General features: G+C 43.8%; 1 pseudogene; it reads left to right on the top strand.

Moving 5' to 3' along the window:
* The first annotated feature begins 36682 nt into the window (after positions 1-36682).
* LOC136494810 (uncharacterized) lies at positions 36683-43357 on the top strand (annotated as a pseudogene).
* Positions 43358-72089: the final 28732 nt, after the last annotated feature.

Here is a 72089-nt window from a genome sequence, read left to right as displayed (position 1 = left end):
TTACTCTTTAGCTTCCGCATTTACATTGTTTACATTACTTCTTTTATGGTAGAGATAGCAACACACTAGCAAAACCGTAAGTTGCACATTTAGATAGTTTATCATTTGCATAGGTTTTGCTAAGGGTAGAAAAAGAGGCCATAGTTTAGAAGTAGAATTTTAAGTCACCTAATTCACCCCCCTCTTAGGCATCATGGTCCCCTTCATAATGCTCACATATCTTCAATATAGTAGTGCATATGAACTAGAGTATTGTTGTCTTGTTATAATCATGATATATGAACTAGCATATAGTTTGTGTGTTATGATCTTAACATGTTCAACTTTATGCTTATCCATTCATATGACTTGTATGAGTAGAAGTAGACCTAGGGATGAGGTGGCGGTTCATCATTCCTTTAGGTTTGCCCACATTCTTGCTTGTCGATCCGTAGGGTCAGAGTCCTAGATGAATATGGGTAGTTTCCTTGTACATGAGCATGGTGCTCGGGTGCTTAGGAACCTTTGGATATGATGGTGCCCCCGGTTGAGGGGTAGGCGATAGGTGGTGACAACCCTGTCCGTCCCTTGTAATCCCCCACGTTCGGGTCTCATGTAGAAGTCTTAAAGTCTCCCTAGCTTACTGGCAGACTAGTGTTCAGAGATCTTCATGTCCATCTTACACTTAATTCTAACTCTAATCATATAACTTGTATGATCATTAACTATTCTTTGCACAACTATATTTGACCATGCCGGCTCCACTTAGTTTTCCTTTTATCCTTGAGGTTTCTCAGATGTGTGTCCACTATCCTTGAAATACCATTTTTACCCCTATCATGAACTATTGGTTTACTAATGCAAGTATGTAACCTTTGTTCATGCTCATGCTAGACTCTTATACCTTGCCCTCCTTTGGGAAAATATAAATAATGATACCCTAAATACTTTCAGGTGAAATGCTACAATGATAGATCTGTATGCTTGCGGATATTTTCTGTAATCATTAAGAACTATCGTAGTTGGTGTTTCTTGGTGGCGTCGCTAAGGTTAACTCAATCTTAGTGATGGTTGTTGATGGTAGTTAACAACCATTATAAACCATCAATAGAACATGCATAAGGGTATAAATATAATCACTAACGAAGATCTAGGGGTTTAAACTAACAAATTCCATGAGTTTTGGCGAATATGTATTTTCTGCAGGGTTTATCTAGAAAACCATCAAGGTGGACCTAGATGTCAGACTTAATCACGCTTATCCATAGCAAAAACAACCCTAGAAGGTTCCAGAAGACTCGAGAGGACACCACACCAAAGTGGAGGGCGAGGCGCCGCCCCAGCCCCACCTACAGGCCGACTGGCCCCTGGGCCCACTTGTCAGCCCCCCCTAAAAGGATCAAGATGCCCAAGAGGAGGGGTGAATTGGGGTAATTCTAAATTTTTGCAATAATTATGCCCTACACTTAGCCCATTTCACCCCTTGTGCCTAAAATGTATTTCTATTGTTTTCCCGCACAAAAGTTTTGCACCCTAGGTTCCAATCCTACTCTAGCATGGCAATTCTAGTAATGTAAAGACATGAAATGAATTGCTCAAATATAAATGCTCAAAGTAAAGAGCGGGAAAGGAACACGGCGATGCTTTCCCAAGATATCGGAGAGTCGCCACTCCCCACTAGTCCTTATTGGAGCACTAGCGCAAGGGTGTAGCTCCCCCTTGATCCGTGCAAGGAATAAGTGCTCTCTATAGGCTAATTCTTTGACACTCCATCGTGATGAATAGATCACAATCACTCACAACATGACTTGTGTCATCCATAAGCTCCGCCGAATGATCACCAAGCTCCCAATCACCACTGAGCCATCTAGGTGATGGTGATCACCAAGAGTAACAAGCACAAACTCTCACTTGACCAAGACAAGGCTAATTAGAAAGGTGGATGCACACTTGCTACTCCATATGCACTAATGAGGTCCTTAATCTTGGATTATCAAATCTCAATCACCTCACTAGGCTCTTGCTCTCCCTTGCACTCCAAAGGTGTTTCTCAGCTGAACAAATGGGCAAGAGACCTCCTATGGACGAGTGGAGTAAGTATTTATACCCCCTCATTCAAAACATAATGTTAGGAGGCTGAGTCATCACTCTGCAGGCTGACTGGACGCTCTGGTCAAGATGATCAGATGCTTCGGTCAGTTGTGCCCGCCACTATGCTAGTGAGAGTCATTAAGCTTTGACCGGACTTTGATCCAGCGTCTGGTCAGCACCCACCGGACGCATCCGGTTAAGAAAAAACCTCTCTAGAACCTCTCTGGAGTCAACCAGATGCAGGTACCCCAACATCTGGTGCTCCTCCACTCAGCATTCGGTCAATACCCGATGACTGTAGTTCATCGAATGAACTGACTGGACTCGCCCGTCCAGCATCCTGTCACAACTAGACCAGCGTCCGGTTAGAACCAAATGACTGTAGTTGATCAAATGAACTGGCTGGACTCGCCCTTCAGTGTTCGGTCACAACCAAACCAGCGTCCGGTCAGTCATTTGACCCTCCATTCACTTCCAACTTGAAATCCTATGTGAATGAAGTTGACTCCAATTGATCTTAGAGCTATTCCTGAGCTACCTAGTGCTAGGTTTGACAAGTGTGCACCACACCTAACCCACTAGACTCACTTAGGTCAAGCTACTAGTCCATACACCCCTTAATAGTATGGCCAAAGGAAAAAACAAAGTCCTAAACTACTCTAAGTGTCACTTCAACTCCAAATGACACTTAGAACTAGTCATCCTTAACCTTGTCGTCCATCCTTTAAAAACCAAAATGAATTCCATCGATGAGAGCATAAAAGCCATAATTGCCCAATCAATTGCCATTACCATGGCCTAACTTATATTGCCTCTACAAAACACATGTTAGTCATAGTAATCTCGTGTCATCATTAATCACTGAAACCCAACTAGGGGCCTAGATGCTTTCAATCTCCCCCTTTTTTGGTGATTGATGCCAACACAATCTCGAGTATGTAAAAGAGATGAGTGAGGTTTTCAACATGCTTGGTTCATATAAGCTTTTGATAATAAGAACAAAAGGGGTTAGATATGCTTATATGACCCAAGCCAATAAGGTGTACACAAAAGATATGAATTAAGCATGAGTACATGAACTAAAGCTCATTTGAATCAGAGTAAAAACATGGAAGCAAAGCAAATGAGCATAATCCAAGTGACATGACAAATATATATAACAATGTAGAGAGCACACATATCACATAAATCTCACCATCACATGTATATAATGCAATGCATGAAAGTAAACGTGAATGCATGAAGTATCACACACAAAAGACCAAAAGAATCGAATCGAGACCATCTCACACGCTCCCCCTAGATCTAACATACTCGCTCCCTCTCCCCCTTTGGTGTCAAGCACCAAAACCTAAGGGTTGGTCGGTGGGATAGGAGTAGTCAAGTCAGGCGCTGAGGTGCGGTGAGAGATCTGAAACTAAGCTTCATCTTCCTTTGACCCTAAACTCTGAGTGGTCCCACCCTCTGTAGCTAGAAGTGAAGGAGAAGTGATCAGGGTCTGCTCAGTAGCTAGCGTGGCCTGTGACTCTAGAGGTGTCACTGTAGGAAGTGGAGTCACAATAGCTATTGTCGCTGTCGCTGAAGCCTCAAGTGTAGGAGTGATTGTCTGAGGTGGCTCGAATGATGCAACATATGACAGAATCATCTTGGTAGTCCTGATAACTGGAGCAACTATGGTAGGGATAGGGTCTCAGAGCTCTGGAGGTGTAGGCTACCCTGTAAGCTCACTAAAGGTGGCACCAAGACTCCTAGAGACTAGGGTGTCCGTCACTAACACTAAAGAACTCTGAGTCAGAGTGAAGCCCATAACAATAGGAGTAAAGTGAGGACCCTACGCAGTCACTGGTGAAGCAAACCACCGGGACACCTTCTCTGTAGGTGAAGCAAACTGAGTAGCTAGTTGTCCCTGACTCTAAAGCCTACTAGGTTGTACTACTAGAGTCACTAGAGTGGTGGTGGTAGGCTGGCCTATCTAAGGTCTAGACTACTGAGGACAACCCTAGTAGCAGTGAATACATGCTGTATGAAACCAAGTAATTATTGTTAAATCATAAGCTCCTACTACTACATGGCCTACTGCTGCTGCTGCTAAAACTCATCTTGTCATGCCTAAACCTGAGCAAGTGTAGCTATGGTCTCCTGGCCTGGTGTGCCTAGTCCTATCTCATCTGCTCAAGTACAGATAGAAGTGGTAGGTTAGTCTATGATGGCTATGGTGGAGCTGAGCTGAAGCCACTGGCCCCTCTATCATGCAGGTCGAGGAGCCATCTACGGAATCAGTTGATAGTCATCATCTGAGCTGTCACTCGGGTTGCTCTTGACCTCATCCTCCTACTGTGCATCAAGCTTCTCCTCTATCGCTGTAATGCCCCTGATGATCTCATCTTGCTGAGCTGCTATCTCTAGTACCTCTAGGCGATGGCTCGGCTAGCGAGGTGTCCTCGCACTGACTGTGATGTAGCATCTGGCTCATGTCATACTATGGAAACTCAATGGTAGCACCTGTCCACTCTGCCATTGTCTCTGGAGACTTGTGAGTAACTGCCTTACGGAGGAGGAAAGTGATCTAATGAGCAAAAGGCAGCTGATAGTGACCTCTAAAGCCCTCTGCTAGTGTGTCCTCCATCTCTAAAAGCATCACATCCCAAATATCAAAGATAGTTTGAGACACCAGGAAATACACTAGCCACAGCTGAATTCGAGTTAGGCCCTCATGGTAGCCCATCCTTGGTAGCAGAGTCCTCCTCATAATAGCATCATGGAGCCGAGCTGTAGGTGTAAGGGCACGTGGTGTCCTGCTCGATCCCTCGCCAAATGGCTCAGTGAAGCACGGTCTAACAAGATCTATTAGTGGCACAAGTCTGCCATGAGGGTGTCTCGAAGGCTCTGTCTGTCCATAGCAAACCTCATGAAGGCGAATGGGTGACTCTAGAATCCTCAGTATCTCTCTGACCCTCGAGCTCTAGAACCTGTAGTCATGACCTCTGAAAGCAAAGTGAATAAACCTATGCCTCGAGTCAATCCATAGAGAGGAGTAGAACTCATGAGCCCATGACTAGAACATAGCGACCAGTCCATCCAAGAAGATCTGTTAAGCCTAGCAGATAAGAAAGGTGAGGACAGGTCTGCTCACTTACAGCTGTAATAAGAGACTCTATGGAGTAGACTCACTGAGATCTAAAAGCAACATTGCTATTGAGATATGCACTTTAGAAGTCCTCCTACAATATAGTGTAGAAGTGCTCTGAGGCACGCTCATTCCACCTCGGTAGAAACCAATCCTCAAATTGTATGAACTAGAGCTGTTGCACCTGTCTAGCTATGGCTGCCCTTAGGTCAAGGTGTACCACCGAAGGTGGACCCTATGGTCTAGGAGGTGGACGAGAACCCTGCCTCTGTGTCTCAGGCCTCGATGACACCTGAGTGTGTGTGCGACTAGAACATCGAAGCTGTGGTTGTGCTGCCTGCTCTGCCTCCTCAACCTGCTCTCCCTGTTGGGTGTCCTCTGTCTGCTCTGTCAACTGTCCCTGCTACTCAATCACCCCCTGAGTCTGACTCTCATCTAGATCAGGGACCTCTAGAGCAGTCCTCTAAAGAGACACGCCGTCCTCCAAGCTTGATAGTCCTAGGTGGACTACCAAAACTAGTCTCAAACCACTCGATGATGGCCCTTTGAGCTAGTGACAACTGATCGCCTAGGCGAATACCACCCCTAGATCACCTCTCTCTGCACGCTCTATGATGGCTACCACTGCTACTGCTCTCTCTACCTCAACATCATCTCTCTTATGCTTCTTCTTTGTAGTCGTTTTTGCCTTTCCTTTTTGCTGAGCATTCAGGCGAGGCGGAGGCCTTGGATCCTCATCATCAAGACCACCCTCGACATTCTTGCAACATGCCATCTCTGAAGCTGACAAGAACCACTATCACTCAAGAGGCTTGGCCTCAATCCATACTCATGGGCTTGGCCCCGAGTTCACTGACAACTGCCAAAACAACCACAAGAGCACCAACTCGCTACATGATGGAATAGATAGGAAATATAAATAATCCTATATTCATCTAGAGGTGAGAAACCCTAAGAAGCAAGTAGTAGATAAGAAATTGAGATCGATAGCTTGCTACCTAATGAAATCCGATGATCTGACGATCGAGAAGCAAAGGAGAGGATCATGGGGTACCACTTAGGATCGGCAAGGTTGCGCCTAGGGCTAGGGTTTCAGCGCCTAGATAGAAATCATGATGGCATAGCCACGATAGCGCAGGCATGGTGCGATGGTGGCGCGATGGAGCAGAGCAGCGCGATGGCGGGTGAAGGCTCAGACATGGGCACAGCGCGGGTGAGGTCATAGGCGCGGGTGCGACGCTGGTGAGGTCATAGGCATGGGCATGGCGCAGGTGAGGTTGCAGGCATGGGCGCGGCGATGTGGGTGCAGAGGCAGGCGTAGCAAGGCAGGCCTGAGTGTGGGTGTGGGGCCATCGTTGGGTGCGCTGGGTGTAGGTGCACTGGCTGCGTGGGTGGGTGCGCTGGCTGTGTGGGCTACGCGATAGCGAGGATGCAGCGATGCGATGCAGGCCGTGGAACACTACAGCGTGGGCATGGTGGAGTAGAGCAGCACGCTGACGCGGTGGAGGCAGGTTAGGGCACAATGGCGGTGAAGAAAACTATTTATGGTGGTCCCCGTGTGACAGAGAAGAAATCGAATTTAAGATCCACTCGGATTTAACTGATCGAACGCACCGATGGCAATGACCGGATGCTGCCACCCAAAGTCCAGTCGACAACAGAAAGGTCCAAAACCCCTCAAGTCATGACCTGATGCGTCTGGTGCCTCATGATCAGATGCTCAACAGAGTCCGGTCGATCCTGACATCTTCCTTGTTTGACCGGACGCAGGGCCATCTTCACACCGGACGCTGGAGGAACACTGTTCAACATCTGGTCACAATTTTTTAGCAAATCTTCTAAGTTCCTTCGCGCTGCCTTTTCCCAGTCAAGTCCCAACTCCAATAAGACACAAATAAACACCAATTGGAACTGATGTGAGAGACCTCTCTCAAGCCCTCAAAATTTTCAAATTATTTTTCCTTAGGCTATAATTCTTTTTAAGAAAATATGCAATAAAAGGGGCGAGGAGCAACATGTGGCCACACAATAGGTTTTATAATCAATAGAAGCTTCAAATGCTCTCTCTCTATTTCTGGACAAACACAGCAGGTGCTCAAAAGATAACCGAAAAGAAATGACAAAGCAACACACATGCACATGCAATGCAATACTTGAAAGTAAGTCTAGTTGCTTGTCAAGTTTGATCCAAGGTTAAGCTTCTTCATACGCTTTTCGGTGGTTATCTTAACCATGTTAGACAAGCCCTAAGTGCATTACTAAAAATTAAACATGTTTTATATTACAATGCAATGCAAGGGACCACACAAGCTCAATTTTTAGTGAAGTTACTAAAGTCAAGCACATTTATCTCATTCCTCAACCGACAAAAAGTAGCCTCATATAGTGGTTTAGTGAAGATATCCGCCAATTGATCCTCGGTCCTTACACCTTCTAGTGATATATCATTTTTTGCAACATGATCTCTAAGAAAAATGATGGTGGATATCTATGTGCTTGGTGCAAAAGTGTTGAACCAGATTATTAGCAAGCTTTACCGCGCTCTCATTGTCACATAAGAGAGGTATCTTTTCTAGAACTACACCATAGTCTAGAAGAGTTTGCTTCATGTAAAGAATTTGTGCACAACAAGCACCCACAGCAATGTATTCCGCCTCGGTAGTGGACAATGCCACACTATTTTGTTTCTTGGAGGACCAAGACACTAGTAATCTACCAAGCAAATGACATCCTCCGGATGTGCTTTTTCTATCAATTTTGCAACCGACATAATCCAAATCAGAATAGCCAACTAGTTGAAATCTAGCTCCTTTGGGATACCAAAGACCAATGCTTGGTGTGTGCTTAAGGTACCTAAGGATTCTTTTAACAGCAACCAAATGAGCTTCCTTATGATTAGCTTGAAATCTAGCACACATACACACACTAAACATGATGTCGGGCCTAGATGCGGTCAAATATAACAAGCTACCAATCATAGAGCGGTAGAGAGTTTGATCAACCGTTTTACCTCCCTCATCTAGGTCGAGATATCCATTTGATGGCATAGGTGTCTTGATTGGCTTACATTCATCCATTTTGAACCTCTTGAGAAGGTCCTTGGTATACTTTTCTTGAGAGATGAAAATCCCTTCTCTCATTTGCTTGACTTGAAAACCAAGAAAGAATGTAAGCTCTCCAATCATCGATATCTTAAACTCCTTCGACATCAATTCACCAAACTCTTTGCAATAATCTTCATTTGATAAGCCAAATATGATATCATCAACATATACTTGACAAATGAAGATCTCTCCATCAAGCTTCTTGGTGAATAGTGTGGTGTCGACCTTCCTAATGGTGAAGCCTTTCTCAATGAGGAAATTCTGAAGGCATTCGTACCAAGCTCTTAGGGCTTGCTAGAGTCCATATAGCACCTTGGACAACCTATAAATATGATTAGGATATCTAGGGTCTTCAAACCCGAGAGGTTGATCAACATAGACTAGGTCATTTATGAAGCCATTTAAAAAAGCACCTTTAACATCCATTTGATATAATTTCATTTCATGATGCGATGCATATGCAAGGAGGATACAAATAGCTTCAAGTCTTGCAACCGGTACAAAGGCCTCTCCAAAATCCAATCCTTCAACTTGGGAGAAGCCCTTTGCAACTAGTCTTGCCTTGTTCCTTACAACAATGCCTTGATCATCTTGCTTGTTGTGGAACACCCACTTTGTTCCCATGACTCTTGCACCTTGTGGATGCTCTTTAAGTGTCTAAACTTCATTGCGAGTGAAGTTGTTCAACTCTTCATGCATGGCATTTATCCAATCTGGATCTTGAAGAGCTTCTTCTACATTTGTAGGCTCAATGCAAGAAACAAATGAGTGATTTTCAATAAATGAAGCAAGTTTTTGAGAGCGAGTCATTACACCCTTTGAAGGACTCCCTATGATGAGATCTTGTGGATGTGCTTGTAGTAGGGGTGAATTTCTTCTATCAACCACTTGAGGGGGAGGTTGTGGAGCATCAACATCTTGAGCTTGTGCCACCGTTTGATCATGGGAGACATGAGTATCTTCATTTTCTACTCTCCCATCTTTATCATCATCTTGTGGCACATTTGATGAAGAAGGTGGATCAATCACTTATACATCATCTTTGGGCTTGATGTCTCCAACCGGAATGTTCTTCATGGCCTCTGAAAGCATCTAGGCCCCTAGTTGGGTTTCAGTGATTAATGACAATATGTGATTACTGTGACTAACATGTGTTTTGTAGAAACAATTGAGTTAGGTCACGGTAATGGAGATCGAATGGGCAATCATGGTTGTCATGCCCCTACGATGGAAATTGTTTCGGTTTTCAAAGGATGGACTAGTTCTAAGTGTCGATTGGAGTTGGAGAGACACTTAGAGTAGTTTAGGACTTTGTTTTTCCTTTGGCCGTACTATTAAGGGGGGTATGAATGGGTAGCTTGACCTAGGTGAGTCTAGTGAGTTAGGTGTGGTGCACACTTGTTAAAACTAGCACTAGGTAGCTCCACAATAGCCCTATGATCCAATGGAGCAAACTTCATTCACATATGTTCGAGAGTTGGAAGTGAATGGAGGGTCAAATACTGACCAGATGCTGGCTCAGGGTCCGATCAGTTCATTTGACCAAGGTGATTGCATCTGGAAGTGACTGGATGCTGCTAGGTCATGGTACCAGGACGCTGAGGGCTAGCATCCGGTTGACTCCAATAAGGTTCTAGAGAGGGAAAATCATGATTGGATGCGTCCTGACCTGGACGTTGTCCAACGTCCAGTCACACTGTAAACACTAGAGTTCGGGGTAAGCGTCCGGTCACACTGTAAACACTGGAGTTTAGGGTATACTGACTGGAGCATCCGGTCAACATGACCAGAGCGTCTGATCACCCCGCAGAGGCACATAACGGTTTGTTTTTCAGCCCATGTTATAAATACCACCTCCACTCATGTGTGGGGGTACTTTTGCTCATTCCAACAGCTAAGAAACACCTTAGAGAGTGCCAAGAATAGCAAGGTCCTAGTGAGGTGATTGAGATTTGAGAATCCCAAAGAGAGCCCTCATTAGTGAAGATCAAGAGTAGCAAAGTGTGCATCCACCTTCTCATTAGGCTTGTCATGGTCAAGTGAGAGTTCGTGCTTGTTACTCTTGGTGATCGCCATCACCTAGATGGCTTGGTGGTGATTGGGAGTTCAGTGATCACCCAGCGGAGCTTGTGGGTGACCCAACTAACGTTGTGAGCAGGTTGTGGGTGATTCACCACGACAGAGTGTTGAAGAATCAACCCATAGAGAGCACTTGATCCTTGCATGGATCAAGTGGGAGCTACACCCTTGCATGGGTGCTCCAACGAGGACTAGTGGGGAGTGGCAACTTTCCGAGACCTCGGCAAAACATCACCAGCGTTCCTTCCTCTCTATTTACTTTGAGCAATTCAATTCATGTTTTTACATTCTTAGAATTGCCATGCTAGAGTAGGATTGGAACTTAGGTTGCAAGTCTTTTGTGTAGTAGAACAATTAGGAACACTTTCTAGGAACAAGGGGTTAATTGGGCTAACCATATGATTTAATTATTGCAAAGAAATTTAGAATTAGCCCAATTCACCCCCTCTTGGGCATCTTGATCCTTTCAATTGGTATCGAAGCCTCATGCTCACGTATTTAGGCTTAACCACCTAGAGCAAGATGTCTCACGGGGATGGACCTCCTCCTATCTTTGAGGGAGATGACTTTCCTTATTGGAAAATTCGCATGGAGGTGTATCTAGAGGCTCTAGATGTTGGTATACTTAGAGCCGCCTCACAAGGCTTCCCAAAACCTCAAGATGCTACTAACCTATAAGGCGATGAGGTGAATTATGAGAAGTGGAATGCAAAGGCTCGAAATACCATCTTTAGAGGTCTTTATAAAGATGTGTTTAATCGAGTGAGGAACCACAAAGACACCCATGCACTATGGTCGGACGTTTATGCGCTCCATGAGGGAACTAAGAGTGAGCGTGAGGAACGCTATCATCTTGTCATGAAAAAGCTCAACTCTTTTGAAATGCTTCCTAAGGAATGTGCTAATGAAATGTATTCATGTTTGAATGTTCTTGTAGAGGAAGTCAATGGGCTTGGACTCACTCAAATGCAACCATCTGATGTTGTAAGAAAGATCTTGAGTGTCCTCCCCATTGACAAATATGGGCATATTGTGACCATGCTACATCAAGGTGATCTTTCCACCGCTACACCGACACAAATCTTGGGGAAGATCAATGCTCATGAGATGTACATGCACATCACTCCACAAGATGGCTCATCCTCTACCAAGAAGAAAGACAAGGACTTAGCATTCAAAGCTAGCCAAGAGAAGGGCAAGGCAAGACTTGAGTATGAGAGCTCAAGTGATGATGAAAGTCTTGCTCTCATGGTGAAGAAGACCGCCAAGATGCTAAAGAAGCTCAACAAGAGTGGCATCAAGTTTGATGGCAAGAAGAAGAAGTTCTTCACAAGCTCTAGAAGGAAGCCAATTTCCAAGATGGATTGCTACAATTGTGGAGAACTTGGTCATCTAGCTCACCAATGCACAAAGCCCAAGAAAGACAAGTTCAAGAATAAGAACAAGGGCAAGAAAGATGACTCAATAAATGAAGATGAAGATGAGAAGAAAAAGAACAAGCCATACAAGAAGAGAGATGGCAAGAAGAAGGATTTCCACAAGAAGAAGAGTGGAAAGGCTTACATTGTCGGTGATTGGCTCATGGACATTGATTCATCTAGTGGATCATCCGATGATGAAAGTGACAACAAGAAGGTGGTCGCCATTCTATTGACTCATCATCTTCACCGCCACCACCGCCATCATCCTCTACACACCTATGCCTTATGGCCAAGGGTGAACGCAAGGTATCACATGATGATGATAGTAGTGGTGATGATCATGCTCATAATGATGATAGTGATAGTGATAGCGATGATGAATATGAGTCACCTACTTATGACGATCTTGCTAAATTACTAAACAAATACACTAAGATCATTATAAAGACTAGTGCTAAAAATGAAAATCTTGAGATTAAGAATGATTCTCTTTTAGCTAAATGTGAGATAGCCGAAAAGGCTAGTGTTGAGCTTAGAGAAGCAAATGATGCTATGTCATCCAAACTCAAGGAGCTCAAATCTTCTAAGAAAGAGCTTAAAGATAAACATGATAAACTTGAGTGGGTGCACAAAGAGCTCATCACTAGCCATAACAAGCTAAAAGATGAATATACTACTCTCAAGATTAATCATGATAATCTTATTATTGCTCAAGAATTTTTACCCAATGAGCCACATGATGCTACTAACAATGTTGTTAAGATTGATATAGCTACATCATGTGATGATTTAATTGATGAGAGCATTGAGCAAGGATCTAGTGGCAAAGGCAAGCAAGTGGTTGAGTGCAATGACTATGATGAGTATGTCAAGCTCAAGCATGACAATGAAAAGCTAAAGAAAGAGTTTGAAGAGTTCAAAATCCACAACACCATTGTGCTAGAAACTCTTGATCATGATGGTGACTTGGCTCTTGAGAATGAGAAACTAAAAGAAGAAAACAAGAAACTCAAGGAAGAGAGAAACAATGTTGCACTCAAGGAAGATAAAAGTAGTGATGCTCTCAAGGAAGAAAACAAGAAGCTCAAGTTGGAAAAAGAGCATCTCAAGATTGGATTGAGCAAGTTCACTAGAGCCAAGTATCTTTAAAGTGAGCTTCTAATGAACACCGTCATGAAGATGGATAGAAGTAGCATTGGGTACATGGCAAACAAAGAGAAGAAGGCTCAAGCTCAACAACAACAATCAAAGCCAAAGCCAAAGCCAAAGAGATGCTTTGAGTGTGGACAAGAAGGCCACTTTGCTCATGAGTGTCAACCTCCACCACCACAACCCTTGCCCAAGCATGCTAGACCCTTTGCCTTCAATGCTCACTACATGCTTAGAAAGGATTCTAATGGAAAGATGAAAGTGATGTTCTTAGGACCTCTAAATAAGAATAGGCCTAAGAAAATTTGGATTGCAAAGTCACTTGTTGAGAAGGTGAAGGGCCCTCAACGAGTTTGGGTTCCTAAAGCTTGATCTCTTGTGTGTAGGTAAACTATAAGACCAGTGGAAGTCATTGGGTTATTGATAGTGGTTGCACACAACATATGACCGGTGATCCTCATATGTTTAGCTCACTAGATGAAGAAGTAGATGGGCAAGAAAGAATCACATTTGAAGATAACTCAAAGGGCAAGGTCAAAGGATTGGGCAAAGTGGAAATATCAAATGATCATTCCATCTCCAATGTGCTATATATTGCTTCATTGAGTTTCAACTTGCTATTCGTTGGACAATTGTGTGATCTTGGCTTCCAATGCTTGTTTACCGAGAAGGAGGTTGTTTTATCCAAGAAGGATGATGATCATGTGATATTCAAAGGATTTAGATACAACAACCTATATCTAGTGGACTTCACCTCCGAAGATACAAACTTGAAGACATGCCTATTCACCAAAACAACACTTGGGTGGCTATGGCATAGAAGACTTGCTCATGTTGGGATGAGCTCACTCAAGAAGCTTATGAAGAATAATTTGGTGAGAGGGTTCAAGGATGTGAAGTTTGAGAAGGACAAGCTTTGTAGTGCATGTCAAGCCGGCAAGCAAGTTGCAAATACCCATCCAACAAAAGCTTTTATGTCAACCGTAAGAGTGCTAGAACTCCTTCACATGGATTTATTTGGACCAACATCATACAAGAGTTTGGGAGGAAATCTTTATTGTCTTGTGATTGTTGATGATTATTCAAGATATACATGGGTATTCTTCCTTTATGATAAATCTAAAGTTGCATCTTGCTTCAAGAAGTTTGCCAAGAGAGCACAAAATGAATTTGAAGTGAAGCTCAAGAAGATAAGAAGTGACAATGGGAAAGAATTTGACAACACAAACATAGAAGCTTATTGTGATGAAGTTGGAATCAAACATGAAGTCTCCGCAACATATACTCCTCAACAAAATGGTGTAGTTGAGAGGAAGAACCGGACATTGATCACTCTTGTAAGAACAATACTTGATGAGTACAACACCCTCAAAGCTCTATGGGCGGAAGCAATCAACACCACATGCTATGCATCCAACCGCCTATTCCTTCAAAAGTTCCTTGGCAAGACACCTTATGAGTTGCTCAATGGGAAGAAGCCGGACGTCTCCTTCTTTAGGGTGTTTGGTTGCAAATGCTACATCTACAAGAAGCGGCAACACCTAAGGAAGTTTCAAAGATGTTGTGATATTGGTTTTCTTGTTGGCTACTCATCAAAGTCCAAAGGATATAGAGTATTTAATCATGCCACCGGCTTGGTTGAAGAAAGATATGATGTGGAATTTGATGAATCTAATGGCTCCCAAGGAGCACATGAGAATCTTGATGATGTAGGTGATGAACCATTGAGGGATGCTATGAAGAATATTCCGGTTGGAGACATCAAGCCTAAAGATGATGAAGATGATGTACAAGTGATTGATCCACCTTCTTCATCAAGTGTGCCACAAGATGATGAAAAAGATGGGAGAGTATAAAATGAAGATACTCATGTCTCCCATGAACAAATGGTGGTACAAGCACAAGATGTTGATGCTCCACAACCTCCCCTTCAAGTGGTCAATAGAAGAAATACACCCCTACTTCAAGATACCCACAAGATCTCATCATAGGAAGTCCATGAAAGGGTATGATGACTTGATCTCAAAAACTTGCTTTATTTATTGCTCATCACTCTTTTGTCTCTTGTTTTGAGCCTACTAAGATAGAGGAAGCTCTTCAACATCTAGATTGGATCAATGCCATGCATGAAGAGTTGAACAACTTCACCCGCAATGAAGTTTGGACTCTTGAAGAGCGGCCAAAAGATGTAAGAGTAATTGGAACAAAGTGGGTGTTCCGAAACAAGCAAGATGATCAAGGTGTTGTTGTGAGGAATAAGGCGAGACTAGTTGCAAAGGGGTTCTCTCAAGTTGAAGGTTTGGATTTTGGAGAGACCTTTGCCTCAGTTGCAAGATTAGAAGCCATCCATATCCTCCTTGCATATGCATCACATCATGAAATTAAACTTTATCAAATGGATGTGAAAAGTGCATTTTTAAATGGCTTTATTAATGAACTAGTCTATGTTGATCAACCTCCTGGGTTTGAAGACCCTAGATATCCTAATCATATTTATAGGTTGTCCAAGGCACTATATAGGCTTAAGCAAGCCCTAAGAGCTTGGTATGAGGGCCTTTGGGACTTCCTTATTGAGAAGGGCTTCACCATTGGGAAGGTCGACACCACACTATTCACCAAGAAGCTTGATGGGCATATCTTCATTTGTCAAGTGTATGTTAATGATATCATCTTTGGATCATCAAATGAAGATTCATGCAAAGAATTTGGTGAATTGATGTTAAGGAGTTCGAGATGTCAATGATTGGAGAGCTTATATTCTTTCTTGGTTTTTAAGTCAAGCAAATGAGAGAAGGGATTTTCATCTCTCAAGAAAAATACACTAATGATCTTCTCAAGAGATTCAAGATGGATGAATGTAAGCCAATCAAGACACCAATGCCAACCAATGGACATCTTGACCTAGATGAGGGAGGTAACCTAGTTGATCAAACTCTCTACCACTCTATGATTGGTAGCTTGTTATATTTGACCGCATCTAGGCCCGACATCATGTTTAGTGTGTGTATGTATGCAAGATTTCAAGCTAATCCTAAGGAAACTCATTTAATTGCCGTAAAAAGAATCCTTAGGTATCTTAAGCACACACCAAGCATTGGCCTTTGGTATCCCAAAGGAGCTATATTTGAATTAGTTGGCTATTCCAATTTGGACTATGCCGGTTGCAAAGTTGATAGAAAAAGCACATCCGAAGGGTGCCATTTGCTTGGTAGATCACTTGTGTCTTGGTCCTCCAAGAAGCAAAATAGTGTGGCTTTGTCCACTGCTGAAGCAGAATACATTGCCGTGGGTGCTTGTTGTGCACAAATACTTTACATGAAACAAACTTTGATAGACTATGGTATAGTTCTAGATAAAGTACCTCTTTTGTGCGACAATGAAAGTGCGGTAAAACTTGCAAATAATCTGGTTCAACACTCTCGCACCAAGCACATAGATATCCGCCATCACTTTCTTAGAGATCATGTTGTTAAAAATGATATATCACTAGAAGGTGTAAGGACCGAGGATCAATTGGCGAATATCTTCACTAAACTAGCAAGATGAGGCAACATTTTGTAGATTATGGAATGAACTCAATGTGCTTGATTTTAGCAACTTCACTAAAAATTGAGCTTGTGTTGTCCCTTGCATTGCATTGTATTATACAACATGTTTAATGCTTTATAATGCATATAGGGCTTGTCTAACATGGTTAAGATAACCGCTGAATAGCGTGTGAAGAAGCTTAACCTTGGATCAAACTTGACAAGCATCTAGATTTACATTCAAGTATTGCATATGTATGAATGTTGTTTTGTCGTTTGTCTTCAAATCACCCTCTTTTTGCCTATTTTCTTAAAAAGAATTATAGCCTAAGGCAAAATATTTTGAAAAACTTGAGGGTTTGAGACACGTCACTCACATTAGTCCCAATTGGTGTTTATTTGGATCTTATTGGAGTTGAGACTTGATTGGGAACAGGCAAAGGACTTTGAAGATTTGCTGAAGGAGTGACCGGACGCTGCACCGAACTCTGATGTCCAGCGTCTGGTAAGTTCACAGAAGGTGAACCTGCTGCCAAAGGAGTGACTAGACGCTAAAATAGTGTTTTCACAGCATTCGGTCAGGAGGAGCTTCAGCGTCCGGTCGATGATGAAGACATCAAGGCTAGGTGATCGGACTCTGGCTACGTCCGGTCAGTGTCCACCAGACGCATTCGGTCGTGATTCTAGAGGATTTGGACCTCTCTAGAATCGACCGGACCCTGGGTGGTAGCGTCCGGTCGCTACCACCAGAGCGTCCGGTCAGTAGAAAACATGCAGCATCAGATCTCTTTTCCTGTTTCCTTCTCTGACTTGGGGGGCCACCTTATTTAATCCAACTGCCAGCATTAACCTAACCCTATTCTTCTCCCATGTCGCACCGACTTCGCCCGTGCACCACCGCCGCTAGCCCTGCGCACTATCGCCTCTCCCGCACGCCTCCCTGCCAAGCTATGCTCCAGTGCTCACCACACCACCGCACCCTACCTCACGCTGTCGCCGTGCTTCGAGTTATCCTCTATCGACTGTGTAGCATCGCAATCGTGCCATCCCGAGCATGCGCACCACCGAGCAACTTCGCCTGCACCCGCGCTAGAATCCTCCCTCGCTGTGACCTACTGCCGCCATGCTCTAGAGCCACTGCTCAGCTGCCCTAGCTCCAGCTGCATCGACTGCACCGCCACCAGTGCCTCCACAATAGTTGAGCCCTACTCTAGCGCCAACGTCTACGCCGTGCCCTAGCTCTGCATTGATCCTGCCCCTACTTCTACACAGCACCGATAAGATCCTGTCGTCGTGCCCTAGCATCCATATCATGACTTCTCCATGACCTTGCTATTCATCAAGCTAGTCATTTCACTGCTCACCGTGATTTCAATCTCATTCAGGGCCATTGATTCACTGTTCACCGCAACCCTAACCCTAGATTCAGTGGTTCCCCGCGTATCGCTTATCTTTTCATCGGATCACCGGTTGGTCAGGTAGCAAGCCCCGCATTTCAATTTCGTATCTAAATTGCTTGCTTCCTAGGGTTTCGCATCTATTAGATACATTGTATTTATTTGTATATCCTATCTATTCCATCGTGCAGCGAGTTGGTGCTATTGAGATCGTGTGGCAGTTGTCAGTTAACTCGGAGCCAAGCTCGCAAGTATAGAACAAGGCCTAAGCCTCGAAAGTGTCAATGACAGTTGATCTTTGTTAGAGGTAGTTGATTCATCTCAGATCTTTCAGATGGCTCGGACGAAGAACGTCGGAGGTGGTCCCAGTGATAAGGATCCGAGGCCCCCGCCTCGCCAGCCTGTAGAACCTAAAGGCAAGGCGACCAAGAAGCTAGCAATCAGGAAGCACAAGTATCCAGATGTAGATATAGCGAGAGCCGCAGCAGTTGCAGAGGCCGCAAAGCATGCCAAGAGAGGAGGCGCTCATAGTGGAGTCCTGGATTGCCGATCCACTTTCACCAGAGGTGATGGCTACACTTCAGCATGTTGAGCGTCTTCATGGTGGTCCAGCTAGGACCCTCATGATTGGAGGATGGTGAGTTGCCATTGATGAGGTTCAGCCTCAGGGGAGCCATAGCAGCAGCCTCAGCCTACACAGTAGACTCAGGAGCCTCAGCCAGCTCAGTAGACTTAGGAAGCACAGTCGTCACAGTGGTCTTAGGAGGGTGAGCAGGTCTAGCAGGACGAGGAGACAGAGCCAGCACCACAACCACAGTTATGCCACTCTGGTCGCACTCGTGTCCCAATTTCACCTGAGGCCAGTCACTCAGCGAAGGGGTTCTCATCCACCGCCTCGACCACAGGGTCTGCCTCCAGTGACCCATCTTGACCTAAGGGCCACCATGGCCAAGCAGGTGTAGCAGTTGAGGTTTGTTGACTTTGAGGTATGGTTTCCACCCAGGAGGGATGAGAGAGCAGCAGAGGGATTCTATACACCACTACAAGAGGACTTCTATAATGCCTATCAGAACAAGTAGAGCAGTCTTCAGACCTCAGAGAGTATGCAGCATTGAGTCTATTGTTGCAGCAGCTGGAGAGCATGTTTGCCCCTACCTTGCATATCTATCGGGGCTGAACAGATCTGATTGGATGGACCGGATTATATGTTCCATCTTAGGTTTGTTAGTTCTACGCATCTCTCTGGATTGACCCCCACCATAGGTTCATTCACTTTGCATTTGGTGGCAGAGACTATCGGTTGATGAGCACTAGGGGCAGGGAGATTCTTAGGCTTTAGGAGCAGCTAGTCAGGATCCATGAGGTGTGCTATGGATAGACTATACCCCCCAGATGTCCTCATGGTGGCATGGTACCCCCTACAGACTTGGTACGTCACTGCTTTACAGAGCCTTTTGGCGAGGGTTCGAGGAGGAACCCCAATGATCTCACTGCCTACTACTCGCATGCTTGAGGCTATTATGAGGAGGACTTTACTCCCGAGGATGGGATACAGAGAGGGATTGACTCGGATTCAGCTATGGCTTCTCAACTCTCTGATGCAGCAGACAGTCTTTGACATCTGGGATCTCCTTCTATCAGAGATGGAGGACACTATTGCTGAGGGCTTCAGAGGTCACAAGCAGCTACCCTATGATCACTGGGTCACTTTCCTTATCCACAGAGCTATGTTAGTTAAGTCACCTGAGATGATTGCTGAGTATAGTGGTGCTACGATAGAGTTCCCTGCTTATAACTTGTCTCAGATGATCCGCCACAGTACACCACAGGCACCGAGTCAGCCACGCCATCATCCAGAGGTGCTAGAGACTGTAGCCTAGCAGGATGATATCATTAGGGGCATTGCAGCTACAGAGGAGGAGCTTGCTCAGTAGGAGGGGTTGGTCACCAGCGAGCCTAGTGATAGTTCTGATGATGATTACCAGCCCATTCCATAGATGCCTCCACGATGACATGATGCTGAGGCCGGTAGCTCCAGTTCAGCGCCACCTGCCCCATAGACTAACCCTGCTCTTCTTGCTATACTTGAGCGGATGAGGCAGGACTAGGCCAGATAGGCTCAGGAGACAGCTGCTACACTTGCATAGTTCCAGACTCAGCAAGACGAGTTCCAGCGCCAGCAGCTTGTTATTCAGTAGCAGACACAGGCTCTACATCAGCAGCAGCAGGCTATGCATCAGCAGCAATCCTTATGCAGTAGTAGCTTCTTAGATTCATGCAGCATGTAGTGACAGCTATTGGGGCTCCACTGCCACAGCCTATGCCCTAGCTTGGTTAGCCTGCCACCACTTCCATGACTCTAGTGTTATAGCCTAGTGGGCTTCAGAGTCAAGGATAGCCACCAGCATAGTATGCTTCACTGATAGAGCAGGTGTCCTAGTGGTTTGCTACGTCAGTGCTAGCCCCGCAGTTCATACCGTTTCGTACGGGCTTCACACCGGCTGAGACATCATCGCTGCTAGAGTCAGAGACCATAGTGTCCAGGAGCCTTGGTGCTTCCTTCATTGAGTTGACAGGGCAGCCCACTCCTCCATACCTGCATGTTCCAGGTCCTTCTATGGCTACACCTATCACAGCAACGACAGAGACGCTCTCCTCCTCTGTGGCATCATCGGAGCCAGCTACTTCAGTTATACTATCTTAGCCTATAGCAGCACCAGTTCCTGATCTGACCCAGACTGCTTCAGTGTTAGTACTAGCTATAGAGGGTCAGACAGCCCAGAGCTCAGGATCAGACGATGATGGCACCTAGTTCCACCTTGCTCCTCATACCTCAGCGCTCGGCTCGTTCGCTGTAGCCCCGTCGACCGACCCATAGGTTTTGGTGTTTGACACTAAAGGGGGAGAGGGTTCAAGTATGTTAGGCTTAGGGGAGCTACTTATCTAGGGGGAGCTTAGTTATTATATTAGCTTATCTATTTAGATTTGGAGTTTCTATTTGTGAGATACACTATTATGCTTTTGTGTGTGTGATACATTATGCATTCATGTTTACTACTATATCTATGTGATAGTGATATCTACGTGATCGTGATATATGACTTGTGTGCTCTCTACATTGAATTCTTTATATGTCATATCACTTGTGTTTTGCTCATTTGCCCTTGCTTCCGCGCTTTACTCCGATGCAAATGAGCTTTATTACTTGTACTCATGCTTATTTCATATCTTTTGAGTACATCATGTCGGCTTGGATCATATAAGCTTGTCTAACACCTTTGTTCTTATTGCCTAAAGCTTATATGAACCAAGCATATTAAAAACCTCATCTCTTTCACATACTCGAGGTAGTATTGTCATCAATCACCAAAAAGGGGGAGATTGAAAGCATCTAGGCTCCTAGTTGGGTTTCGATGATTAATGACAATACGTGATTACTGTGACTAACGTGTGTTTTGTAGAAACAATTGAGTTAGGTCACAGTAATGGAGATCGAATGGGCAATCATGGTTGTCATGCCCCTACAATGGAAATCATTTTGGTTTTCAAAGGATGGACGACAAGGTTAAGGATGGACTAGTTCTAAGTGTCGATTGGAGTTGGAGAGACACTAAGAGTAGTTTAGGACTTTGTTTTTCCTTTGGCCATACTATTAAGGGGGTATGAATGGGTAGCTTGACCTAGGTGAGTCTAGTGAGTTAGGTGTGGTGCACACTTGTTAAAACTAGCACTAGGTAGCTCCACAACAGCCCTATGATCCAATGGAGCAAACTTCATTCACATATATTTGAGAGTTGGAAGTGAATGGAGGGTCAAATACTGACCGAACGTAGGCACTTGTGAGACCGAACGCTGGCTCAGGGTCCAGTCAGTTCATTTGACCAAGGTGATTGCATCTAGAAGTGATCGAATGCTACTAGGTCATGGTACCAGATGCTGAGGGCCAGCGTCCGGTCGACTCCAGTAACGTTCCAGAGAGGAAAAATCATGACCAGATGCTGTCTAGCATCCGGTCACATTGTAAACATTGGAGTTTGGGGTATACTGACCGGAGCGTCCGGTCAACATGACTAGAGCATCCAGTCAGCCCGTAGAGGCATATAACGGTTCGTTTTTCAGCCCGTGTTATAAATACCACCTCCACTCATATGTGGGGGTACTTTTGCTCATTCCAACAGCTGAGAAACACCTTAGAGAGTGCCAAGAAGAGCAAGGTCCTAGTGAGGTGATTGAGATTTGAGAATCCCAAAGAGAGCCCTCATTAGTGAAGATCAAGAGTAGCAAAGTGTGCATCCACCTTCTCATTAGGCTTATCGTGGTCAAGTGAGAGTTCATGCTTGTTACTCTTGGTGATCGCCATCACCTAGATGGCTTGGTGGTGATTGGGAGTTTGGTGATCACCCGGCGGAGCTTGTGGGTGACCCAACTCACGTTGTGAGCGGTTGTGGGTGATTCACCGCGACAGAGTGTTGAAGAATCAACCCATAGAGAGCAGTTGATCCTTGCGTGGGTCAAGGGGGAGCTACACCCTTGTGTGGGTGCTCCAACGAGGACTAGTGGGGAGTGGCGACTCTCCGATACCTCGGCAAAACATCATCGCGTTCCTTCCTCTTTATTTACTTTGAGCATTTACTTTGAGCAATTCAATTCATGTTTTTACATTCTTAGAATTGCCATGCTAGTGTAGGATTAGAACTTAGGTTGCAAGTCTTTTGTGCAGTAGAACAATTAGGAACACTTTCTAGGGACAAGGGGTTAATTGGGCTAACCATAGGATTTAATTATTGCAAAGAAATTTAGAATTAGCCCAATTCACACACCCCCTCTTGGGCATCTTGATCCTTTCAGCCTCCCTCAATGGTTCATCACCTACATCATCAAGATTCTCATGTGCTCCTTGGGAGCCGTTAGATTCATCAAATTCCACATCATATGTTTCTTCAACCAAGCCAGTGGCATGATTAAATACTCGATATGCTTTGGACTTTGATGAGTAACCAACAAGAAAACCAATATCACAACGTCTTTGGAACTTCTCTAGGTGTTGCCACTTCTTGTAGATGTAGCATTTGCAACCAAACACCCAAAAGAATGATACATCCGGCTTCTTCCCATTGAGCAACTAATAAGGGGTCTTGCCAAGAAACTTTTGAAGAAATAGGCGATTGGATGCATAACATGTGGTGTTGATAGCTTCTGCCCATAGAGCTTCGGGTGAATTGTACTCATCAAGCATTATTCTTGCAAGGGTGATAACTGACCGGTTCTTTCTCTCTACTATACTATTTTGTTGAGGAGTGTATGTTGTGGAGACCTCATGCTTGATCCCTACTTCATCACAATATGCTTCAATGTTTGTGTTGTCAAATTCTTTTCCATTATCACTTCTTATCTTCTTGAGCTTCACTTTAAATTCATTTTATGCTCTCTTAGCAAACTTCTTGAAACATGCGGACCACTTCGGTCTTGTCATGAAGGAAGAACACCCAAGTATACCTAGAGTAGTCATCAACTATCACAAGATAATAGAGATTTTCTCCCAAACTCTAATAAGTTGTTGGTCCAAATAGATCCATGTGAAGAAGCTCTAGCACTCTTGTTGTTGACATGTAAGCTTTTGTTGGATGAGTGTTTGCAACTTGCTTACTGGCTTGACGTGCACTACAAAGCTTGTCTTTCTCAAATTTCACATCCTTCAAACCTCTCACCAATTCATTCTTCATTAGCTTCTTGAGTGAGCTCATCCCAACATGTGCAAGTCTTCTATGCCATAGCCACCCAAGTGATGTTTTGGTGAATAAGCATGTCTTCAAGTTTGCATCTTTGGAGGTGAAATCCACTAGATATAAGTTGTTGTATCTAAAACCCTTGAATATAACTTGATTATCATCTTTCTTTGATACAACCACTTCCTTCTCGGTAAACAAACATTGAAAGCCAAGATCACACAGTTGACCAATGGATAGCAAGTTGAAGCTCAATGAAGCAACATATAGCACATTTGATATTGAATGATCATTTGATATTGCAACTTTGCCCAATCCTTGAACTTTGCCCTTTGAATTATCACCAAATGTAATCCTTTCTTGACCATCTACTTCTTCATCTAGTGAGGTGAACATATGAGGATCACCGGTCATATGTTGAGTGCAACCACTATCAATAACATAATGACTTCCACCGGTCTTGTAGTTCACCTACACACAAGATATCAAGCTTGTTGTGTTAGGGACCCAAACTTGATGGGGGCCCTTGACTTTCTCATCTAGTGACTTTGCAACCCAAATTTGCTTAGGCCTATTCTTGTTGGGAGGACCTAAGAACATGACTTTTATTTTTCCACTAGAATCCTTTCTAAGCATGTAGTGAGCATTGAAGGCAAAGGGTCTAGCATGCTTGTGCAAGGGTTATGGTGGTGGAGTTTGAAACTCATGAGCAAAGTGACCTTCTTGTCCACACTCAAAACATCTCTTTGGCTTAGGCTTTGACTTGTATTGTTGTTGATATTGAGCTTGAACTTTCTTCTCTTGATTTGCCAAGTACCCAATGCCACTTCTATCCATCTTCATCACGGTGTTCTTGAGTAGCTCACTTTGGAGATATTGGCCTCTTGTGAACTTGCTCAAACTCATCTTGAGATGTTCTTTCTCTAACTTGAGCTTCTTGTTTTCTTCTCTAAGTTCATCATGATTTTTCTCCATCTTGAGTCTCTTGTTCTCTTCTTTAAGCATCTCATTCTCAAGAGCTATATCATAATCATTGTCAAGATTCTCTATCACAATTGTGTTGGTGGTTGATAGCTTTTCAAGATCTTTCTTGAGCTTTTCATTCTCATTCTTGAGCTTGACATAATCATCATAGTTGTCAGACTCAACCGCTTTCTTGCCTTTGCTACTAGAACCTTGCTCAATGCTCTCAACAATCAAGTCATCACATGATGTAGCTATATCAATCTTAACAACATTGCTAGTAGCATCATGTGGCTCATTGAATAATAACTCATGAGAAAGAACAAGATTGTCATGATTAATCTTGAGATTTGTGTACTCTTCTTTTAGCAAATGGTAACTAGTGGTGAGCTCATTATGTATCCCCTTAAGTTTATCATATTTTTCTCTAAGCTCCTTTTTAGAGGATTTGAGCTCCTTGAGTTTGGATAACACAATTTTATTTTCTTCTCTAAGCTCAACACTAGCTTTTTTGGCTATGTCATACTTTGCTAAGAGTGAGTCCTTCTCAAATTCTAGCTTTTCATTTTTAGCTCTTGTCTTTCTAATGATTTTAGTGTATTGGTTTAGCAACTTGACAAGATCATCATAAGAAGGTGATTCAAATTCTTCATCACTATCACTACCACTTTCATCATTGCTAGCATTATCTTCACCACTACTATCATCATCATTTTGTACCTTTCATTCACCCTTGGCCATAAGGCATAGGTGTGTAGAGGATGATGGCGGTGGTGTCGGTGAAGATAGTGCAGAATCAATCACAAGAGCGGCCACCTTCTCGTTCTCATTCTCACTTTCATCATCGGATGAGCCACTTGATGATTCAATATCTATGAGCCAATCATCAACTATGTATGCCTTGCCATCCTTCTTCTTCTTGTAAAATTCCTTCTTCTTGCCATCCTTCTTCTTGTATGGCTTGTTCTTTTCCTTGTCATCATCATTTTCATCACTTGAATCATCTTTCTTGCTCTTGTACTTCTTCTTGTACTTGTCTTTCTTAGGTTTGGGGCATTGATGAGCTAGATGACCAAGTTCTCCACAATTATAGCAATCCATTTTGGAGATGGGCTTCCTTCTATTACTAGTGAAGAATTTCTTCTTCTTGCCATCAAACTTAACACCATTCTTGTTTAGCTTCTTGAGTATCTTGGCGGTACTTCTCACCATAAGAGCAAGACTTGCATCATCAATCTCATCATTACTTGAGCTATCATGATCAACTCTTGCTTTGCCCCTCTTCTCTTGGCTAGCCTTGAATGCCAAATCTTTCTTCTTGGTGGAAGAAGAGCCATCTTGTGGAGTGATGTGCATGTACATCTCATGTGCATTGATCTTCCCCAATATTTGAGTTGGTGTAGCGGTGGAAAGATCACTTTGATGAAGCACCATCACAATATGCCCATATTTGTCAATGGGGAGGGCACTCAAGATCTTTCTTACAACATCAGAGGGTTGCATTTGTGTGAGTCGAAACCCATTGACTTCCTCTACAAGAACATTCAAGCGTGAATACATCTCATTGGCACTTTCTCTAGGAAGCATCTCAAATGAATTAAGATTTTTCATTACAAGGTGGTAGCGTTCCTCACTCTCACTCTTGGTTCCCTCATGGAGCGCACAAATGTCCAACCATAGTGCATGGGTGTCTTTGTGGTTCCATACATGATTAAAAACATCCTTGCAAAGGCCTGTAAAGAGGGTGTTTCTAGCCTTTGCATTCCACTTCTTATAGTTAACTTCATTGCCTTGAAGGTTGGTGCGATCCTTAGATTTTGGGATGCCTTATGAGGTGTCTCTAAGAACTCCAATGTCTAAAGCCTCTAAGTATGCCTCCATGTGAATTTTCCATTAAGGAAAATCAACTCCCTTAAAGATAGGAGGGGGTCCATCCTCGTGGGACATCTTGCTCTAGGCGGTTAAGCCTAATTTAGGGAGCATGAGGCTCTGATACCAATTGAAAGGATCAAGATGCCCAAGAGGGGGGGTGAATTGGGCTAATTCTAAATTTTTGCAATAATTAAGCCCTACACTTAGCCCATTTCACCCCTTATGCCTAAAATGTGTTTCTATTGTTTTCCTGCACAAAAGTTTTGCACCCTAGGTTCCAATCCTACTCTAGCATGGCAATTCTAGGAATGTAAAGACATGAAATGAATTGCTCAAATGTAAATGCTTAAAGTAAAGAGAGGGAAAGGAACACGATGATATTTTCCCAAGGTGTCAGAGAGTCGCCACTCCCTACTAGTCCTCGTTGGAGCACCCATGCAAGGGTGTAGCCCCCCCCCCTTGATCTGCGCAAGGATCAAGTGCTCTCTACGAGTTGATTCTTTGACACTCCATTATGGTGAATCGCCCACAACCTCTCACAACATGACTTGTGTCATCCACAAGCTCCATCGGATGATCACCAAGCTCCCAATCACCACCGAGCCATCTAGGTGATGGAGATCACCAAGAGTAACAAGCACAAACTCTCACTTGACCAAGACAAGCCTAATGAGAAAGGTGGATGCACACTTGCTACTCCCTATGCACTAATAAGGTCCTTAATCTTAGATTATCAAATCTCAATCACCTCACTAGGCTCTTGCTCTCTCTTGCACTCCAAAGGTGTTTCTCAGCTGAACAAATGGGCAAGAGACCTCCTATGGACGAGTGGAGTAAGTATTTATAACCCCTCATTCAAAACATAATGTTAGGAGGCTGAGTCATCACTCTGTGGGCTGACCGAACACTCCGGTCAGTTGTGCCCGCCACTATGCCAAAGAGAGCCGTTAAGCTCTGACCAGACTCTGACTAGCGTCCGGTCAGCATCCACTGGATGCATCCAGTCAAGAAAAAACCTCTCTAGAACCTCTCTGGAGTCGACCAGATGTAGGCACCCTAGCGTCCAGTGCTCCTCCACTCAGTGTCTGGTCAGTACCTGACGATTGCAATTCATCGAATGAACTGACCGGACTCACCCTCCAGCGTCCGATAACAACCAGACCAGCGTCCGATCAGAACCAGATGACTACAGTTGATCAAATGAACTGACCGGACTCACCCTTCAGCGTCTGGTCACAACCAGACTAACGTCCGGTCAGTCATTTGACCCTCCATTCACTTCCAACTCAAAATCCTATGTGAATGAAGTTGACTCCAATTGATCTTAGGGCTATTCCTGAGCTACCTAGTGCTAGGTTTGACAAGTGTGCACCATACCTAACCCACTAGACTCACCTAGGTCAAGTTACTAGTCCATACCCCCCTTAATAGTATGGCCAAAGGAAAAAAAATAAAGTCCCAAACTACTCTAAGTGTCACTTCAACTCCAAATGACACTTAGAACTAGCCATCCTTAACCTTGTTGTCCATCCTTTAAAAACCAAAATGAATTCCATCGATGGGAGCATGAAAACCATAATTGCCCATTCAATTGCCATTACCATGACCTAACTTATATTGCCTCTGCAAAACACACGTTAGTCATAGTAATCTCGTGTCATCATTAATCACTGAAACCCAACTAGGGGCATAAATGCTTTCACCCCTGTTGCTATGTCAGTTCTCCACCGCCTCCTAGATTGCATCTATGTCGTTTATTCAAGTCAGTTTGATCCGAAGGCTCAGGATTGACGCTCCAGCCTATATATATCAGCCCCTGCCACCCCCTTGAAGGCATCGAAGATATTTGAGAAGACAGAAACCCTAATCATCCTTAGAGCTCCACCATATTCTAGGGCATAACTAGTTAGGCTAGGTCTAGAGGGAGGCAAGCAGATTTCGCTTGGATTCCTATCGTGTCAATGGCGTTGTTTGGTATAATCTTTGTACCCCCTCTCTTTTGTGTCTATCATTACTTTTATATGTTTGCTACAATTGATATGACAACATTATTCATATCATTTATGTTCCTAGTTATCATGTTCATGGTCTACTTTGATTATATACTTAGTATAGCTAGATTATCCTTATATTTATGCATAAGTTCGTATAGCGCTCACTCTAAGGTAGCATGGGTGAGTGGTTGACATTGTGTAAGCGCGGTGCTTATACGTTGTTTACCTACGGATACACCCTATATTCTAGGTCATGTGGTAGACATGGATGTGACACTCCCGTTGAGTCCTTTGTAGTCCACTCCCCGAATTTAGGTATACAAGTAGGATCTACTTACGAAGGAAGATAAGCTCTGTTCTTAATCTTTCTTAGTAGTATCCCTTATGTGTAGATATGAAGTTGATCTTAGCCATGACTACTAAGTGTAATTGCACTAATCAATGTATGCTTTGACTTGTAATTAAGAATGACTAAGGAATTATTCCTCTAATATTCTACTTAACCATGCTAATGCCATAGAAAGGAGTACTCTAAGTGATCAATGATTAGTTATTATGCACTATTCATATATACATTTACCTCTTGACTTACCCCTATTGTGAGTAGAATATTGGTTATGGTTTACTTCTCCATCAATAGCATAAGTTATCAATACATATCCTTGCCAGACCTTCCCTGAGGTAAAAGTATAAATAACAATACTAGAATACTCCCGGGTGAAGTGCTACAATGGTGTAATTATCTGTGCGCTTGTAGATCCCTTTCATTCATATCTATATATTCTTCCTAGCCACATAAAATAATAAAGAGCTACTTAGTATTATTCTAGTAGTAATGCAAAGTAGTACCAACAAGCATCTCTAGCATCATCACTAGGGATGACAACCTAGTAAAGTAATGTTAAGAGATGTAGATATACATTAGGTGGCTACTAAAACAAGTGACAAGTTAATAAATACCAACAATGGTGCTAAGAAATACCAACAGGCATTTCTGGCGCCATTGCTGAGGATGGACTAAAAACCTCCACACTTGGTGATTGCGCTAAGAAATGCCAACATATGGTAAGAGGGGCACAGCTTTGGTTCGAGCGAGGGTGCTAGTGGACATTCTGTTTCACTAGAAAACCTTGGTGAAATGAACGGGGAAATGAACTTCACCTCCCCGAATGAGTTATGGTTGGGATAATGCTCCGTCATGGGGTTTTCTGGGTGAGTGGTGGAAGCAGTTTTTCCAAATTCTTAACCAAGGCTCCCATGGGTAGGTTTTTCTTGGAAAAGTTTTTCAAAGGGGTAGCCTATAAGAAGTTCAAAGTTGAGGATAGCAAAGATGTGAAAATCTAAGTGAACCTCGGTTTAGTCAATTTTCATTGGCACGTCCCTAACTGATCCCACAACACTCGAAAATGAGTCCCGAGGGACTTTTGAAAAGTTTGTTGGTCGGGATTAGTGACATGTTGCCTAAGAGATTTTTTGCCAGAAATTCTGACATAATGTTGGTCCCGACTGTGAGGTTGTATAGGGCTTCTACCTTAGTTCCCCTTAACGAACAAGGCATGGTTGTGGAAGGTGAAAGAACTCGAATTGCTTCGAAAGAGCATTTCACTTCCATTAACCATTCCTTTGATGGTTCTACCTTGGGGGAAGGGAGTGTAGGATTTTTGTGCCCAAAACATTTTGAGGTATTGCCATAATCCCTGAATTCGATAGGGTACTCCGAAGGATGACATACTCTTTCCTTCAGTGTTTGTGGTTTGGGTGAGGGTTAATGAGTCAAATCTAAGAATGGCACATGTTTGGATTTGATTGATGAGGTCTCCTCAACATTCGATGTAAGCTTTTGCCTAGAGGTATTTAGTTCTTATGATAGAAGAAGAGTGTTTGTGTATGAAGTGCTTAAGGAATTCTACTTGTTCTGTCATAATTTTGTGTGTAAACTGGCCTCCGACAGTCACGTCTAGGCATAGGTTAGCATCCATACCTAAACAAAAGAGTCGCAGCAATATGCTGTCGGGTAAAGATAAGTCTAGGCTAGCATGTATTAACGCTAAAAACCTGGCCCAGGCTGCACCTATAGACTCCTTGCGCTGCTCAAAGTTGAGGATTGCCCTTGGTAGAGAGTCGATACGGGACATAGGGAAGAATGCAAGATGAAACTTGTCTTTAAGTTCATCCCAGTCCCCATTCGTACTTTCTACGACATGTGTGTACCATTGCTTCACCTTCCCCGTAAGAGAGAAGGGAAACAATTTCCACTTTAGAGTTTTTTGTGTCATGCTCGAGATGGTCAGGCATGAACAAATCTCCTCGAACTCGTGCATGTGATGGAAGGGGTTTTCATTATAGTGCCCTAAGAAGGGTTGTGCCTGAACCATGGCTATTAAACTAGGGTGGAGTCCACTGCAAGATGAGAAATTTGGCTTTGAAGGTAGCTCCGTGAACTCGCCCTTTGAAGCGGACCCATATTGGATAGGAGTTGATGTCATGGTAATTTTTTTTGTGTTTTTCAATTGAAAAAAGAAAAGATACAAATACTGAGGACGAATTAGGTTTGAAGAAAATACGGCAACTGTTCCCCGGTAATGGCGCCATAAATGCTTGTTGGTATTTCTTAACGCGTACAGAAATAATCCGCAAGCGCACAGAATTACCATTATAGCATTTCACCCAGAAGTATTCAGGGTACAGTATTTTCCATAGGGAACGGAGGTATTCTTCTAGATAGTTCGTCTAAGGACAACACAAGGGTAGAGTTGGATGAGGTTGAGATGGATTCCTATGGTTTTAGAGTCTAAGGATAGATAAACTATGCTTCTACTTGCTTACTTCGGGAACCGATGTATATCCTGGTCTGCTAAGCGATACCGGCCTATAGCTCTACGCCGAACCCGAACGTGGGGGATTACGAGGGATGGACAAGGTTGTCACCACTTGCTGCCTACCCCTCAACCATGGGGAACGAGGCAAACGAAGGTAGCCTCTAGCCTAGACACCATGTCTACGCTATCGACTACTACTCTAGCGTTGTATAGGGTGATTCGTCTCTATCGGGAGCCCTCTACTAGAGTATCTGCCACGGGGACAGACGATGAACCCACAAACAAGTAATAGTAAAGTTTAACTAGTCAAAGACTTTATAACCAAAAGAACCACGAACACTCATGCTTAGCGGGAAAACGCATTGAAGTAAAGATGCTCGTCGAGGTACAAGTTGGGGAGACACCGACAAGTCCGGCGCTTCCCCGAGCTCTCCCTCACATCTCTCCCTTACTACTCTAGAAAGCTATCTAGGGCCTAAGCCCTTGGAGTGTTGCTCAAATGTGATGCTCTTGCCTTGAGTTATTGTGTCAAATGAGGAGGGGGAGGCCTCCTTTTATAGGTGGAGAGGAGAAATGGAGGCCACTCAACGTGCCACATCAGCGATCCATGTGCTTCTTCACTATGGCCCTTGGATCAAACCATCATAGGATCAATGATGGAGATGGAGTGGAGTTGTGTTTCTTTGCATGCCTCCATGCATTGAGGCATTGGAGCAAGGGGAGGTCATTTTGCGGCTATTTTTGTCGCATGCCCTCATGCCACCGCTATGGGAAGACCACCAGCAAGCACCATGTGGAAGGAGAACGTGAGCGGCGCCAGGTGGGGGCGGGCGACCCTAGGGGTCGGTCGATCCCTAACCAGGCCCTCTCGCCACCGCCTTCATGTGGTGGGCTCTGGAGTGGGCCTAGATCGCTCCTCAGTCGGTACTTTGCCTAGATGCTTTGATTTGATGGGCTTTTTCTATTTATTCCTTTGCACAAATCAATGTCGAGAAGCGCCTTTTGGTGTATTCTCTCATGTATTTGTGCATGTCCTGTAAAATAATAATCTTCCAAATACATGTGGAACTTGGTCAGTGGTAAATGCATGTGTTTAAGTTTGTTAATTTCTCCCCTTTTCATGTCCTAATTGGCGGTCGGATTTGGTCGTTAAGGATCGCCAACAACATCCTAGTTGGGAGGACAACTGTGATAAGTGGATCTAAACAGGAATAACTAGTTATACAACTTAGCACACCTAGATACTAGTGATCACACATCAAACATGGGAGGACAGACCCAGTAAACAATACAACGGAGTGAGAAGGATGTCAAACCGTTCCTGCAAAGAACTCTACAATTTAAGAACTCACTCAAACATGGTGGAATGCAGATGATAGATATATAGGGTCATCACCACTTGCTATCATAGATCAGTTGGTTGAAATCCTTGTTGTGGAACCTATCCACCCGGGTTTAAGTCCTGATTTGGCACGGGTGCTCGCATTTTCCTAGATTTATTCTAAGATTTATCGACGCTATGCTTTCAATGGTAGGCTACGTCCCTGTCAACAGCGAGGCGTCTGTGGTGACTTCGTTGATCTCGAGATTTGCTAGCTCAGTCCTTCGGATATGCTCATAGGGATAGGGTTTGCGTATGTGTGTTCATAAGGGTGAGTGTGCGTGCGTGTTGTGAGCGTCTAGGTTGTACTTTGTAATTCTAAAAAAACTTTTCATGGGGCGAGCCACAAACAAATGTAAACTCTAGTCTAGCCACCATGTATACACTATCATTTACTACTCTAGCACATGCCTCAAGATGAACTAAACACTTAAATAGTTAAGCAATGAGCCAATGCAAAGGAGTGATCACTACTACTTAACATACAAGATTAGACAACTAAGTATAACACACAACTAAAGGTGGTACTACTACTACTATAAACATAAAAGAGAGTACAAACACTACTAAGGCCCTGTTTGGTTGGGCTTTTGACTTTGGCTTTTGGCCCCAAAAGTCAAAAGCCCAACCAAAGGGGCTGCTTTTGGAGGGTGCTTTTTCAGAAGCAGCTGCTTTTCCATAGTTCATTTTTGAAAGCTGGTTTGACCCTGCTTTTGGCTTTTGGCTTTCTGCTTTTCGAAATTGGTGGAATAAAAAGCTCTTCCATAGTTGTTTCAAGAGAGATAAAGATAAAAGGTATATTTTATACTTGTTTAACCAAATAGCTTTCAGCTTTTCTACAGCTCACAGCCCATAGCAGCTTTTCCACAGCTCACAGCCCACAGCAGCTTTTTCCCACAGCCACAGCTCAACCAAACAGAGCCTAAGGCAATAAGTAAAGTAAACAAGATATATAAATAAATACTCAAAGTACTACAAAGTAAAGGATACAAGAGCTTCACCTTAAAGATTAGGAGGCTGTTCGACAGGACTGAAAAATAAGCCTAAAATACTGTTCCAGCCTGATTGCTGTAAGAGAAAACACTGTTCTATCTAAAAACACTGTTCACGTGAACAGTGTCACTATGAGTGCGCTGGCCAGCCCAGCCCCAGCCGACCAGCCATCCGAACGCGCCCTAGGATGACTATAAGCTCACACTCACTATAACTCCCAACTACACTACTACTATTGCTACTACTATGATAAATGAGAAGAGGACTCTTTTTTTTTTGGAACACCAGACCTTCGTATATTAGCCATGAGCGCTATTACAATCAGCGTCAACTATATCCCTTAACCCAGGTGGGGTTATAAGCCACTCCACCACCTGGTGTTCATTGGATACTAGAGCGAGCACATTCATGAGCTAATCTATTACAATCTCTATGAATGAACATTAAATCAAAAGCTTCGAAGCTCTGGTTAAGATCTTCCATTTGATGCAGTAAGGAGACGATCTCAGATTTTTGGTTTGCACGTTCTGACAATAAACGGACCAGAACCTGACAATCCGTTTCCATCTTCAGCTTCCGCACACCCTGTTCCTTCGCATCAGCAAGCCATCGCGGCATGCCATTGCTTCTGCAGTCAGCGCATTGAGGCAATGATCATACCATCTTGCTGTGCCCCCACACGTTCTTTCTTCCGTCGTGGTCTCGCAGAACTACCCCCGACCCCGCACTGCCATTGCCGGCTTGGAAGGTAGCATCAACATTCGCCCCGTTCGTTTAGGCTGGTTTTGCTTATAAGTCATGACTGAAAGTATTGTTGGCTGGTTTGGTGTGAGAAAAAAATACTGTTCGTTGGCTTATAAGCCAAATACGACCAAACGAACAGGCTGATTACATTTTATCCACTCTGACTCTGGTGGCTGCCAGCACTGCTGCCTGCGCACTGAGTTTCCGGTGTTCTTGATCGGGTGGGACAATTGCCAGAGATCAAAGGCTGTGTCTATTGCCCATCGAGCTGCTATCCCAACCGGTACCCCGACTTCTCCATGTCTCCTCTTGTTCCTCGACATCCAGATAGACCACATGCCACACAAAATAATAGCTGCATCTTTAGTTGCAATCAGACCTGGATCAACAAGGCCCTGTGCCCATGTAAGGGGGTGCACCTTCACACCAGTAAGCACTTTCACCTGCTCCCAAAAAGCCCTGGCCACTGTACATTCTAGCAAGGCATGTTTGATCGTTTCCTCATCTGCTCCACAAGTATCACAGTTCGGTAATGGCTCCACATGTCTCCGGTGAAGGACACCTTTGGTCGGGAGGAAGCCATTTACCACTCTCCACAAAAAAAAAAACGGATCTTTGGGGACAACTCAAGTTTCCAGATCCGGTTCCAAGTTATATACTTATATCACCTAATGAAGAGGCTTGATCACCCTCCAGAATTCGGCACTGCATGATCATAGAGTTGTCTATATGCCGACTTAACCGTATAGAGACCATGTCTCTTAGGCTCCCAGGCCCAGACATCGGCCCGCAGCCCTCTCACTTGTGTGCTCAAGATCGCATGAGCATCAGCATCCACAAAAACTTGTTTTATTAGTTCTGTATTCCACGCACTACTCGGAGTCAGAAGGTCCGCCACCATGGTCACTGGTGCATTCATATTAGTGACAATCGGTCTCCCGTTGAAGTGGTTTGGGATCCATCTGTCCAGCCATATCCTCGTAGTGCTCCCATCACCAACTCTGCGAATAAGGCCCTTCTGCAGTACCTCCCTTCCAGCGAGAACAGCGTGCCATGTGTGGCTGGAATGCTTCTTCCTTCTTGCTGTCAGGAAGTATGAATCATGAAAGTATCGGCCTTTCAGTACCCGTGCACACAGCGAGTCAGGATGCTCAATCAAACGCCACCCTGTTTTCCTAGCATAGCAAGATTAAATAACCTGAGGTCTCGGAATCCCATCTCGCCAAGCGGTTTTGGCCTTGTCCAGCAGCTCCCATCGTTGCCAATGGATGTGCCTGCTATCTGATGAGCTGCCCCACCAATAGTTCGAGATCACGGATTTCATCTTGCGACACGTATCTTTTGGAATCAAGAAGCAACTCATATATAGGATAGGTCGGAACTGCTTGAGTGTTGTTGCTTGCTTGATTGGTTTCAAGTGAGGAGCGAGCCTCTATTTATAGGGGGAAGCGAAGGTGACAGTGGGCCCATGAATCTAAGTGACACCACCTCTCCACCCTCGGATCAAACCACTAATCTCTCTCTTTCTCTGTCCTTAATCCTCATCCACAATCTAAATCTCCTTTTGCTTCTTAATCCAACCCTTGATGCACGGGCCATGAGGCATGGCCATAGCTAGCACGTGAGTTTTGCTACCTAGTTAGCTAGATCAAAGGTGGCGCACGTTCAAGGCATCGATTTAGCGTGGGAAGTGAGTCGTCGGTGTATGAGACGAGTTGATAGGCGAGATCGGTGCCTCGGTGGTGTGGCGGTCAAGGAGGGCGAGCGTGGTGGCCCCGGTGATGCTCTCGCTCGACGGTGACATTCCCCGATTTAAGCTTCCTGCTCCGTTTCTTCAGAATTTTTTGTTTTCTTTCTAGGATGGAAATTGTAAACGGGTAATTCAAAAATACCCAAGCCTGAATTCAAATTTTCAGGTACCCAACATCATCTCGTGTAATCCTTTTTTAGCACAAATATCGGGTAACAGTTTTAGAAATCCAAATTTTCTAAAATCCGAAATAACCCGAGATTTTTTTGAGGCGACCTGAATGGCCACCCTTTTTTTTTCCCCGGTGCCGCTGCGCATCTCTTCGACCTTGGTGCTTGAGCCAAGCGCCCAAGCCCAAGCGTACGTCGGGCTCCGCGGAAGAAGCCCCGTTGCAGGCCCAGGCCAGGCAGCCAGCCGCCCCACTTGGCGACACACGACTCGTTGCAGACCCATCCAGGTTCCAGAAGGAGGAGGAGGAGTCTGTGGGCCAGCCCGTTTGAAACTGTGACACTGTCGTCAGGGCCCACTCCGGTCCACTTTTCCGTCTCACCCCATGCCATCTCTCCGAATCTATCGGCATCGGCACCGCCACCGCCACCGCCACCGGCACCGGCACCGGGGAGAGAAGAGAAGGGACACAGGCGGGCCAACGCCGCACCTTCGCCCTCTTATCACCATAAATCAACATCATCACGGGGGAGACGGCCCTCGAAGCGTACCCGTCCCCATCCTCCTTTCCCGAACCACCGGAGCGCGGCGGAGCGGCGCGAGACCCTTCCCCGCCCCAGCCGACCACTGGCCCAGGTAAGGCTCGCCCGCTCGTTGTTCCCTCCGTGGCAGGATTCCAGTCACGCGGTTTTCTCGTAGTTTGATCCGATCGGTTGTTTCGCTGCGGAATCTGCTTAGTGCTTGTTGTTAGTCCCTAGGGTTATGAGGTGAGATCGCGGGTCTCAGTGCTCTGTTCGGAGTGACCGATCTCGGATGGCGACTGATCTGTGGATTATTGATCTGCGCAGTGCGTAGTTGATCGAGATTTAGTTCGATTTGGGAAGCCCAGCCGCGATACGTGCAAAATTCAGTTCCCTTGCCCTGGAATTTCGGTGCCTAATCTGTTGTTCCTGCTGCTCTCTATGGAGACCTTAATCAATCTCCTGTTCTCGTGCAGGGGGGACGTGCGATCGATCTCGTGCGCGGTGGCTGATGGGATGCTTGATTCCGGCAATCCACCAGTCAGACACCTACCTTCGCGGTTGATTTTTGGTGAAGCGACCTCGATCTGAAAATGGGGCTGTTCCGGGCAGGCGTCCGGCCTGGCCCGTGTGGCGCTGCGGCGGAACCTCTCGCGCGCCGCGGCGAGCCCCTTCGCCAGCGGCGGTGGCGCCGTCCCGGGCGCCGTGCCGACGCGCTACTTCCACTCCACCCGCCCGCGCAGGTTCGCCGCGCCCGCGCCCCGCGCGGTGCCGCTCTCGCGCCTCACCGACAGCTTCCTCGACTGGGACCAGCAGCGTCTACCTCGAGGAGCTGCAGCGGGCCTGGGAGGCCGACCCCAACTCCGTCGACGAGTCCTGGGACAACTTCTTCCGCAACTTCGTCGGCCAGGCTGCTGCCACCTCGCCCGGCCTCTCCGGCCAGACCATCCAGGAGAGCATGAGACTGCTGCTGCTCGTCAGGGCGTACCAGGTGAGCGGCCATCTGAAGGCCAAGCTCGACCCGCTCGGGCTGGAGGAGCGCCCGTCCCCGGACGTGCTGGACCCGGCGTTCTATGGGTTCTCTGAGGCGGACTTGGACCGCGAGTTCTTCCTTGGGGTGTGGAGGATGGCTGGGTTCCTTGAGGAGAACCGGCCAGTGCAGACGCTGCGTTCCGTGCTGGAGCGGCTCGAGCAGGGCCTACTGTGGCACCATTGGGTATGAGTACATGCACATACCTGACAGGGAGAAGTGCAACTGGCTCAGGGATAGGATCGAGACATGTTAACCCAAGGGAGTACTCTTATGAGCGTCGTCAGGTCATGCTGGATAGGCTTATCTGGAGCATACAGTTTGAGAATTTCTTGGCAACCAAGTGGACGACTGCAAAACGGTTCGGTCTTGAAGGCGCTGAGACTCTGATCCCTGGCATGAAAGAGATGTTTGACAGGGCAGCTGATCTTGGTGTAGAGAGTATTGTCATTGGGATGCCACACAGAGGCAGGCTAAATGTCTTGGGAAATGTTGTGAGGAAGCCCTTGCGACAGATATTCAGTGAGTTTAGTGGTGGTACCAAGCCTGTCAATGAAGGGGAGGGGTTGTATACAGGGACTGGTGATGTCAAGTACCATCTTGGAACTTCATATGATAGGCCTACCAGGGGTGGGAAACATATCCATCTGTCACTGGTTGCAAACCCGAGTCATTTGGAAGCAGTTGATCCTGTTGTTGCTGGGAAGACGAGAGCGAAACAGTACTATTCTAATGACCGTGACAGGACCAAGAATTTGGGAGTGTTGCTGCATGGTGATGGTAGTTTCTCAGGTCAGGGCGTTGTGTATGAGACGCTGCATCTCAGTGCCCTTGAAAACTACACCACTGGTGGGACAATACATATCGTGGTCAATAATCAGGTTGCTTTCACTACTGATCCAAAGTCAGGGAGATCCTCGCAGTATTGCACAGACGTAGCAAAAGCATTGGATGCTCCAATTTTCCATGTTAATGGTGATGATTTGGAGGCCGTTGTTCATGTCTGTGAGCTCGCTGCAGAATGGCGACAGACATTTCATTCAGATGTAGTGGTGGACATTGTATGCTACCGGCGATTTGGCCATAACGAAATTGACGAGCCATCCTTCACCCAACCTAAGATGTACAAGGTACACACTCTTTGTTTCACTTTGTTGTTAAGATTTAGCACAAATTTGCATACTTTTGTCTTCACATAGTTATTTCAATCCTGATTCTTGCTGTACCATTTGAGTAGTGATATCTTCAGTACTCCATCTAGTTAAATGTTGAAGGACAGAAAAATATGAGTCTAGTTATGTATCTTTTGGTATCATAATCAGAAGAATTCTTAAAAGTCTGAAACCAAGATTGATTCTGAATAATCAAATTTGGTGTAGTTTTGATATTATTTGTCACTGTCAAATGTGTGATTGTGCCCATTCACATTTCGAAAGTGGTTTCTGTTTGCATCAGGTGATTAGGAACCATCCAAGTGCGCTTGAGATTTATCAAAGAAAGTTGTTGGAGTCTGGGAAGATCTCAAAGGAAGATATTGATAAGTTAAACAAGAAGGTCAGCACTATACTTAATGAGGAATTCCAGAATAGCAAAGACTATGTTCCCAACAAGAGGGACTGGCTTTCAGCTTACTGGACTGGGTTCAAGTCACCAGAGCAGATTTCGCGTATCCGAAACACTGGGTAAATAGATCTTCCCGCCTAGTTTGACTGTCTCTGTGTTTCTTCACATTTTAAGTGATCTTGAACTGACAAAAAACAATTGGGCTTCCTTGAATGCATTTTCAACCATGCAGTGTCAAGCCAGAGATTCTAAAACGTGTTGGAGAAGCCATGACTACTCTGCCAGAAAATTTCAAGCCTCACAGGGCTGTGAAGAAGATTTTTGATCTGCGGCGCCAGATGATCGAGACTGGAGAAGGCATTGATTGGGCAGTTGGTGAAGCACTTGCTTTTGCTACTCTTATAATTGAGGGGAACCATGTCAGGTTAAGTGGTCAGGATGTTGAGAGGGGTACATTCAGCCACCGTCATGCTGTTCATCCATGACCAAGAAACTGGAGAGCAGTACTGCCCGCTGGATCATCTTGTTATGAATCAGGATGAGGAACTTTTTACTGTAAGCAACAGGTATGAAAGAAAATATACTAAATTTGTTCCAGTTAGGGATGTGCATGGGTTAGCAGCTTAAGTTCTCCTTCTATAGGAAACATGAAATGTTATTACAATAACCAGATAGACCCAAAATAGAACCATTTACTTGTGTCAGCTGCACTAGTTGATTTCTGTTTCCACATAATGAGCAGCAAAAAATAAAAAAAAAAAATAAAATAAGTCATTGCATATCCATATGTCAAACAACTTCAGGTGAAATAACATTGTTGTTCTATCAGTGGTCTGTCTTGTTGTACTACCTACTTACTACTGATGTGTGGGTATTGTGGTATATTACAACAACAACAACAACAACATAGCCTTTCAGTCCCAAGCAAGTTGGGGTAGGCTAGAGTTGAAATCCCACCAAGAGCCCCAAGTCACGGTTCAGGCACTTCAATAGCTGCTTTCCAAGTACTCCTATTCAAACATAGATCTCTATTGTGGTATATTGGTATCATTAATTATTTGAACTTCTGAAATAATGCTACAAGGTTTGTATTGCTGAATTGAGAAGCACATGTAAGGTGCAGCATAAAGCCGGAAACACAGGCGAGGAATAGGATTCCTGACTAATGATATGCTGTGTAAATATTCCTGTTTCCATGCATTGTAGGCACTGACCACTGAGATGATCTAGATAAGGAACAAATTGTTATAAAAGCATAACGAGTACTGAGATTGATTAGTAATCAGATTAAAACAACCTAGATACAGGACTGAATGATAAAAAGTTTCAACGGTTGTTGGATTTTATGGCTGATTTCTACATGCTTGTATGTCATCTTTCACTGTATGAATTTTCAGATGCAAAATATAAGAAAAAGTATATATGGCTGAGTATGTGGGATTTCTTGAGTCTGGTTATTTTAACAACACTCGTGTATCTTTCTTTCTTAGTGAAATGCACATAGCTCTCCTCAGGTAGTTCAAGGGGAAAAAAATTTAAAACTGAACATTTTGCAGCCTCAACTGGCCAAATTAGTAACTTTTATTTCAGATGAAAACAAGTTTTGGAGTTCCTCTTTAGGGAATCATAACCTTGAGGTTGAGGGCTGATATATATAGTAATATAAACATATGGAGATACCATCTTTTTGTACCTGATTATTTCCCCTTTTTATAGTCGACTGGCTTTTTTTGGCCTGATCTGATGTATGCAATTGTTTCGGCAGTTCCCTGTCAGAATTTGCTGTTTTGGGCTTTGAATTGGGTTACTCCATGGAAAACCCGAACTCATTGGTCATATGGGAAGCTCAGTTTGGTGATTTTGCAAATGGAGCTCAAGTGATATTTGATCAGTTCCTGAGTAGTGGAGAGTCAAAATGGCTCCGCCAGACTGGCCTTGTCGTTTGCCTTCCTCATGGATATGATGGTCAGGGGCCTGAACATTCTAGTGCAAGATTGGAGCGCTTTCTTCAGGTACTATTTTGTATTTTTCAATTGCAAAGATGCAGGCACAATAATAACCCGTGTTTGAAGTATTATCCATACACTTAAAAGGAACAGTTGCAAGATCAATTACTGTAAATTAGCTCTACCACAAACCTAGTCTTTTTTTTTCCTTTGGAAATGTTTATGCCATTTGCCAATGATGAACATTATCATTACCAGAAAATTGGATCTGTTGCTTACAATGTTTAATATTTTCCCTTTGTCATGAGCTGATAACTTGGCAGCCAAATACCTACATGCAATGGAAATGCATCAAAATTGTCCATGGTAGCTCACTGGTCACAACATTAACTTTAACATACTCGATTTTTTTTATTTTTGAATAGAGAATGCATTCAAATCAACACTTGCATATTGATGGATTTGCAGTTACTCCTCTATTATGCAGTTTATCAGTTATACATGTAATGAGCCTAAATGTCAGAGAAATATGTTCAGTTTTAGTTATGGAAATGTATTTTTGGCTCTACGGCATTTAGATGCTGATAGTTTTTGGTTACCTACATCCTTTTATATTAAACATCAATAATTGTATTGCAGATGAGTGATGACAACCCTTATGTTATACCGGAGATGGATCCAACACTGCGGAAGCAAATCCAGGAGTGCAATTGGCAGGTTGTTAATGTAACGACTCCTGCAAATTATTTCCATGTTCTGCGTCGCCAGGTGAAGATCTTTGCAAAATTTCCCCTTCCTCCTGTAAAGCCATCTGATGTGCTGCACTGAAATGGTTTTCCTTTATTTCTAGATACACCGGGACTTCAGGAAGCCTTTGATTGTGATGTCCCCAAAGAACCTCCTTCGCCACAAGGACTGCAAGTCCAACCTATCTGAATTTGATGATCTTGCGGGCCACCCTGGATTCGACAAGCAAGGGACACGCTTCAAGCGGCTCATTAAGGACCAGAATAATCACAAGGATCTCGAGGAGGGAATCAACCGTCTAGTTCTTTGCTCTGGAAAGGTAGGTTGTGTCACTCTTGGAAGTTGTACTTTGAAGATTCGTTAGGTTCCTCTTTGGCAAACTGGCAAGCCATTCTTTCACCCTTTTTTTACTTTGATTTCAGGTGTACTATGAACTGGATGAAGAAAGAAGGAAGACGGAACGCACTGATGTTGCTATATGTAGAGTTGAGCAGCTCTGCCCGTTCCCCTATGACCTCATCCAGCGCGAGTTGAAGAGATATCCAAGTATGTGTTTAGAAAAAAGTGGTTGCTCTTTTAGCTCTGCTGCATGATTTCTAATTTGTCAACTGTATACTAGAATATGTTTTGCTAGCTGGAAGGATAGTTGACATATTGTACATTCTAATGGATGAGTCCTAGTAAACAGCAAACAAGCTGATACACACGTGTTTATGTTGTGCAGATGCTGAGATCGTGTGGTGCCAGGAGGAGCCCATGAACATGGGAGCGTACAGCTACATCAACCCGCGGCTGCTGACGGCGATGAAGGCTCTGGGCTGGGGTGGCATCGAGGACATCAAGTACGTCGGCAGGGCTCCATCCGCTGCCTCCGCGACGGGCTTCTACTCGGTGCACGTGCAGGAGCAGACGGAGCTGGTGCAGAAGGCCCTGCAGCGCGACCCCATCAACTACCCGTTCTGAAAGAAACGAGACCCCTGTAGATTCTTGGAACTGGGGACCTTTTGATTTTGATATAGCTCTGTAGAGAGAGCAGGCCTTAAAGTTATACCTGCGCAGCCATTTGGTGAAATAATCGTTTCGGACTCTACACTACCTCATGAAAGAAACCGTTGTAAGTTTGGAAAAACTCTAGCTCGCAGCGTGGGTTTTGTATTCCCGTGTGCTGAAAAGCTTGCATGGCTGAAAGGCTGAAACACCGACTGCCGGAATTTTCCTGCGATGAATTTCATAGTGTATAAAGGCGATGAACAGGTGTGTCATTCATCTTGCTTGTTGAATGTGGTAACTTAGTATCAGTCTCTTGAAAGCTATTCCCCTACCATAATAGGTGATGTTTTAGCATAGGATTCAAGGAGTAAAAGGTTGGTAGTGCACAGGAAATAAGGAGAGAGAGAGAGAAGATATTGTGGGCAAAGAGAAATGTGCATTGGAAAGTGAGAATAATAGGGATGAAAATGAAAATGGGTATCCAATATATCCGACATTCCTATATCAGAAATGATCCAAAGTCCGACTCCCGGAAGCGGCCCCAAACAAAAAATAAAATAAAATCCCTCAATCCCTTCTTATCCGTTTGCCCGCCCCCAACTCCTTTGTGCTTATCGGCTAGGCCCCGAAGTAGCGTGGCTGCTCATTATCCACGACCCTGCCACGCGAGCTCGTCCGCTATCGTGCCATGCACCCCATCCCTGGCCGCACCGCGCGCCCGTCCCAAACACCTGTGCTGCCTGCTCCCTCGTTGTGTGTTCGCTGTCTGTCTCCCATCGTTGTCGCGCATGCCGCTGACCCGCCATGGCTGCTGGGGCGCATGTCCCGTGGCGCCTCAAGTCTTCCACGATCGTGCTAAGGGACCCACGAGCGCGGGTGGTGCTGGTGGTGCTCGTGCGTCGCGGCTCACCGCCGGCTCTGACCTCGATGGTCGGAATCAACTAGCCCGACATTTCCCCTATGTTGCATAGGTATGTTTCAAGTGTTTCAGGCGTTCCAGATGTATGTTACAATTGTTTCATCTTGATGTTGCAAAAATAGATCGAGGGATATTGTACATGTTGCATATGTTGAATGTTTTTAGACACATGTTGCAAGCGTTTATTCAAAATATTTCATCTATTTCGAGACGTATGTTGCAATCGTATTTTATCTGGATGTTGCACATGTTGCAATAGTATGTTTCCAATTATTTTAGTTGTTTTAGTCTTATGTTGCAACAAGTGGTTTAATGTTGCAAGTTGCAAGTGTTTTATTTTGGATGTTTCATGGTGTTTCACACACATATTGCAAAAGCATGTTTCCAAATGTTTCGTTTGTTTTCAGTCTTATGTTGCATTCATGTTGCAAGTGTTTTATGTTGTTCGGCCGGTGGTGAGCCGGGGGCCGGCGGACGGGGCACACGGCGCGCCGAGGGCCGGTGGACTGGGCAAGCTGGGGCGTGCTCGTCCTAAGCTTCTCATCCCATCTCTTGAGTGCCGCCCACGCAGAGAAAGAGGAGGGGATCGGGTGCAGAGACGGGGACAAAGTGCATATGTGGGGTGGGGCGAAGGCGGACGGGGGCGGGGCGAAGACGGACGGGGGGCGAGCTGCGTCGGGCCTGTGTCCGGGAGCTGGGCCATGGTTCGGTTCGTTGGGACTGTGAGTTGCGTCTGGACACACTGCAGGCATCAGACGTCCGGACGCTAGTGCATCCGTTCCTATATGCTAAAGCTTATAATATGAATATCCATATTCGTATCCATTTCTAGTGTGGATACTAAATAGATGTACTCGAATTTGTTTTTTTTTGGTTATTTTTCTCTATTTGATTTTATATATGTATTTGACAAAAAATGGAATATTTGACATTTATCTGTATCCATGGAAGGTATAATTAATCTATTTAAACGTTTTCTCTCCATGACTAGTGCCTAATTACTTAATTTAAATATTACTAATGATGCATCAAAACTATTTAATATTATATCTATAAATATCTATAAATATTATTAATGATACATAAAGATTAAATTAATTTTAATATTATTCTAATATCATTTAAACCTAATATATTCATTGTTGTAAATTATTTTAATACTTTAATTTATTTATTTACTAATCTAAATTAGTTAAATAATTTATAATTTCATAATAAATATTATACTAAATAATGATGGATTAATTGATATACTTAATTATTAAATATTTCATGATACATATATTATTTTTGTTGAGCTATCATTGTCAGTGTTATATACCCGCATACTTTAATCTCTACTTGTGTAACAATTTTGTAATTACAAAAACGTTGATAAAGCAAAATGGCTACTTGTTGCCTACCATTCTTGTTTGAATTTCTTCACTTAACCTATCATTTTATTAAATATTATCCATTATAATTTAGTTCACTTCGATATTAGAGATTATTAGAACCATACATTGATTTTATTTCACTTTGGTTGTCGATGCACTTAGTAGTAAAATTCCATTAATGAATGCTGTATTTAACAATATGTACTTTGAGTGGAGTTGAGTAAATATATGAACCTAAGCCATCCTTTTTGTTTTTGTATTAAAAAATATCTGTGTCCATATTCGAATTTGAATTAAAATGTGGTAAAAGGTGATATCCAGATTCGATTCCATGCGAATCTGATCCGTTTTTCATCCCTAGAGAATGACAACTAATTTGGAATAAGAGCAGTCTCAATGTTAGAAACCACATGTAGTTTCTTTGTCCATTAATTTATATACATACTACATATAAAATTATGTTCTTAATGGTTAGTAACTACAAAATATTTTTTCTCCAATCATATATTTTCTCTCTTTGTTATTACCAATCACATCTCTTCTTGTCTTGATTCTTGTATAGACATGATTTCTTATTTAAGAAACAATTTTCTCCTCTCTTTTCTTTAATTGCAGTGCTACATTACCCTTTTGTTTAGTTAGTACTCTAATTAATGAACATAGAAACCACATCTGGATTGGAAGTGACCTAGGTGTAGAAGGCTAAAAAATCCAAGTATTATAGGACGGAGGTGATAGGGTGAAAGGAACCTCTGCTCCCTGCGACAGAGGCAAAATGTGTATGACTCGTGTTGTACAAAAAACCTGAACTCGGGCTAGATGAGCTAAGCCGACGAATTTGTTATTCCTAAATGAGACATATGAATATACCTTGTCTTGACATTAGATCCAGAGTAGGATCAGAGGGCCATCCAGCCGGCCTAACCAGAAGCTCGATCCTAGCTAGACTGGGAGCGCCAGTGAGCCGAGCTCGAATACCTCGTTAGGGTTTTGTCATATATTTGTTAATACCTGGTTGAGGTTTTGTCATATATTTTTTATCCTATATGTATCTCTCATATTTTCTTTAATTTCTGTTATCAATGTTTTACTATTATGTTACAATTTGATTAATACAATTGATACATGTGAAAGATACTTCCTTCTTCTCAAAATATAAGATGTGATTTAACATAGTGTAGTCTTCAAGAGCACACTTCGATCACTATTTTGCTTCCAATATACAATTCGTGGCAATAAAAGTTTAATCAATAGATAGTATTTTTTAGTACAAATGTAATATAATCACTTTTATAGTATAGACTTTTCATATGATTAGACTAATTGTTGATTAAAAATTGAATTTTGAAATATATGCATGTCTTATATTTCGGGACAAAGGAGTACTATTTAGATAAAGTTTGGTTGAGAGAAATGTAACCGGACACGATTACGTGAGGTAACGAATTATGTTGTCGTGTGTTTGTTTCAGCCCCTTCAGTAAACAAGTCATGTGTAATACAATACGAGCTAGCAGAGAGCTGATACCGACATAGTAGTTGGCTGTGGCCACGGTGTGGTAACGCTTTGAAGACGTAGCCAAGGTAAGCACCTAGCGTTCTGCATCTTCATGTAACAGGAGCTACTGAACAAGCCCCGCTGCAGAGGGTGCGAGAGTGAGCGAAAGCATTATTTTGGATTCCATTACCAACCACAACCAAACAAAACTGTGATTTGATATATCGTTTAAAGTTCGGGTGTAATGGATTACCAACCACAGCAAAACAAATATTGTGATTTGATATATCGTTTAAGGTTCGGGTGTAATGGATTACCAACCACAACAAAACAAATATTGTGATTTGATATATCGTTTAAGATTTCAGTGTAATGCCATTTCGTTACCATTTGCATTTACAAACAACACCATAATATATGCCTTTTATGCCAATTAATTTTAAAGATGTTTTATTATCTTATTATTTATTGACTTGTGAAATAATGATGCTTAGCTACATATCATCATACGCCACAGACCAGACCAACCCGACCCGATCCAACCCCGGTAATGCGTCACTTGAGTTCGGGTCATAATTTTGGACTTATGACCCCACCCAATCCAAAAAAAAACCTGATCCAAAATGCAAAACCGTAAGAAATAGCCAGAACCCACCATTGCATTAGGTCGGGTTTGGACCAAGGATCTTGACTTGATACTTATTTAGATCCGACTCACGTTTTGATCAGATCTACTTAGCTATAACTAAGCCTAGTTGACCCAAGCTGAAGGCTCATCAAACTTTGACCGAGGTGATCTTGAGCCATATCTATATCTATATCTATATCTATATCTATATCTATATCTATATCTATATCTATATCTATAAAGCTAATCCCCACTATAAATTCTATCTCAACATGCAATATATCCATATCATCTCCTACTTTTCTTTTTAGGAAAATATCATCTCCTACTAATAGCCAATCATCCCACTAACTTTCAACTGCTTAATGTGAGCTATCAATGTCATTTTACTAAGCGGAATTACAATATAGAAGACATCCATATATTGCTATTTATTTTGTCGTTCCATCATCTATAATCGGTCTACTTATGTTAGGTTTTTTTATTCAATTCTTTGATTGCCTTGTCCAATTTTGATAAAAATGGATGTAAGAACATGTCTAACTCATATGAGTAGTGGTTTTATTTGTAAGAAAGTCTCACGGCAAGCAACACATGGGCATCTTATAGTATCTTATATTTCTAAGCCCTACTAGAATTCTATGTCATTCACGTCAGCAGCCCACTATCGATGCAATTACGACATCTTTCTATTTATGCAAGCTATCCACCTCAGCTGCAGGCCACGTCCTCCATTAACTATTTATTTTTCTATGTCAGCATAACACACCATCTACTAAATTCACTTATGATCTCAATAAGGAGTGAACTATGATCCTAGTTTGTGATTGTTTTGAGTGTCAAATATATAATATAAGATTAAAAAATATGCATTTAAAATAATAGCGTCACATATTTTCTCTCTTTATATCATTTCTCATTATCGGGTTAAGACATCACTGCCACTTGCCCACTACCGGCTCGTTTTCCAGGAGTGGCAGTGATGCTCTTTTCTGTGCTAGTGCCATTTAGCCCTGCGCGTTTGTCCTTAGCACTGATCCATTTTTTAGGATTATTTTTTTGACATTTGTAGGAATTATTAGTTAACCAATATCTTTTATCCCACTATGGTTATATCTTGACATATACTAAATTAAGTTTCTTTTGGTGCCATATTAATATCTATAGATAATATTTTTTACTCTTACATAATATTGTTGGAGTTGCGTTATTTTGAGCTAGTATGGTATCCGCAACAATATCATTCGTGTTTTGATTTGCAAGATCATAAGTGCTTAATGAAATTAAGGTTGACATTCCATATCTAAATTTGATAGTGACCAATTGTTAGAGATTGATAGCCATAATTGTTGGTGGACATATTTCCAATATCAATTGAACATTGATAGATCGATGTATATGCTTAAAGCATCTCAAAGAGACCATAACTCTTTATCATATATTTAGAAAAAAAAATGAATCAGGCGCTGTCCAAAACGACCTTTCTCGTTCTCTACTAATGGAGAGGCTACATCACTTGTCTCTAAATTCAATACATGGTAGTCCATCATTAATTTTTTTCATATCATTATTTGAGATAGAGAATCCAATAGAGATTTCAGACGGGTAATCATCATGATTTGGAGTAATATTTGTATGGAAGTCTATGCCTCGCCACGGATCTGTGAGATGAGATCATATTCTAATCCTAATATCACTTCTTAACACACCTGGAAAACGCTGAAGCACATAAAATGGTTTGCCATTGTGTTTTCTGAAAGTTTGCAATGGAAACAGGAAGCACATGCGCCTGTCGTCCGTCGAAGGACATCCTCTGCTCTTCGACTCCGTGAAATTAACCACGTCCGCAAGAAGCAGCAGCTCTCTGGGCTGAATCTGCGGCAGGATTTTCCTGCATTTATACCATGCATTGCATGCATCCCGTGCCAATCATGGAACTACAAGTTAACTTGAGGTACCGTACTGCCCCGTACGTAATTCCTACCCAACGCGTACGGCACCAGTGAGGTACGTGTACTCGTGTACCTAATTTCTTAGGGTAGTCCCAACCCAAAAACGATGATATAATTTCTATACTTAGATATTGTATATAGAAATCATATTTTCAATGAGTGATATTTTTAAAATAATTTTTATCCAATTACGCACCATCTCTCATCTAACGCATCTCTTCATATATTGATTTTTGTGTAGATATAGTTTGTCTAAGAAACCTTTTTCTCCCCTCTCTCTGTCTTCTTTAATTACAATGCTACATCATCATCGTTTTACTCAGTTAGCATCATAATTAATGATCATAGAATCATCTAGTTTATAGGTTAGGACTGCTCTTAGTTGGTCTTACGACGAGGGATCCAAATCATCTCCATGTCAACGAGAGTGAAGGGACCGAACCAGTAATCTATATCTATACCTGTCTAATGTTATGGAGTGAAGAATTCTTCGAACTGTCTCTTTTTTTACTTCACATAATGTCCTCACGCCCACCCTGTTACATATAGCACACAAACTCACCACATATGCTCGTACATGTTAGAACAACACACATCCAACAACAGTACAGAGTATGATTCTAAGACGTATTGAAACAGATGATGCGATCATTGAATAAACCTCTTAGCCATAAATTTGTTGTACATTCCGTTGCAAAACATGAACACGGAGGCTGGTAGTAATGAAACGCCATAGTCTGGTTTTTATTTCGTGGTAGTAATTTCATTTGTAGTTTAAAAATATACTTATACATTTCAACTACCATACTTATTGAGACAATTAAGGGAAAATTTGCTACAGGACACTAAAAGTGAAGTTGCACTGCTAGTTGACCCTAAAAGAATTAAATTGACTGTTAAACACTCAGGTACCATACAAATTTATTGGAAGACATCTTGCCCATTGAAATATTTATTTCTGGCTTGGGAGGATCAAGAAAAATGATGAAATGTTAGTTTTTCCCCTGAGCCTTTCTTCTCCTTCCCTTTCCTCCTCCCCTTCTCGTGCTCGAAAGTCACCACCACCACCACCACCACTATCTAGATGCCTCTCCCACCACTGCTCCTTCATGGTTGTTGCCTGCCACCTGCCTCTCCTACTCTCTTAGCACCGCACAAAATCCTCACGTTGCATTGCGCTTTGCCAGATCATGCAAGGCTGCATCGCGCAATCTCCTCTTTGAACCCCTCCCTTGCAGTTTGACAATGATATCTTGCCCCTTCGTAGTTTGATACTCCAATCCCTTTGCCTCTGTGCCCCTTCTATGTCCACATCCCAGCTCCAAACCCACACACTATGTCATCCTCCTGATCTGCATCACTGAAAGGTCCTAATATGGCTAGAGGGGGGGGGGGGTGAATAGCCTATTTAAAATTCTACAAATCAACTAGAGCAATTTGATTAGTAAGACAAATAGCGAAATGTAAACTTGCTCTAGCTCTATGAGGGTTGCAAGCCACCTATTCAATAATTCTAGTTGCAATGATTATTAGACACACAACTTGCTATGATACTACTCACTAAGAGATCTCAATCTTGCTACACTAAAGAGCTCCACTAGATGAACTTAAATAACAAATCAAGCTCTCAATTCTAATTACACTAAAGAGCTTACCACAACTAGTTTGCAAGAATATAAAAGAGTGAGTAGGGTGATTATACCGCCGTGTAGAGGGATGAACCAATCACAATATGAAGATTAAATCAATCACCGAGAGAATGTCAAATGGCAAGAGACAACCAATTTTCTTCCGAGGTTCATGTGCTTGCCAACACGCTACGTCCCCGTTGTGTCGACCAAAACTTGGTGGTTCGGCGGCTAAGAGGTGTTGCACAAACCTCGTCCACACGATTGGACACCACAAGAACCTACCCACAAGTGAGGTAACTCAATGACACGAGCAATCCACTAGAGTTACCTTTCGACGCTCCGCCAGGGAAGGTACAAATCCCCTCACAATCACCGGAAATGGCCACGAACAATCACCAACTCGTGCCAATCCTCCACCGCTACACCAAGCCGTCTAGGTGGTGGCAACCACCAAGAGCAACAAGCGAAATCTGCAGCAAAACACGAATACCAAGTGCCTCTAGATGCAATCACTCAAGCAATGAACTTGGATTCTCTCCCAATCTCACCAAGATGATGAATCAATGATAGAGATGAGTGGGAGGGCTTTGGCTAAGCTCACAAGGTTGCTATGTCAATGCAAATGGCCAAGAGAGCGAGCTTGAGTCGGCCATGGGGCTTAAATAGAAGCCCCCATGAAATAGAGCTATTGGGCTCCTCACTGCACTAAACACGGGCCGACCGGACGCTCCGGTCAGATTGACCGAACGCTGGACCTCAGCGTCCGGTCGTGCGATGTGCGCCACGTGTCATCGGCTTCAAACGCCGATCACCCAATTTCAACGGTCAAGTGATGACTGGACGCGTCAGTTAGAAAGTGACCGGACGCTGGATCTCAGCGTCCGGTCGTTTCCAGTAAGGTTCCAAATGTGACATTTCACGACCGGACGCGTCCAGTCATGCTCGACCGGACTCACCCAGCGTCCGGTCACTCAACGTCTCTTCTGTACGCCCCATGTCAGCGTACGTCAGCACTGACCGGACGTACCCTGCTAGCGTACGATCACTTTTAGCGCCAGCGTCCGGTCGAAGACCGAAACACGCACCCTCTGCTGCCACTGACCAGACGCATCGGTCCAATTGAGACCAACGTCCGGTCACTTTCAGTGACCTCCGTCTTTTCTGTAAAGAGCGCTGGTGAAGTTTCTAACCCTTGCTCAAATGTGCCAACCACCAAGTGTATCACCTTGTGCACATGTGTTAGCATATTTTCACAAAACATTTTCAAGGGTGTTAGCACTCCACTAGATCCTAAATGCATATGCAATGAGTTAGAGCATCTAGTGGCACTTTGATAACCGCATTTCGATACGAGTTTCACCCCTCTTAATAGTACACTATCAATCCTAAATGTGATCACACTCGCTAAGTGTCTTGATCACTAAAACAAAATGGATCCTACAATTTTTTACCTTTGCCTTGAGCCTTTTGTTTTTCTCTTTCTTCTTTTCCAAGTTTAAGCATTTGATCATCACAATGCCATCACCATCTTCATGATCTTCGCCATTGCTTCATCACTTGGAGTAGTGCTACCTATCTCATAATTACTTTGATAAACTAGGTTAGCACTTAGGGTTTCATCAGTTAACCAAAACCAAACTAGAGCTTTCAATCTTCCCCTTTTTGGTAATTGATGACAACCCTTTCACAAAGATATGAATTGAGATTTAATTGAATCCATGTTGCTTGCCTAAGCATATTTACCATGTGTAAAAGAATATGGACAAGTTTCATGAACTCCAAATGGTAGTAATTGCTCCTATAAGGTTAGCACTTAGGGTTTCATCAATTAACCAAAACCAAACTAGAGCTTTCAATCCCTCCCTAAAATTGTTGCCAATGCTGAATCACAACTTTGAATTTAAAGCATCCACAATTTATTACGAAAAGATTTTACTAGCCATGTTCACAAATCCAAGGCAAGGAAGGCCATATTTGAGCTTCTTTTCGTCATTCTTCATGGCAAGGGATCTCCCTAGAAGAGCAGATGGCGATGGCCATCGTCGTTGATCGCTTGCCTTGGTGAGGCTTGGTTGTCACCCATATATGGCTATCACTCGAGATCTACATGCTCCGGTGGTGAGTTTAGAAATGAATAGAAGCCAGTGAGCTCCACCTGCATCCTGAGGGCTTGGGGTAGTGAACCACTGAAAGGTCTTAAATGGCTAGAGGGGGGGGGGGTAAATAGCCTAATAAAAATTTCTACAACAACACTTAAACCAATTGGTTAGACAAATAAGTGGCAAAGCAAATGTTGTGCTAGCCTACTAAAAATACAAGCCACCTATCTACAATTCTAGTTGCTATGATCTTTATATCACACAAAGCCTAAGTCACTACTCTCTAAGTTAGTGAGCTCCCAAAGGCTAACTAAAGAGCCTCACTAACCAAACTAACAAGACACAAGATATCTCTTAAAACTAGTTATACTAAAGAGCTCAGCTACACTAGAATATAAATACAAGAGAGGTAGTGTGTGTTATACCGCCATGGCAAGAGATCAATCACACAATCACAATGAATACCAATGATCTTCTCAGGAGACAAGATAACACAATGATTTTTCTCCGAGGTTCACTTACTTGCCGACAAGCTAGCTCCCATTGTGGTGATTCAAACACTTGAGGTTCACGCGCTAATAGGCATCACACACCTAACCCGCAACCGGGTGCCGTACAACCAACACAAGATGGGGATCACACAAGCCACACGTAATCCACTAGAGTTGCTTTTGGTGCTCTAGTCGGGGAAGGCACAAGAACCCCTCATAAATCACTAGGGAGGTAGCCAAGAACAATCACCAACTCTTGCCACAACTCCTCCGCTGCTCTAAGCCATCTAAGCGTCGGCAAATGCCAAGAATAACAAAAAAACCGCAACAAATCGATCTCCAAGTGCCACCAAATGCAATCATTCAAGCAAATGCACTTTGAATCACTCCCAACTCACATAGGATCCACAACCAAGCAAGAGAGTGGGAGAGGTTTGGCTCAGCTCAAAGGATGCTATCACATGTAAGAATGACCAAGAGAGTGAGCCAAACATACCAAAGTTCTATTTTTTGAGCCCCCGAAAAATTATAGCCATTATGCCCTCATGGGGTCCGGACCATCAACAGTGAAGGTCCGGAGTCCCAGATGTCACCACGTAGTCACCCGTTTAAAATCGCCCATTGGATCCCAACGGTTACAAGAAACCATGCCTATTGGCGTGGATCCGGACGTTCCAGAGAGAAAAATCCTCTCCGCACTGGGTCCGGACCCAGTATCCGAACTCCCTCAAGAGTCCCATGTCTCCCTCTCGTGAACCTACGCTCGCCATGTCACTCCATTGCCTTCACGCGCGCAACACAGTAGAGGCGGACCGGCGCCTCCGGTTCCGACGGTCCCCATGTCATGGGTCCGAAGGCCAACCCCTGCGCCATTCCTCTCCTGTGTGGCAAACCAGACCACAGAACTTGGGTCCGACGGCCGCTCCCACCTAGGTTCGACGCCACAAAACGAAGAGCCCCGCTAAGCTCGCAACGAACCTGCGAATCACCGTCGAACCCACGCCACTTATCTCAGCCCGAAGGGAACCGGGCCATGATCGCCTGACGCAGCAGCGCCCCTTGCTACTTTGCACTTGCCGCTGCCGCTCTCCTATGCACGCGCCTCAAGGATGGACTCACATTGCTCGCAGTCCAAGGCCACGCACTTCCCCTGCCGCTCCTGCAAAGAACTGAAGCCGAGCAGTTGCCGCGGGCCTTCCATCGAACTCGCGCACAAGATAGAAGCTCGCTGCTCTGCTGCCTGTGTCGAGCAGACCCGTAGATGCGCTCTCGCATGAGAGACCAATGCAATGGGCTGATCGAACCCAGTAGGATGCCATTGAACCCGCAAACAGAGCGCTCGCGCCATGCTAAAGTTATCGGACCCAGGTCTGGTCGTAGCCCTCTAGGTCCAAAGCCCCCTGATCAGGCGCTCGCACCAGGCAGCTGGAGGATCGGACTCACCCTTATATAGGGTCTGGTCCTAACCAGTGCAGGGTCTGATCCTCTTCTTCCTCTTCCTTTTCTTTTTTAGCATTTCAACTACGTCACCCTTATTCTAAATTGCCAACAACAAAGTGTCTCATCATAGTACACGTGTGTTAGCATTTTTCTAAGTATTTTTCAAGGGTTAATTACTTAGCACATGTAACACCCAAAAATTTGCTCACCAGTTATGTCTTTTGGATTCAGTTGAGAGGAGCCCATGTGTTCTCCAAGATTGATCTCCGCTCAAGGTATCATCAGCTTAAGATTCAAAACTTGGACATACCCAAGACAACATTCACTACATGGTATGGATTATATGAGTACACCGTTATGTCTTTTGGATTGACCAATGCACCTGCATACTTCATGTATCTGATGAATAAGGTGTTCATGGAATTTCTGGATAAATTTGTGGTGGTATTCATAGATGACATACTAATATTCTCCAAGACTGAAGAAGAACATGCTGAACACATAAGGTTAGTCTTGCAAAAGCTTAGAGGACATAACTTGTATGCTAAGCGGAGCAAGTGTGAGTTTTGGTTGAAGGAAGTCTCTTTTCTGGGTCATGTTGTCTCCAATGGTGGAATAGCAGTGGATCCAGGCAAAGTGCAAGATGTATTGAATTGGAAACCACCAACAACTGTAAGTGAGATTCGAAGCTTTTTGGGATTGGCTGGATACTACAGAAGGTTCATTGAAGGTTTTTCCAAGCTAGCCAAGCCTATGACAGTTCTGTTGGAAAAGAATGCTAAGTATGTATGGTTGGATAAATGCCAGGCAAACTTTGATGAGCTAAAGAAGAGATTGACTACAGCTCCAGTATTAATTCTGCCAGATTTAAGCAAGAACTTCTCTATATATTGTGATGCATCCCGTTTGGGCCTTGGATGTGTGCTTATGCAAGAAGGAAGGGTGGTGGCATATGCATCTAGGCAACTAAGGAAGCATGAGTTGAATTACCCTACTCATGACTTGGAATTGGTAGCTGTGGTTCATGCTTTGAAGATCTGGAGACATTATCTAATTGGACATAAGAGTGATATCTATACTAATCATAAGAGTTTGAAGTATATCTTTACCCAATCAGATCTGAATCTGAGGCAACGTCGTTGGTTGGAATTGATCAAAGACTATGATTTGGAAGTGCATTATCACCCAGGGAAAGGCAAACAGTCAGTAGCTGATGCACTTAGCAGAAAGAGCTATGCCAATGGACTTCAGATGACATCTATGTCAGCTAGAGTTATGTGCTGAAATGGAGTATCTCAATTTGAGTTTTGTCACTAATGCAATGGAATTGGTGATAGAGCCTACTTTGGAACAAGAGATACGCAAAGGTCAATTGGAAGGATGAAAAACTTAAGGAGATAGCAGAGAATGTAGTGGTTGGAAAGGCACCCGGATTTAGAATGGATGAGAATGACACTCTCTGGTTCAGAAAAAGGATATGTGTACCTAAAGTGAAGGCTATCCAGTGATGCAATTCTGCAAGAGGCCCATGAGTCTGCTTATTCTATACATCCTTGGAAGTACCAAGATGTATTTGGATCTCAAGGAGAAGTATTAGTGGTAGTGGTTTGAAGAGAGATGTGGCAGAGTATGTGGCTTTGTGTGACACTTGTCAAAGAGTGAAAGCTGAGCATCAAAGACCTGCAGGGTTGCTACAACCAATGAAGATTCCTAAATGGAAATAGGAAGAAGTTGGTATAGATTTTATCAGTAGGATTGCCCCTACACTCAAAGAGGTTATGATTCAATATGGGTAATAGTGGATCGACTCACCAAGGTTGCCCACTTTTTACCAGTTAAGACTACCCTATACGGGTGCAAGACTAGCTAGAGTTGTACATGGAAAGAATAGTGTGCTTACATGGTGTTCCTAAGAAAATTGTGTCGGATAGAGGCACTCAGTTTACATCGCAATTCTGGCATAAAGTAACATAGGTCTTTGGGGACAAAGTTGAATTTTAGTTCTGCTTACCATCCAGCAAACTGATGGACTGACTGAAAGGATCAACCAGATTTTGGAAGATATGTTGAGAGCTTATGCATTATAGTATGTGATAGTTGGGATAAGAGTCTACCATACGCAGAGTTCTCGTACAACAATAGTTATCAGAAGAGTCTCAAGATGGCACCTTTTGAGGCGTTGTATGGACGTAAATGTAGAATGCCTTTGTTCTGGAATCAGACTAGAGAAACTCAAGTGTTTGGACTCGATGTCCTTAGAGACGCGGAAGAACAAGTGAGAATGATTAGAGACAATTTGAGAGTGGCTCAGTCCCGACAGAAGAGTTACGCTGATACTCACAGAAGAGAGCTAACTTTCGAAGTTGGTGATTATGTGTACTTGAAGGTGTCACCAATGAGAAGTGTGAAAAGATTCAATATGAAGGGAAAGTTAGCACCAAGATATATAGGACCTTTTAAGATCCTAGAGAGACATGGAGAAGTAGCTTATCAGTTGGAACTGCCTGAGAGTTTGTCAGGTGTGCACGACATGTTCCATGTTTCCCAATTGAAAAAGTGTTTGAGGGTACCAGAAGAGCAGATTCCTTTAGAAGAACTTGCTGTCAAGGAAGATTTTACTTATGAAGAGTATCCGATAAAGATCTTAGAAACTGCCGAAAGAGTTACAAGAAGCCGAACTATAAAGATGTGCAAGGTGTAGTGGAATCGATATACAGAGGATGAGGCTACATTGGGAAAGAGAAGAGGATCTGAAGAAAGACTTATCCCCAACTGTTTGAGTAAGCAATCACCCAAATCTCGAGGACGAGATTCATTTTAAAGGGGTAGAATTGTAACACTCAAAAATTTGCACTCTTTCAAAATAGCTAAATTGATTTATTTACGCAATTATGTGTGCATACAAATGTAGGAAAATAATATTTTTTATAAAACTAAAATCAAATATAAGATTAGCTACAAGTGATGCATACATGCTGTTGCATATTATTTTGTGAATGTTTGGTATTGATCAAAGATTTCAAAGAGAATTGAAATTTGAAAATCATTTGAAAAAAATAATAATAAATAAAGGAAATAACCTCCTCTCTCTCAATTCCGGCCTATTGGCCCAGCTCCCTCCCGCTGGCCCATTTCCTCCCCGCGGCCCAGCTCGCGCGAAGCACCCCACTAGCCTAGCTCCACGCCGGCCCAGCACTAGTGGGCAACCGCTGCGCCTCCCCCTTCTGCTCTTCCCTCCGCACTGACAGGCCGGGCCTGCCTGTCGGCGCCGTCCCCTTCCTCCCGCGTGTCCCGCAACCGCCCGCGCGTGCGCCTAGAGCAACCGCCGCCCGCGCCCAATCTTCTCGCGTCGTGGGAGCGCCCCTCCCCGCGCCTGGCCTCTTTAAAATAGAGCCCGCACCCGAGCCACCCCCTGCTGCCTCTCCCCGCTCTGTTTTTGCCTCGCTCACGCCTCGGAGGCAGCAACCGACGCACGACGAAGCACCGAAGGCCGCCGTCCGCCGTGACCCGCCTTCCCCGAGCCGACTCTGACCCTGAATTCCCCGCTATGAGCCTCCCCATGCTCTCCTCTCTCTCCCCGACCTTCTTCTATGGCATTTAGTGGCTTCTAGCACCATAGCCGCATGCGCCGAGGATCTCCGGCCGCCGTCCATGGTGACCGCCGCCACGGCAGCACCCCCCGGCCACCTTTTTGGCCTAGCCATGATCCCCTTCTCCTCCGCTTCTTCCCGGTGCCATCGGATACGTTTTCCATGGACCGTGGCCCCCTAACCATGCTCGCCGGAGTGCTCCACAGCCGCCGGCAATGGAGAACCGCCACGGCTGCACTGTTCCGGCCAGCCCCCCTATTCTCTCTCCTCTGAATAATCCGAGCCCTCCATCGTCTGATCAACGGCTCTGAGTGGCCAATACCCCTTCGTGGGTCAATTTGCTTAAGAGACCCTGTACTTTTCTAAGTCCTAACCCGCAGTCCAACGCGCATTTCCCCGATTACGCATTCCTCATTTTGAAAGCGTAAAGTTTACTGCTTTAGTCTAAAATACGTTTTCAGTATTTATAGAAATGCCATTTGAACTGTTTTGCTTATAAAATCGTCGTTTTAGCTCCGAATTGATCCGTTCAAATTCGTGTTAGCTTCGTAATTACATATTCTACATGTTAGAACCACTGTTAGTTCAAGTTTGGAACTTTTTAATTTCATGGTTAGATTTAATTAAATATATTGCTATAGGAAATCCCTGTTTAAATCATAACTTTCGCATTTTAGCTCCGTTTTTCGTAAACTTCGCGTTGACGTGATCATAGCGAGACGTAGATTATTTTCACAAACATTTTATCTTGTTTTCTATACTATTGGTAGTACTGTTCTAATGATAGGAATGTTTGCTTTGCATGAATGCTTTTGGAATGTTGTATGTTACCGTGTTGGTCGCAGTTCAGACAGGTGAGGAGAATGTTGGAGACCAAGAATTCTTCGACGACCAGCAGGACCAGCAAGAGTTTGTGAACCAAGGCAAGTATAGCATGGGCCTACCTTGATGTCCTATTTCACTTTAATCAATTACTCATGTGCATGTGTCTAATTTTGATAACCCTAAGGACATTCTAGACATTTGATGACTTGTTCCCTTGACTCCTATGGGGTAATTGCATATGGGTAGATTGCTAGTGCTCTAACTGAACATGATCTACATGATGATGAATGATTCTATAGGAACTAAAAGTATAACATGAATTATAACAACTGTTCCATAGGGCGAAGGTGCAAATGACTTTTGATCATGTTGCTCCTGGCCCTCCATAAGGACTTATCTATCAGCAAAAGCTAGGGACTGACAGTGCAACTAGGAGAGTCATATGGCTCTGACTTTAGCTTCAGTAATAGGACCTTTTCTAGCTAGTTAGAGGTTACCTTTTTGGTGCAAATGGGGGTTGCCACGTTGGGTATAGGGCTGCCTTTGTTCCTATGAGTATAGCCACAATGGATATGTGCCATAGGAAAGGGGGGTTCCTATATCTGCCTGCCTAAGGAAACCTAGCGGCCCTAACTTGTTAGAGAAACCTATGAAATGGCTTCATAGTGTACCCTGCCCGCTCACCTTGGCAGTGACATGGGAGTAATTAACCCGGGCATATGGGAATCACGACTTGCGGTGAATGTGCACCACCTCTGCAGAGGGTAACAAACTATTATAACAGTCGTGCTCACGGTCACGAGCGGCCTGGAAAACTCACAGAATAACTGGCTACTTGTTATTGATCATTTAAGTTGTTCTATGATGATATATGGTACACTTGACGCTGATATATGTTCTTATGGGATTAAATGGGAGCTTAAGCATAATTTGATAATATCTGATAATAAAAGCTTGTCGTACTAAAAATGCTAACTACTAGTAAACCAGTGTCAACCTTTTGAGCTTCAAAACCCCATGTTAACTTGTTAAGTATGGGATGTACTTACGCTTGTTTATTTTCTTTATTTGGATAAAAATCTCGGATGGGTAACAGATGACAACGGGTATGAGGAATTCCTAGAGGATTTTTAGGCCTGTGGTCAACCAGTTGACCTTTCCTATGATGAAGCCCCCGAGAGAGTTATCTTTTTATATTCCACTGTGTGATGTAAGACTATGTTATATTATGAATTTGATGTAAGAGACACCGTGATGATACTTTATGTAATTTGTCAGCTTGTGTGTGTGATTGATCCCTGGGACACACATGAGTTTTGTGCATTCAATTTTATCCTTAAAATTGGGTGTGATAGCACACTAGGTCCTAATGCATATGCATGAATCACTTCACCTAGTCGCACTTGATAACCGCTTTAACCGAGATTCTTCCCTCTTGATAGTAACGGCTATCTATCCTAAATCCATTCACACCCAAGTAGGTGTCTTGAGTGGCAAAACAAAATGGCTCTATCAAATATACCTTTGCCTTGAGCCAATTTTGTTTTCTCTTTCTTATTTTCCAAGTCTAGAGCTTAATCACCATCATCCCATGTCCACCAACATCACCATGGACTTCATCTTGCTCCACCACTTGGATTGAATCATCCTATCTAGTCACACACTTAGATGCAAGGATTAGTCCAAATAGGTTTCATCAATTATCCAAAACCAAACTAGGGCTTTCAATCTCCCCTTTTTGGTAATTGATGACAACCTCTACAAAGATATGAAATAAAATCAATTTTGAATCCATGTTGCTTACCCAAGCATTTTTACCATATGTAAAGGATTTGGACAAGTTTCATGAACCCGAATTTATAGCATTTGCTCCCCCTACATATTTGCTAAGAGTTTGGATTGAAAGCTTGCACATATACATAGATAGGAAATGTGGGAAAGCAATATCTACCAAATAATGCTAAGGTATAAGAGATGGACCTTAGAAGCATGAGACCAATCGGAGCGCACCAATATACCATCCTTAGCACCATTGCTAGTCAGATACTTCTTGCAAAACACAAACACTAGATACCTCGTGAGATCAACATTATAAGCAAGGTTCTAGTACCACTTGTGAAAATAAATGCAAGTCACACCTAACTATCATCCTATGCATACTAGTTTTTCATTTCATCATTCAAACCTACAACTAGCATACACCACACAAGCATGTATTTTGAATTTAAACTTGACAAATGCAAGCAAGCATATGTGAATTCACATTCAAATGCATCATTCAAGTTCATGAGCTTGTTCCCCCTACTTGTGTGCTCAAATTTTAATTGATCCCTTTCATTTGTCATATCTCTCCCCCTATGTTAAAGTTCAACCCTTTTATCTTTGTTTCTCTCCAAACCTTATGTTTGTACATTACTTCTCCCCCTTTGTCATCAATGACCACAAAGGTTTAATTTTAGATAGGTTTAGATTAGCAAAGTCAAACAATGAGGTGAGGATAATTTTCTCAAATTTGGTTTAATATAGAACACTTGCCAAAGATATTTGATATAGCTCTATAGAGAGAGCAGGCCTTAAAGTTATACCTTTTGATTTTGATATAGCTCTGTAGAGAGAGCAGGCCTTAAAGTTATACAATCTATATCTATACCTGTCTAATGTTATGGAGTGAAGAATTCTTCGAACGTCTCTTTTTTTACTTCACATAATGTCCTCACGCCCACCCTGTTACATATAGCACACAAACTCACCACATATGCTCGTACATGTTAGAACAACACACATCCAACAACAGTACAGAGTATGATTCTAAGACGTATTGAAACAAGATGATGCGATCATTGAATAAACCTCTTAGCCATAAATTTGTTGTACATTCCGTTGCAAAACATGAACACGGAGGCTGGTAGTAATGAAACGCCATAGTCTGGTTTTTATTTCGTGGTAGTAATTTCAGTTGTAGTTTAAAAATATACTTATACATTTCAACTACCATACTTATTGAGACAATTAAGGGAAAATTTGCTACAGGACACTAAAAGTGAAGTTGCACTGCTAGTTGACCCTAAAAGAATTAAATTGACTGTTAAACACTCAGGTACCATACAAATTTATTGGAAGACATCTTGCCCATTGAAATATTTATTTCTGGCTTGGGAGGATCAAGAAAAATGATGAAATGTTAGTTTTTCCCCTGAGCCTTTCTTCTCCTTCCCTTTCCTCCTCCCCTTCTCGTGCTCGAAAGTCACCACCACCACCACCACCACTATCTAGATGCCTCTCCCACCACTGCTCCTTCATGGTTGTTGCCTGCCACTGCCTCTCCTACTCTCTTAGCACCGCACAAAATCCTCACGTTGCATTGCGCTTTGCCAGATCATGCAAGGCTGCATCGCGCAATCTCCTCTTTGAACCCCTCCCTTGCAGTTTGACAATGATATCTTGCCCCTTCGTAGTTTGATACTCCAATCCCTTTGCCTCTGTGCCCCTTCTATGTCCACATCCCAGCTCCAAACCCACACACTATGTCATCCTCCTGATCTGCATCACTGAAAGGTCCTAATATGGCTAGAGGGGGGGGGGGGGTGAATAGCCTATTTAAAATTCTACAAATCAACTAGAGCAATTTGATTAGTAAGACAAATAGCGAAATGTAAACTTGCTCTAGCTCTATGAGGGTTGCAAGCCACCTATTCAATAATTCTAGTTGCAATGATTATTAGACACACAACTTGCTATGATACTACTCACTAAGAGATCTCAATCTTGCTACACTAAAGAGCTCCACTAGATGAACTTAAATAACAAATCAAGCTCTCAATTCTAATTACACTAAAGAGCTTACCACAACTAGTTTGCAAGAATATAAAAGAGTGAGTAGGGTGATTATACCGCCGTGTAGAGGGATGAACCAATCACAATATGAAGATTAAATCAATCACCGAGAGAATGTCAAATGGCAAGAGACAACCAATTTTCTTCCGAGGTTCATGTGCTTGCCAACACGCTACGTCCCCGTTGTGTCGACCAAAACTTGGTGGTTCGGCGGCTAAGAGGTGTTGCACAAACCTCGTCCACACGATTGGACACCACAAGAACCTACCCACAAGTGAGGTAACTCAATGACACGAGCAATCCACTAGAGTTACCTTTCGACGCTCCGCCAGGGAAGGTACAAATCCCCTCACAATCACCGGAAATGGCCACGAACAATCACCAACTCGTGCCAATCCTCCACCGCTACACCAAGCCGTCTAGGTGGTGGCAACCACCAAGAGCAACAAGCGAAATCTGCAGCAAAACACGAATACCAAGTGCCTCTAGATGCAATCACTCAAGCAATGAACTTGGATTCTCTCCCAATCTCACCAAGATGATGAATCAATGATAGAGATGAGTGGGAGGGCTTTGGCTAAGCTCACAAGGTTGCTATGTCAATGCAAATGGCCAAGAGAGCGAGCTTGAGTCGGCCATGGGGCTTAAATAGAAGCCCCCATGAAATAGAGCTATTGGGCTCCTCACTGCACTAAACACGGGCCGACCGGACGCTCCGGTCAGATTGACCGAACGCTGGACCTCAGCGTCCGGTCGTGCGATGTGCGCCACGTGTCATCGGCTTCAAACGCCGATCACCCAATTTCAACGGTCAAGTGATGACTGACGCGTCAGTTAGAAAGTGACCGGACGCTGGATCTCAGCGTCCGGTCGTTTCCAGTAAGGTTCCAAATGTGACATTTCACGACCGGACGCGTCCAGTCATGCTCGACCGGACTCACCCAGCGTCCGGTCACTCAACGTCTCTTCTGTACGCCCCATGTCAGCGTACGTCAGCACTGACCGGACGTACCCTGCTAGCGTACGATCACTTTTAGCGCCAGCGTCCGGTCGAAGACCGAAACACGCACCCTCTGCTGCCACTGACCAGACGCATCGGTCCAATTGAGACCAACGTCCGGTCACTTTCAGTGACCTCCGTCTTTTCTGTAAAGAGCGCTGGTGAAGTTTCTAACCCTTGCTCAAATGTGCCAACCACCAAGTGTATCACCTTGTGCACATGTGTTAGCATATTTTCACAAAACATTTTCGAGGGTATTAGCACTCCACTAGATCCTAAATGCATATGCAATGAGTTAGAGCATCTAGTGGCACTTTGATAACCGCATTTCGATACGAGTTTCACCCCTCTTAATAGTACGACTATCAATCCTAAATGTGATCACACTCGCTAAGTGTCTTGATCACTAAAACAAAATGGATCCTACAATTTTTTTACCTTTGCCTTGAGCCTTTGTTTTTCTCTTTCTTCTTTTCCAAGTTTAAGCATTTGATCATCACAATGCCATCACCATCTTCATGATCTTCGCCATTGCTTCATCACTTGGAGTAGTGCTACCTATCTCATAATTACTTTGATAAACTAGGTTAGCACTTAGGGTTTCATCAGTTAACCAAAACCAAACTAGAGCTTTCAATCTTCCCCTTTTTGGTAATTGATGACAACCCTTTCACAAAGATATGAATTGAGATTTAATTGAATCCATGTTGCTTGCCTAAGCATATTTACCATGTGTAAAAGAATATGGACAAGTTTCATGAACTCCAAATGGTAGTAATTGCTCCTATAAGGTTAGCACTTAGGGTTTCATCAATTAACCAAAACCAAACTAGAGCTTTCAATCCCTCCCTAAAATTGTTGCCAATGCTGAATCACAACTTTGAATTTAAAGCATCCACAATTTATTACGAAAAGATTTTACTAGCCATGTTCACAAATCCAAGGCAAGGAAGGCCATATTTGAGCTTCTTTTCGTCATTCTTCATGGCAAGGGATCTCCCTAGAAGAGCAGATGGCGATGGCCATCGTCGTTGATCGCTTGCCTTGGTGAGGCTTGGTTGTCACCCATATATGGCTATCACTCGAGATCTACATGCTCCGGTGGTGAGTTTAGAAATGAATAGAAGCCAGTGAGCTCCACCTGCATCCTGAGGGCTTGGGGTAGTGAACCACTGAAAGGTCTTAAATGGCTAGAGGGGGGGGGGGGTAAATAGCCTAATAAAAATTTCTACAACAACACTTAAACCAATTGGTTAGACAAATAAGTGGCAAAGCAAATGTTGTGCTAGCCTACTAAAAATACAAGCCACCTATCTACAATTCTAGTTGCTATGATCTTTATATCACACAAAGCCTAAGTCACTACTCTCTAAGTTAGTGAGCTCCCAAAGGCTAACTAAAGAGCCTCACTAACCAAACTAACAAGACACAAGATATCTCTTAAAACTAGTTATACTAAAGAGCTCAGCTACACTAGAATATAAATACAAGAGAGGTAGTGTGTGTTATACCGCCATGGCAAGAGATCAATCACACAATCACAATGAATACCAATGATCTTCTCAGAGACAAGATAACACAATGATTTTTCTCCAAGGTTCACTTACTTGCCGACAAGCTAGCTCCCATTGTGGTGATTCAAACACTTGAAGGTTCACGCGCTAATAGGCATCACACGCCTAACCCGCAACCGGGTGCTGCACAACCAACACAAGATGGGGATCACACAAGCCACACGTAATCCACTAGAGTTGCTTTTGGTGCTCTGTCGGGGAAGGCACAAGAACCCCTCATAAATCACTAGGAGGTAGCCAAGAATAATCACCAACTCTTGCCACAACTCCTCCACTGCTCTAAGCCATCTAAGCGTCGGCAAATGCCAAGAATAACAAAAAAAACCGCAACAAATCGATCTCCAAGTGCCACCAAATGCAATCATTCAAGCAAATGCACTTTGAATCACTCCCAACTCACATAGGATTCACAACCAAGCAAGAGAGTGGGAGAGGTTTGGCTCAGCTCAAAGGATGCTATCACATGTAAGAATGACCAAGAGAGTGAGCCAAACATACCAAAGTTCTATTTTTTGAGCCCCCAAAAAATTATAGCCATTATGCCCTCATGGGGTCCGGACCATCAACAGTGAAGGTCCGGAGTCCCAGATGTCACCACGTATCACCCGTTTAAAATCGCCCATTGGATCCCAACGGTTACAAGAAACCATGCCTATTGGCGTGGATCCGGACGTTCCAGAGAGAAAAATCCTCTCCGCACTGGGTCCGGACCCAGTATCCGAACTCCCTCAAGAGTCCCATGTCTCCCTCTCGTGAACCTACGCTCGCCATGTCACTCCATTGCCTTCACGCGCGCAACACAGTAGAGGCGGACCGGCGCCTCCGGTTCCGACGGTCCCCATGTCATGGGTCCGAAGGCCAACCCCTGCGCCATTCCTCTCCTGTGTGGCAAACCAGACCACAGAACTTGGGTCCGACGGCCGCTCCCACCTAGGTTCGACGCCACAAAACGAAGAGCCCCGCTAAGCTCGCAACGAACCTGCGAATCACCGTCGAACCCACGCCACTTATCTCAGCCCGAAGGGAACCGGGCCATGATCGCCTGACGCAGCGCGCCCCTTGCTACTTTGCACTTGCCGCTGCCGCTCTCCTATGCACGCGCCTCAAGGATGGACTCACATTGCTCGCAGTCCAAGGCCACGCACTTCCCCTGCCGCTCCTGCAAAGAACTGAAGCCGAGCAGTTGCCGCGGGCCTTCCATCGAACTCGCGCACAAGATAGAAGCTCGCTGCTCTGCTGCCTGTGTCGAGCAGACCCGTAGATGCGCTCTCGCATGAGAGACCAATGCAATGGGCTGATCGAACCCAGTAGGATGCCATTGAACCCGCAAACAGAGCGCTCGCGCCATGCTAAAGTTATCGGACCCAGGTCTGGTCGTAGCCCTCTAGGTCCAAAGCCCCCTGATCAGGCGCTCGCACCAGGCAGCTGGAGGATCGGACTCACCCTTATATAGGGTCTGGTCCTAACCAGTGCAGGGTCTGATCCTCTTCTTCCTCTTCCTTTTCTTTTTTAGCATTTCAACTACGTCACCCTTATTCTAAATTGCCAACAACAAAGTGTCTCATCATAGTACACGTGTGTTAGCATTTTTCTAAGTATTTTTCAAGGGTTAATTACTTAGCACATGTAACACCCAAAAATTTGCTCACCATTATGTCTTTTGGATCAGTTGAGAGGAGCCCATGTGTTCTCCAAGATTGATCTTCGCTTAGGGTATCATCAGCTTAAGATTCGAAACTCGGACATACCCAAGACAACATTCACTACACGGTATGGATTATATGAGTACACCGTTATGTCTTTTGGATTGACCAATGCACCTGCATACTTCATGTATCTGATGAATAAGGTGTTCATGGAATTTCTGGATAAATTTGTGGGGGTATTCATAGATGACATACTAATATTCTCCAAGACTGAAGAAGAACATGCTGAACACATAAGGTTAGTCTTGCAAAAGCTTAGAGGACATAAGTTGTACGCTAAGCGGAGCAAGTGTGAGTTTTGGTTGAAGGAAGTCTCTTTTCTAGGTCATGTTGTCTCCAATGGTGGAATAGTAGTGGATCCAGGCAAAGTGCAAGATGTATTGAATTGGAAACCACCAACAACTATAAGTGAGATTCGAAGCTTTTTGGGATTGGCTGGATACTACAGAAGGTTCATTGAAGGTTTTTCCAAGCTAGCCAAGCCTATGACAGCTCTGTTGGAAAAGAATGCTAAGTATGTATGGTCGGATAAATGCCAGGCAAACTTTGATGAGCTAAAGAAGAGATTGACTATAGCTCTAGTATTAATTCTGCCAGATTTAAGCAAGAACTTCTCTATATATTGTGATGCATCCCGTTTGGGCCTTGGATGTGTGCTTATGCAAGAAGGAAGGGTGGTGGCATATGCATCTAGGCAACTAAGGAAACATGAGTTGAATTACCCTACTCATGACTTAGAATTGGCAGCTGTGGTTCATGCTTTGAAGATCTGGAGACATTATCTAATTGGACATAAGAGTGATATCTATACTGATCATAAGAGTTTGAAGTATATCTTTACCCAATCAGATCTTAATCTAAGGCAACGTCGTTGGTTGGAATTGATCAAAGACTATGATTTGGAAGTGCATTATCACCCAGGAAAGCCAAACGTCGTAGCTGATGCACTTAGCAGAAAGAGCTATGCCAATGGACTTTAGATGACATCTATGTCAGTAGAGTTGTGTGCTGAAATGGAGTATCTCAATTTGAGTTTTGTCACTAATGCAATGGAATTGGTGATAGAGCCTACTTTGGAACAAGAGATACGCAAAGGTCAATTGAAGGATGAAAAACTTAAGGAGATAGCAGAGAATGTAGTGGTTGGAAAGGCACCCGGATTTAGAATGGATGAGAATGACACTCTCTGGTTTGAAAAAAGGATATGTACCTAAAGTGAAGGCTATCCATGATGCAATTCTGCAAGAGGCCCATGAGTCTGCTTATTCTATACATCCTGGAAGTACCAAGATGTATTTGGATCTCAAGGAGAAGTATTAGTGGTGTGGTTTGAAGAGAGATGTGGCAGAGTATGTGGCTTTGTGTGACACTTGTCAAAGAGTGAAAGCTGAGCATCAAAGACCTGCAGGGTTGCTACAACCAATGAAGATTCCTAAATGGAAATAGGAAGAAGTTGGTATAGATTTTATCGTAGGATTGCCCTACACTCAAAGAGGTTATGATTCAATATGGGTAATAGTGGATCGACTCACCAAGGTTGCCCACTTTTTACCAGTTAAGACTACCCATACGGGTGCAAGACTAGTAGAGTTGTACATGGAAAGAATAGTGTGCTTACATGGTGTTCCTAAGAAAATTGTGTCGGATAGAGGCACTCAGTTTACATCGCAATTCTGGCATAAAGAACATAGGTCTTTGGGGACAAAGTTGAATTTTAGTTCTGCTTACCATCCACAAACTGATGGATAGACTGAAAGGATCAACCAGATTTTGGAAGATATGTTGAGAGCTTATGCATTACAGTATGTGATAGTTGGGATAAGAGTCTGCCATACGCAGAGTTCTCGTACAACAACAGTTATCAGAAGAGTCTCAAGATGGCACCTTTTGAGGCGTTGTATGGACGTAAATGTAGAATGCCTTTGTTCTGGAATCAGACTGGAGAAACTCAAGTGTTTGGACTCGATGTCCTTAGAGACGCGGAAGAACAAGTGAGAATGATTAGAGACAATTTGAGAGGGGCTCAGTCTCGACAGAACAGTTACGCTGATATTCGTAGAAGAGAGCTGACTTTCGAAGTTGGTGATTATGTGTACTTGAAGGTGTCACCAATGAGAAGTGTGAAAAGATTCAATATGAAGGGAAAGTTAGCACCAAGATATATAGGACCTTTTAAGATCCTAGAGAGATGTGGAGAAGTAGCTTATCAGTTGGAACTGCCTGAGAGTTTGTCAGGTGTGCACGACATGTTCCATGTTTCCCAATTGAAAAAGTGTTTGAGGGTACCAGAAGAGCAGATTCCTTTAGAAGAACTTGCTGTCAAGGAAGATCTTACTTATGAAGAGTATCCGATAAAGATCTTGGAAACTGCGGAAAGAGTTACAAGAAGCCGAACTATAAAGATGTGCAAGGTGCAGTGGAATCGATATACAGAGGATGAGGCACATGGGAAAGAGAAGAGGATCTGAGAAAGACTTATCCCCAACTGTTTGAGTAAGCAATCACCCAAATCTCGAGGACGAGATTCATTTTAAAGGGGTAGAATTGTAACACTCAAAAATTTGCACTCTTTCAAAATAGCTAAATTGATTTATTTACGCAATTATGTGTGCATACAAATGTAGGAAAATAATATTTTTTATAAAACTAAAATCAAATATAAGATTAGCTACAAGTGATGCATACATGCTGTTGCATATTATTTTGTGAATGTTTGGTATTGATCAAAGATTTCAAAGAGAATTGAAATTTGAAAATCATTTGAAAAAAATAATAATAAATAAAGGAAATAACCTCCTCTCTCTCAATTCCGGCCTATTGGCCCAGCTCCCTCCCGCTGGCCCATTTCCTCCCCGCGGCCCAGCTCGCGCGAAGCACCCCACTAGCCTAGCTCCACGCCGGCCCAGCACTAGTGGGCAACCGCTGCGCCTCCCCCTTCTGCTCTTCCCTCCGCACTGACAGGCCGGGCCTGCCTGTCGGCGCCGTCCCCTTCCTCCCGCGTGTCCCGCAACCGCCCGCGCGTGCGCCTAGAGCAACCGCCGCCCGCGCCCAATCTTCTCGCGTCGTGGGAGCGCCCCTCCCCGCGCCTGGCCTCTTTAAAATAGAGCCCGCACCCGAGCCACCCCCTGCTGCCTCTCCCCGCTCTGTTTTTGCCTCGCTCACGCCTCGGAGGCAGCAACCGACGCACGACGAAGCACCGAAGGCCGCCGTCCGCCGTGACCCGCCTTCCCCGAGCCGACTCTGACCCTGAATTCCCCGCTATGAGCCTCCCCATGCTCTCCTCTCTCTCCCCGACCTTCTTCTATGGCATTTAGTGGCTTCTAGCACCATAGCCGCATGCGCCGAGGATCTCCGGCCGCCGTCCATGGTGACCGCCGCCACGGCAGCACCCCCCGGCCACCTTTTTGGCCTAGCCATGATCCCCTTCTCCTCCGCTTCTTCCCGGTGCCATCGGATACGTTTTCCATGGACCGTGGCCCCCTAACCGTGCTCGCCGGAGTGCTCCACGCCGCCGGCAATGGAGAACCGCCACGGCTGCACTGTTCCGGCCAGCCCCCCTATTCTCTCTCCTCTGAATAATCCGAGCCCTCCATCGTCTGATCAATGGCTCTGAGTGGCCAATACCCCTTCGTGGGTCAATTTGCTTAAGAGACCCTGTACTTTTCTAAGTCCTAACCCGCAGTCCAACGCGCATTTCCCCGATTACGCATTCTCGTTTTGAAAGCGTAAAGTTTACTGCTTTAGTCTAAAATACGTTTTCAGTATTTACAGAAATGCCATTTGAACTGTTTTGCTTATAAAATCGTCGTTTTAGCTCCGAATTGATCCGTTCAAATCGTGTTAGCTTCGTAATTACATAATCTACATGTTAGAACCACTGTTAGTCAAGTTTGGAACTTTTTAATTTCATGGTTAGATTTAATTAAATATATTGCTATAGGAAATCCCGTTTAAATCATAACTTTCGCATTTTAGCTCCGTTTTTCGTGAACTTCGCGTTGACGTGATCGTAGCGAGACGTAGATTATTTTCACAAACATTTTATCTTGTTTTCTATACTATTGGTATACTGTTCTAATGATAGGAATGTTTGCTTTGCATGAATGCTTTTGGAATGTTGTATGTTGCCGTGTTGGTCGCGTTCAGACGGTGAGGAGAACGTTGGAGACCAAGAATTCTTCGACGACCAGCAGGACCAGCAAGAGTTTGTGAACCAAGGCAAGTATAGCATGGGCCTACCTTGATGTCCTATTTCACTTTAATCAATTACTCATGTGCATGTGTCTAATTTTGATAACCCTAAGGACATTCTAGACATTTGATGACTTGTTCCCTTGACTCCTATGGGGTAATTGCATATGGGTAGATTGCTAGTGCTCTAACTGAACATGATCTACATGATGATGAATGATTCTATGGAACTAAAAGTATAACATGAATTATAAC

The sequence above is a fragment of the Miscanthus floridulus genome, chromosome 11, assembly GCF_019320115.1.
Source record: "Miscanthus floridulus cultivar M001 chromosome 11, ASM1932011v1, whole genome shotgun sequence".
NCBI classification, from domain to species: Eukaryota; Viridiplantae; Streptophyta; class Magnoliopsida; order Poales; family Poaceae; genus Miscanthus; species Miscanthus floridulus.
The sequence above is the reverse complement of the archived record's forward strand: the minus strand, read 5'-3'. Positions and strand labels throughout refer to the sequence as shown.